The sequence below is a fragment of the Brienomyrus brachyistius genome, chromosome 23, assembly GCF_023856365.1.
Source record: "Brienomyrus brachyistius isolate T26 chromosome 23, BBRACH_0.4, whole genome shotgun sequence".
In the NCBI taxonomy this organism is placed as follows: Eukaryota; Metazoa; Chordata; class Actinopteri; order Osteoglossiformes; family Mormyridae; genus Brienomyrus; species Brienomyrus brachyistius.
In genome coordinates this window covers 1,737,117-1,809,205 of record NC_064555.1, presented here as the reverse complement: position 1 = coordinate 1,809,205, position 72,089 = coordinate 1,737,117, and the positions used below count along the sequence as shown (strand labels likewise).

At 45.4% G+C, this 72,089-nt stretch overlaps 1 protein-coding gene across 1 annotated transcript; it reads left to right on the top strand.

Moving 5' to 3' along the window:
- Window positions 1-27,071: 27,071 nt before the first annotated feature.
- Window positions 27,072-65,015, top strand: kcnh8 (potassium voltage-gated channel, subfamily H (eag-related), member 8). Its single transcript, XM_048994472.1, has 16 exons — window positions 27,072-27,226; window positions 42,790-43,023; window positions 45,706-45,837; window positions 47,354-47,484; window positions 48,290-48,524; window positions 49,298-49,455; window positions 51,251-51,455; window positions 52,016-52,216; window positions 53,222-53,421; window positions 54,695-54,944; window positions 55,737-55,951; window positions 57,029-57,067; window positions 60,275-60,525; window positions 60,751-60,854; window positions 61,008-61,099; window positions 63,539-65,015. Exons 1-16 carry the CDS (start codon window positions 27,151-27,153, stop codon window positions 63,977-63,979), a joined length of 2,964 nt encoding a protein of 987 aa, XP_048850429.1. The 5' UTR covers window positions 27,072-27,150; the 3' UTR covers window positions 63,980-65,015.
- The last annotated feature ends 7,074 nt before the right edge of the window (window positions 65,016-72,089 follow it).

The following is a 72,089-nucleotide window of genomic DNA, read 5'->3' as shown; positions in this document are numbered from 1 at the left end:
TATGTTTAGGTGGGAGGGAAGAACAGGCATTAATAAATAATGACCGTCGCTTGGTGGTGTGGCTGGGAATCCGGCGTGCACCATCGGCACCATACGGGCACACAGCAACAACAGGTATCTCGCAGTCGGCCCGGAAGCTACGCGCTAGTGTGGACGGCTAACAACACTTGGCTGGCAGCTGCTAATTGCTCCGACCAGGAAGGTGGGAAGGTCAGGGAGGGAGCTGAGACTGATGTAGCGGCTTATGCTTTATCTCCATACTCAACTGGACAGAAGAAGGAATTAGGGAGGATGGAACATGACTTAAAAACAAGCAAACCGAACAACAAATAACTAAATGTTTGGTATAAATAAATAATAATAAATAAAAAAATCCTTGGCATAGATAAATGAATAAACAAATTCATTGATGGAATAAAAAATAATTGTGTCAAAAATGTATTAAGTCATTTATTTCCAAACATTTATTCATTTCTTCCTCCTGCATGCTGAGGTGGGAAGCTCTAAACGTTCTCTAAAAATCTACTGGTCAAGAAAGTACCTTAAGACTGCTGAGACAGATCTAGTACAGTGTATGTATTTCTAATGTACACATTTTATCGTTAGGGGCGGCATGGTGGTGCAGTGGTTAGGGTGGGGGGGCATGGTGGTGCAGTGGTTAGCACTGTTGCCTCACACCTCTGGGACCCGGGTTCGAGTCTCCGCCTGGGTCACATGTGTGTGGAATTTGCATGTTCTCCCCATGTCGTCATGGGGTTTCCTCCGGGTACTCCGGTTTCCCCCCACAGTCCAAAAACATGCTGAGGCTAATTGGAGTTGCTAAATTGCCCATAGGTGTGCGTGTGAGAGTGAATGGTGTGTGAGTGTGCCCTGCGATGGGCTGGCCCCCCATCCTGGGTTGTTTCCTGCCTCGTGCCCATTGCTTCCGGGATAGGCTCCGGACCCCCCGCGACCCAGTAGGATAAGCGGTTTGGAAAATGGATGGATGGATACAGCACAGCTGTGTCACACATGCCTTTAATAAGTATAATAGGTATTCGAAATGCATTCTGAATGCAGTTTTACTGTAATGCATTTAGGGCAATGTATTCAGTATTCGGCCTTCGCTACTTTTCCAAAGTATTTTATCCGAGCCTACTACTGACACACTACTGACACACTACTGACACACTACTGAATCCCATCCGTTTCGGCACCACCTTTTCATCCGCCATGCCGATAGCTCACAATAAATTGTTTTTCAAATACGTAATGCGTGAGACCCTGAAATAAAGTCACGTGATAAAATCTGGCAAATCAGCACAGCCATCTAGGAAGCTTTTCTTTTATAACCAGTACAGCCAGACTCAATTACGTGAACGTGAACCACATTACGAAGGTGCTAGGAGAGTCAACGTACAAGAATGCTTTGATATAGTAAATAGGAAGTCATTCTGTTAATGTGTGAATGTAGCACAGATTGAAATAATTTCTGGCCATCAAATATAATATGTTAAAAGCTTAGCACAGCATTTTCTATACGATTAACCAATGGCGTGTAAGTACAGCCCACTTCATTAGCATACAGGAGTAAGAAATAAATAGTATTTATTCTTTTATTCAGTCGATCAATCAATCAATCTATCTGTCACGATCACTACCGGATGGAACGGCGATCGTGCGGGTTAGCTGGTACGAAGCAGGCAAACAGGCAGGTATCGGGGCAAAACGGGGGTTTATTGGGGGAAACTAGGACTAGCGACTAGGGACATACAGGAAACCATCACCAATACTACAGCTAACAACAATGACAGACAAAGGACTCAGGTAAGACATGGACTGAAATACACAGGACTGATTGAAAATAATCAGACACAGCTGGGTACGATCGGGAAAGAACACGTAGGTAAGCAGGGGGTGTGGCGCATATGAGGAGCCGACGAGCAGGTTATGACACTATCAGTCCATGCCAAGGATTTATTTATTTATACTGAACGTTCTTTATTTGTTTTTTTGTCACGCTTCGTCCTCCATGAAGGAGAATCACCCTGAGCGGAAGGTCTCCACACAAACCAGATGCCAGAAAGCTTGTCGTCGCCTGCTCAATGGAGGATCAGCCACCCCCCAATTCAGCACCCACTTTGTTGTCTCATTCCCCTTCCCCTAAACAAACCCCGCCCCTCTAAAGGCCACCCTGCCCCCCTGCCTTCCACACAGCATAACGAAACTGAGAAATCAAGCCCAGCCACATTTTCATTATCCACCTATAGCTATGTAAAGTAACCAGAACCAACAGCACAACACTAAAGATGTAACGTAACCAGGGAGACACGTCCTGTTGCCAAGGCACACCTATGTTGTTCAATTTCCCACTTGCGCATATGAAAAGGTGTGCATGTGAGAGTCACTTCTGTCGCTCCGCTGTGAGAAAAGTTTATTTTTATACCACCGATCTAAAAGGTTTTGGTTGGAAAGTTATGAAGTACTTTCACAGCTGTGAAACATCAAATATTAATATTAGACTGATAGAAAAAGTAATCTAGGAAACACCATACCATTGTGAAAAATGCTCCACTGGGGTACAAAAGTCAGAGATATGTGTGTTAGACGCACCTTTGGGGACATTTCCTGCACCGCTACGCTTCATGTGTCTTAGAGCCCCCCCCGTAATATTCTACCAAGTCACCCCGCCACTCTAATCGTACCCTTTAAGATTCAAGATTCACGCACTTTATTGTCAGCGTGTAACGCAACAAAATTACGTTTATGACAACCGCATAGGTGCATTAATAAATACAAAATGAATGCAAAATAGCAGCTATGAATAATACAATCATACAAATATGTTTAAATGGCCCTTCCATAGACAATGTTGTTCTACAAAAAAATCCCAGAACAGGTTATCGATGCCCAGTGCACAGTAGCAATGGTTATTATTACACTTATTAGCAAGAAGCGTATTGCACAGTTTACAGTCATGGGTGAAGAGTGCATAGAGGAGGGAGCTTAACACCCAGTTCTGGGGGTGGATGATGTGTACTTGCCCAGCCTGACATACTGGGGGCAGCTGGTGAGAAAGTGCCATAACCAGTTGCATATGGAGGGGGTTGAACCCAATACATTGAGCTTGATGATTACCATTTTACGATGGTGTTAAACGCTGAGCTATAATCAACAAAGAGCATCCTAATATAGGTGTTGGTCTTCTGCAGCTGCGAGAGGGCCGCATATGCAAAGCCACACAGATGGCGTCCTTGGTCAATCTGTTTGTCCGACAGGCAAACTGGTGTTGGTCTAGATTGGCTGGGACAGAAGCTTTAATGTGGGCGAGTACCAGTCGTTCAAAACATTTTGAGATGATTTGGCTGAGAGCAACTGGTCGGTAGTCATTAACACAGGTAATCATAGGTGTTTCTAGAACAGGCACTATGGTCGAGGATTTCAGGCATGTGGGAAATACACATAAGGAAAGAGTGGGGTAGAATATGTGTGTAAATACCTCCACTAGCTGGTGAGCACATGTCCTTGCACACTATCAGGACCTGCTTTCCTTATGTTGATGTTTTTGAGTACCCACCTGGAGCACATGTCCTTGCACACTATCAGGACCTGCTTTCCTTATGTTGATGTGTTTGAGTACCCGCCTGGAGCACATATCCTTGCACACTATCAGGACCTGCTTTCCTTATGTTGATGTGTTTGAGTACCCGCCTGGAGCACATGTCCTTGCACACTATCAGGACCTGCTTTCCTTATGTTGATGTGTTTGAGTACCCGCCTGGAGCACATGTCCTTGCACACTATCAGGACCTGCTTTTCTTATGTTGATGTGTTTGAGTACCTGCTGTGTGTGAAGGGCTAAAGGCTCAGTCACCTGTCAGTTTGAAGCTGAATGGAGGCTGGTTATTGTCCTTGTCGAACCTTGCAAAGAAGCCGTTAAGTCGCTCTGCTAGGTTGTCATTGTTAATGCCAAGCACATATTGTACGGCCTTCTTCTTTTTGTACTCCGTCATTGATCGGATGCCTTGCCACATCTGCTGTGAGTTTGAATTATGATCGAGGTCCTCCTAAATCTGCTGTTTGTACTTTAGTTTTGTGGGTCCGATGCCTTGCTTAAGCTTAGCTCTGGCAGCTCTATAGGCTGAGATATCTCCTGATTTAAAATCTATGTCCCTTGCCCTGAGCTGCTGCCTGACTTTGCTATTCATCCACAGTTTCTCATTTGGGTACACTCTGATATTTTTGTTGACAGTTACGTTTTCCACACAGTAATTAATATATGATCGTACAGATCATATATATGTATATGTATCCAAAGCGGTCTGATGGAAATATATATTCTGATATGTTTGAAGCAGTCCTGGAGTTGGCAGCTTCAGGCCAAACTCTGACACTCTTGTAAGATGGTTTAGCACTGATAACAAGATCTTTGTGTGCAGAGACAAGAATCACAGCAAGATGATCAGACTGTCCAAGGTGGGGACGTGGTATGACCTTGTAAGCATCTATTACTGTATGTTTGTATAAACATGATACAATGTGTTTTCCCCTCTGGTTCTGCAGTTCACATGTTGGTCAAATCTGGGAAGTACATTCTTAAGATTTGCTCGATTGAAATCGTCGGTAATGATGAAAACTCCGTCGGGGTGAGTGTTCTGTTATATACTGACATCGTGATATAGCTGCTCGAGCACTAGCTTAATATTAGCCTGTGGCGGTATGTATACAGCCATGACAATAACAACTGAATGTTCTCTGGGCAGGTAGAATGGCAGGCATCCAAGTCAGGAGAACATAACTGACTGACTGTGGTCGTATTGGTGCACCAGGCATTACTGATGCTGATACTGAGTCCTCCTCCTTTTGTCTTCCCGAAGTCGGGTGTTCTGTCGCCGTGGTGTAGTGTGTGTCCTGCTAGCTCAGCTGCAGGATCCGGTACGCTGGGATTCAGCCACGTCTCTGAGAAAAATCAGAAGTCCTTCATAATTTAATGTGTGGCAATATCCAGTCGGAGCTCAGTGATTTTGTTGTGATCTAGTGTTCGCTAGAAGAGCACCAGAAAGAGGAGTTTTACGAGGAGTAGCTTCTAGCCTCGCTAAGAAACCCGCTCGTTTGCCTCTCTTCTGCTTCCTCTCCCTGCACCGCCTGGGTCGTCTCCCTCCGGGGGTAGAATCTCCTGCAGTATTGAAGTGTGCAGCTCAAGTCGATCTGTAAAAGCTTCTGGCAACTATAGTAAATGTTCACATTAGGGAATAGGGAACATCTATTGGGGGAGCATGAAGCCGCTGCATCCGTGTTCACCGCCATCTTTCCAGTAGTGCCCTTCTAATAGCCGATCTGAACTTCTTCTATCTACTGATCCTCCTCAGGGTCATGGGCTGGAACCTCCCCCAAGCGACACAGGGCACAAGACAGAGTGCATGGGATGCCAGGCCATCACACCCCTTTAATGAGTCTCTGCGCGAAATTCAATACGTCATCGGTGTCCGTCACCCTAGCAACAGCACCTTTCAAAATAATAACAAAAAAAAAAAATCTGATAAAATCAATCCCAAGCTAAACCACAGCATTCCAGTGTCACCTGGGAATAAGACTCGGGGAAACGGTATCAAATTCAACGAAGGGTTTCGCTCTCAGAAATGAAACGGGAGGGATGGGGGATGGAATTAGTAATGCCACTGTTGGGAACAACATTCCTGTGGTCTTTGTGAGACGCTCTCATTAAAGCCGGTGCTGTTCGGACCGCCGGACTCGCATTAGGGCGAAATTCCAGCATGTTGAGAGGGAATATAAATACCAGCCTGGGATAGTCACAGGAAAGACACATAATTATTGCTCGCATGCTTGTCATTAGCTTGTAATGATTTGATTACTTTGCAGACGAATTGAGGTATAAATCTTTTTCAAAAACGCTAAGGCTCTGTATTAATCAAAACCACTGAGCCAAAGTATTCGGAGCTAAGCAAAAAGAATGGGGAAAGAGCGCGTCTAAATTTTAAAAATGACAGTAATACATCATCAATATGTTTTTGCTTTTTTTTTTTTTTACTCCAGAGTCTGAGTGAATGCGTTTGAATTTGTCGGAGTTTTATTTGCCCTCGGGAGAAATGAGAATCTGTTATGAGGTATGCATGCGGTTAACTGGATTCCACACGCATCGCTTTAATCGGCGTCCTCATCCGCCCTGGACGATCGGTCCTTGATGGACACCCTGTCACCTGTGACCTCATCCAGGGTGTCCAGCCGGCATGAGACTGTCAGTCTGCGGGACCCACGGGGGCCTTTTCTGAACCCCTCTCCTGCCATAGAGAGCACCTCACAGGTGGGTCCCATGGAAGCAGCGCGCCGGCGGTAGCAGCTCTCTCCGAGCCTCGGAGTGCTTGTGCAGCACTGGAGTGCGCTTGTGGAAATAAAACATTTCTGTTTCCATGGCTATGTTGGCAGGGAGTCAGCATTTTTTGGCAGATATAGTTAAGTGGGCTTTGATGGCAAGGTACCGCGCAGCATTTCACGTTATTGTACATCAATGCTGCTCTTCTTCTCGCTTGCCTCCTTAATCTTTGCGCTGGCGAAACGTTTACTGTCACATGCACATCGTTCCTTTGCTGCCTGTAAGGATGGGTTACGTATGTGTTTTTTCCCACTCTCTCCTGTTCCATTCTCGCGTCTATTAACTGCCCCTCCATGTCTGTATGTTCCTACGTCTGCGGAGCACAGACGTGGAGATGCAAGAGGAAACAGGCCGACCGTGTCTCTCTGGTAAATTCACTTCTCTAGCAACAAATAATGGCCCAGAAGAGGTGACAATAGCCCTACTAGGAGAAAATGCTTTTAAAACGTTTTAAAGCGTCCTCCAAATCGCTATTGGCAACGCGTCCCTCTGGCCTACCTGCTGGCTGGCACTCTAAGCTCAGCTCTCCAGTAAACACCGGTGCTCTACAGAGGAGGCCACAGCAAGGCAAAAAAAGTTCAAAGGAGTCCTCTCTGCAGTCGATGTCACATCACAGTATCTGAACGATGTAAGGAGGTAAGCTGCAATCCAACAAGGATCAAGGTAGGCCAATACACACCCATCCATCCATCCATCTTCTCTGGCCAATACTCATCCATTCATCCATCCGTACCCACTTGTCCTATTCAGCATCGCTGGGGGCCTGGCAGGGTGGGGCACCAACCCATTGCAGTGTATTCCCACGCACCATTAGAGGCCATTACCCATGTCATCTTAGTACATTATTCCACATACAACATGATAGCTATGTAAGTACCCATTTCCCTTTTAACGACATGAATCATATTTGACACATCACAGCACCGTTTGCTCTGAGAAAACCCTTTAGGGGAGATATGACCCAAAATGTTGAATGTCTCTGCCTAATCAACATCTCAAGTGACCACAAAACTTAAATGACAAAGGGTCCGCCCTCGGAGGGTGAAGAGTTTTTAATCCATCCTTCTCAAATCGCATGCATTTGCTCCACACTCCTCACAAATCTGGATAATACTTTATATTGGTCTTCAGTTTGTTTTGTTGCCTTCTCTAATCAACCATTTAGCTGGAAAATAAACACTTGGCATGAAGGCGCGTTCAGTATGACTCTTCAAACTCTCTGGAGGGCCCAGAGAACCATTATGCATTTAAATATGGAAAAGCTTTGGAAAAACACAGTGCTGCTTTTTCCAAACACAAGAATAGCCCCTGGTGAAAGCATATCCTATCAATCTACTACTCCCGGATCCACCAAGGCCTGGCCGGTGCCAGGAGTTCACCACATCCAAGCTGCTCCGCAGGGGGAATGGCTGCGGCTTGGGTCTGCCTGGGCTCTGCGGCAAACAGGCTACCCAGCCCAGGGATCAAGTATGCCTGCGAGCGTGGTGGCGAAGGATCTCCCTGGGCCTCGGGGTCCATCACAAGTTAAAGATTTGGAGGTTGTCCGGATACGGAGCCAGTAGACCTCAGGTCGCCAGGAGGAATTGTGGCTCTCGATTCATCTGGATATGCGTCGATAAAAACTGGCATCCTGTCCCCCCCCCATATCGCAGCAGTCATATGGGCAGACCGATTCAGAGTCACGGGCCTTCTGGCTCCCCCCGTCCCTCGCGGCCTGCCTCAAAGTGCTCGTGCTGAACGCCAATTTCTAAACGAATTCCTATAATTCCCGCAGAGCCACCGAGGACCGTTCAAATGCGATATCGCGTTCCTCGGAGCTTGGAAGAAACTCCAGCGCCAACGGTTATTGAAGCAGGCATCAAAGAACACAGAGGCTGGCTGTCGCGTATCCCCTAAATCAAAATGCATATTCATAAGACATTTACTGTACGTTACGGCATCTGGCAGGATAATCAGCGAAGCATGTGTAAGTATATTAATTAATTGACCTTTTATTGTCTACAAACGTACGAACAGTCATGGTCGGGTTGTCACAGAAACAATCAAACGATGACAACAGCACTAATCAGTTGATGAGTGAGTGGTGGAGGATTAGAAGCTAAATTCTGGGTTTACCTTCAGAGAAACTTGTGCAGTAAAAAATGATTCAGAGCTGATTTTATGAACAAGATATCTCAGAGCGGGTTGGACCGGATACTGGCACATTTACTTGCTGCTCTGTCAAAATTATAGTCAAATGAACTTGAACAGTTGCAGACAAAAATAAGCTTTTCTTGAAACGAAGTACGACAAAACTGATCCAAAGTCTTGGCCACTATAAAATCCCTTTATGAGATTTTATGGACTGGGAATGGTGGGGTGGGGGGTGGTGTTTGAAGCTACGACAGCATTCATGAGGTGTCATTTGGAGATTTGGAGTTTAAAAACACCCAACTTGAAGAAACATAATTCAGGCCTACTACAGGTAAAGGCAGCATATTGGGTTTTTGTGATTGTTCGGAGGTGTTATGAAGTTATGAGGAATAAGTATTCAAGGACAACACCTTAGATGGTCAAGCATGATGGGTCAGTGAGCAGCACTGTCACCTCACACCTCCAAGGTGGGGGTGTGTGGTTTGCATGTTCGCCTCATGCTCTGTGGGCTTCCTCCCAGTCCAGTCCCCTGCAGTGCAGGATATGTGGAAACGGACAGAACGACTTGAACGGCGTAACACAGAAAATCCACATTCATTACTTAATACTAATAACTATGATCATGATAATAAATTTAGTTTTTGCAACACACACACACCTTACATATGTGTGTGTATATATAAGGGTTAGGGCCATTGCTGCAAACAGTAAAATATATTTGTGCATTAACCACAAAATGTATTTTAATTATGGGTACAGTTCCGGTTATAATATCCACAGCAAATGATTATCGTCCTTAGGACAGGGATGGAAATGAATCTGAGATGAAAATAGATTCAGTTTTGCTGGTTATGTTTATGCAGCACCTGTGAATCATTGGATTATGCAAAGTACATTTTGAACACTTGTCGGGTCCACCTTTATACACTGCGACCTCTCTGGGGGGGGCGGGGGGGGGGGGGGAGGGTGTGGCCTGTGTTAGGCGCTGTTTACCTGGTGTACAGTATAGTGTTCCTACAGCATACCAGGCAGTGTGCGTTTACTTTCCATACAACTCATTGTCATTGTATTTTGATTGTATTTTTCTATCTGTGTTTTAAATCCACGTCTCAGTATGTTTTGCTCAAATGATCTGAGTTTTCCGGGCCCAAAAGTCTTTCATATTCATATTCTATTTATCTCAATTTATTTTCTGCACTATGACCAATGAGATGAAAATTTCATCTCAGCGTGTGGCTCATGCATCATACAGCTGAAGACAACAACATTGAAGCTTTACAAACTGACTGTGGACGAAAGGGATCACATTTCACTGTGGAATCCCTCTCCAGCCCAAAGTTGCAGTGCGTGCGGCCCCTCCTTTTCCAACAGCACTCCGCGTGTCACAAAGTCTAGAACGTATGACGAAGTATTAATGAAACGATGTTTTACACGCCGCGCTCTTGTGATGGGTCCCCCCGGACAGTGAGTCCGAGCGACGCAGGACTGATCGGCTTTATTCACGTGATAAAGACTGGGCCAGGGACCAGGCCGCCGCTGGGCAAGTGGAGCCAGGTATCACAGAGTAACAGTACTTCATTTACATTTAATCCTCCGGCAAAAGCTCTTACCCAGAACAACTTGCACGGCCGTCTATTCAAATGTAAAACAAGCGCGTTTAACGGGAGATGGCTAAACGTATAGCAGGAGCCGAGGAGCCGTGCTGAAGGATGTGGGCCAAAAGCAGCAAAACTTTCGACGCGAACTCTCAGAGAGCGAGCCAAGCCCTGACACGCCCATCGAAGTGAGCGCGGCTAGCAGCGTCATTTAGATATCAGCTGCAACACGACTTTAACCCTGACAGAGTGGGAGGAGAAAAAAAAACGAGGCTTGATATTTATTCCTTTACACAATTAGTATAAGAAATAGATTTAAGTATTTTAGTACTTAAAACTTCCATTTCCTAGTTCCAATGTGATGTCTTGGACAGGAGATAAATCTTTGTTTCCAAAGCAATGGTTTTACATATTCAACAAACGAAAAATAAAAATAACTAACATTTTTACTTTGATTTTTGGAAAAAAAAGTGCTGTACCCCACCCCCAGCGTTCCCAGGCTTCTTAATTTAAAATCTCCCCCTTTGGTGGGTCTCCTAACCACATACAACACCTACACAGGCAGGACATAATCTTCTTCTGCAAAACAGACATCTTTATGCTCTACAAATGCTGTTTTTTATATTATTTTAAACACACTATTCATATCAATATTCTTCCCAAACACTAGCAGGCAAACCCGCTTATGCCCACTCCTCGGGGTACGTACCCTTGCCAGTCTTCCCCAAAATACTGCTTTCCCAAGCAAACCCTTACTAAGCGCCATCCATCTCCCCTTGCGTGCTCCCGAATGCCCACAAGACAGTGCTCTTAATCTCCATGAAAAGTTCTGCTCTATAAACACAAACCATCCCCCCCCCCACCTACGACTCCCCACTCGGAGCCTCTGAGGGACTAAGGAAGGACCTCCCATCACTGGTGGTCCCTGCGGGCCACAGGAATCCGCGGCACAGGCTCCGCCGCGGCCTGTTTTCTCCGGAAAGGCCCACCGGGGAAGCCCAATTAGACGTTCCCATGGAAGGCATTGTTGCTTTGTGGTTGGGGGGGGGGGGGCGGCACGGTACGAGAGAACAAAGAATCAATTAGAATGAACGCGACCTTCGGAGGGTGCCTGGAGGCGAGGTGTGTGGCTGCATGTGTGGCGTCCCGCTTAAACCTGCACGTGGATACACGCCCCCCCCCCCCCCCCCCAGTATGTATTCCCACAGGTACTGGGCTCAGTTCAAGCCCCACACCCCACCTTAGAGATAACCATTTATCTTGGAAAGGGGCCAAGCTCTCAACGCATTCACGCTGCACCCTGCGGTGGTGCTGCGTCCTTCCTTACTGCCTGTCAGAGAAAGGAAATAATAATATTAATAATAATCATTTTTAAAAATCAGCAAAAAGAAGCTGAATTGCTTATGACGAACAAAACTTGAGGGAAAACGGATCCCTTAAGGGACGCCGCAGTGCATTGTGAGCTTTTACCTTGAATTTCTGACACATCTGTGAGAAAAAAAATACGTTTCTATCAACGGAATCTTCAGGAGTATAAGGAATCTCCGGAGACTGAATGAATAACGAACTGCAAGATAATAATTCATATGTGAAATTATATTCCACGCACAGTTCTCTTAATTTCTCTTTAATTAAACAATACTTAAATTAGATGGTCGCACACAGCAACAGGCCTCATTCATGACCACTAAGAACAAACTGGAGTTTTCTCACGAGGGCTGAGGCACAACGGAAGGAAGGACAGGAGGCGTCGTTTTAAAAAGATAATTAACTTTTCAGTTGAAGGCGTGTGCGGTGGCAAATTCGCGAGAGCATGGGATGGTGATGTGGAGCAGAGCATCGCCGGAGTCTGTTATTCCAGTGCAAGTGTCACATACTGCTCACCATCACGGCTGGGAACTTCTGCAAAGTGGCTGTCTAGGAAAAATAAATGATATTTCCCCCAAACACACACACACACTCACTCACTCACTGTGCGTGTGTGTGTGTCCAAACACAACCCTTATGTGAAACTGGATTTAAATATTTAAAAATCTGGATTTACTAAAAGAATATTAGATACGTCCAGATACGTATTTAAACTTTTCATTTATTGTGTTCTTCACTATGTATTACTAGTTGTCTTTCTTTAGCTTGCGTGTATTTGTACTATAAGGTGTCTTGAATGGTATGGGGAAGGGTAACTCGTGTAAGGTTCCATGGGAATGATTACTTCAGTGAGTTTAGAACTTCCTGCATGGATAAATACTCTATTAATCCCGAAGGAAAAATCCTGCACAGTGTGCTGTTGTGTAGCCCTGTTACTGACATAGTCTTAAAACAAAACTCCCTCGTTTTCCAATCTTGTGTGGCAAGACAGGATCAGCCCCCCCCCCCCCCCAGTGCTGACCCTCCCATACAGGAGCGCATGAAGATTTAAATGAAAAATCAGCCGACTGCTTCTGGGCCCAAATCGCATGCAGAGTCAATATGGAGACAAATTCACTGAAGAAAAAAAAATAAAAAAAAAGGTCAGAGGTTAAAGATCCCATGAGGGTCAGAGCACGCTCATTCCACAGACGCATAACCTGAAACTGGTAAGATTTCCACCCGCCCGTTACATGCGTTTTGAGCCAGGCGTCAGGTGTTTCTGAGTTCCGAGGCTCTCTTGGCATTGGGTCAATCCTCTCGGATGTGTCTTATCCAAGCAAGCTGTGGCGGAGACGAGCCGGGCCGATACGGGGAAACGGTCCGGCTTGGCCGGCGCGATAAGATGCAAACAGGCTTTTCGGGGTGCCGGGGTTTGCTATGAAGCCAACCGGCACGAATTAACCACTGAGGGATGCGGTATGTTGACGGTGGGGAATGACAAACGCTCTGAAGAGGCGCCAAACGCAAGGAGATTTTCTCTTTTTTTGTAAAGATTACGATTCCTCTGGCAGAGATCTGCGTAAGATAGGCGTGAGAAAGCCATTATTAAGGTGGAGTATTTAGAAAAAAAAAATAGATTTCACAATTTAGAAATTCATGTGAAATACTCCCCTCTGCCCGTAACCTAGAGACACACAGAACCTCACAATATTTAATTAGCAAATTAAATAATTTATCCAGGAGACATTGCAATCCTTTAATGTTGGATTTTCAATTTGTGTATAATTATTAATTCTCTCCTGACATTTACACACCCAGTGCTTAATTGAAGTCGCCCAGCTGCTGTGGGGGGCGCCAGCGCTGGCGAGTGACGCGGGGAGGCAGGAAGCGAGGCGGGGGCGCCAGATCGCTCGTTACGCCAGCAGAATGGTACACCTGGGGTTCATCCAGGCAGGGGGGGGTCAGAGGTCAAACGCATTTGCTCAATAATTATTGACAAGCAGATGCCATGCACTAAATTGCACGCCGGCTCAAAAGGAGGATCTGTATTTGTTGGGGCAGGGCGTTCCACAGGATAATACAAACAGATTTAGAGCGGTTGTTGTTTCACTGGGACACAGTTGCTCTGGGGTGGGAAGGAGAATGAGGAGTGTGATTGGTGGGGTGACGTACGCATAAATGCATTCAGGCGCAGGGACGCAAAACAACGCCTGACTCCTGCACACTCTGCATCGCATTCCAGGCATGGGGGGGTGGACCTTCACTGTCACAGTTATGGATTCATACAAGAACTGCGTCCAATAAGTGATGGGACGTCTTCCTTTGGAGGTGGAACCGATATATGTGACTGGGAGGGGGGTTTACAAAATGGAGGGGGGGCAAGTGAAAGTAAAGGACAGCTGCTTCGGGGTCAGCAGAGGGGGAAAAGCCAGGGGAGCAAAGCGGGCACTGGGTCAGGAGAAGGGCGCCACCTGCAGCCCGGGGTGGGGGAGTGTAGTCTGAGCGGGGGCCGCAAAACGGAGGCTGATTATTATTATTATTATTAGTGACTGGGTCCCTCTTACAGTAACCACACTAACCACTGACTTAGGTTTAATTTTATATTTTTCTTAGAATTTGAATTGTTGCTGAATGTTAAAAATACCCCTTTCCATCCATCCGTCCATCCAACCATTGATCCAAACCCTGATCACCAAAAGCCTACATTCTATCCCAGGGCACAAGGTAAGCGGCACCCTGGATGGGACACTGCTAACCACTTTGAAAATGTACAATAAGGTACATGCCAAAAATGCACAATCGGCGCTGACAAGAAAAAGCATTTCTGCCACTCAATGAACAACAGAGTGACAATATACCTAGTGTGCTCCCCCCCCAAAACAAAATGTATTTTATTGGATTCCAGGGTATGGGAATCGCTCCTTTCCTGTTTGCACACCGGCTCCCCCCCCCCCCCCCAACCCTTCCCCCCGGAGCACGGAGGTTGGGAATGGCAATCCTGGCATGAGAGCAGGACGGCCATCTTATCGAGTGCTCACATGTGGCCTGTGCGGCGATTAAGCCTTTTCCAATCCGCCGCTACATCCGCCTCAGTCCATCGCAGATATGGCACCGGTTCAGGCCAGCTGCGCTCCCCACCACAGGGTGGGTGGCGGAGGGATGCTGGAATCGGGGGGGTTGGAAGGAAACAAAGGTAAAGGTGTCTCATCATATAATACACAGGATATGACTTTCCTTAATCGCACATCCGTACCTGAATGACAGGATGACTATAAAAAAAATGAAGAGCTTTAAACGAACGAAACATTATGCACTGCTTACGTAGCATCCTCTCATAACGTGCATTATCCCATAAGTCCGTGACGTCCCCGTGGATGTGACAGGTCCATATTGTGTCCCTGGCAATAAACCAGTGCCTGGGTGCTGGCGAAGTTGACGGCCCTGGCACGGGTTGGGCAGGGCGGTTTAGGATCACGCTGTCCCCAAATACCAAGATCCTATTAATTCCCGCTGTTCGATTTGAATTTTGAGTCACTCACAGGATAAAGGGATGAAGGACGGAGGTGCCGGGAAAAGCTGTAGCTTAAGCACCGATTTGTTGTGTCCCAATTTTGCAAAGAATTACATGTACATATGTAATGATAAATAGATATTTAAGGCACACGCACAAGCCCAAGAATAACGAATTCACACATTTGTTCATTTCTTTTCCGTTGTCTCATATGCGATATATGACAGTAACAGTAAGGGTTTCTTTTTCTGTGAAATGTTAAGTTGCGTTTTTTATTAATTGGCGGTGCAAAACGATGGTTCATAAAACGATAACGGAAAGCCCCAATTAAACGGATAAAATTCCATTCGTCTTTTAAACCACAAAACTCAGAACCCGAACGACTCAGCTGGTAATGGCGGGAGCTCCACCGAGACCGAACATAATTGGTATAATTTGGGGAAAGGCAGCTAACGGCGGCCATGGTGCCTCCGCTCGCCGGTGCCTCAGCACCTCCCTGGGGCTCGTCGGGCTCACGCACCTCATTGGTCGCCTGCGGTGACAGGCGTTGCGCTCCACCAATCGACGCGAGGCAGGGCAGCCCGCTGCCGGGGTACCAGGGTGCTGGGGAATCGCTGTCTGTTCTGGAGCTATAAGACAATACGGGTTATGATCAAGGGGAAGTATACCACATTGGAAGGAGGCAGAAAAGCGTCCTGTCTGCTTAGCTGCATAATGTCCATTTTCATCAGCACGAATAGGTCTGCGCGACCCAACGACGATTGCCGCCCCAGTTCTGAGAATGTGTAAGTTTTTAAATACAAATTAATAAATAAACCCGGCTGTGTTTACATGATGTTTCAAAGTTAGAATCGACTCTCAAAAATTCATTTTTAGTTTAATTCAGTTTTATTTGTATAGCGCATTTTCACAACATTACATTGTCTCCAAGTGCTTTACAGCATCCCCGCCCAAAGCCCCCATGAGCAAGTCAGATGTGACAGTGGTGAGGAAAAACTCACTAGAAGGAAGAAACCTCGGGAGGAACCAGACTCAAAGGAGGAGTCCATCTTCCAAGGGAAGATGGCTTAGTCCCAGTTCTCACTGATGAAAAATGAAAACAGTCAGATTTAAGGAATCGATATTTTGACAGCACGTGCCACACAGCTCGAGGTTACAGCCGTGTGGAGGGCGGACCTGCAGGCTCGCGGCCTGCTCCTGCTCTGCTGCTCGCGTGCCGGGTCGCCCATGGTACCAGTGTTGAGCCGCTGATTCGTATTTATCGTCTTGAGTGCCCTGATCTGACTTGGGCAAACCGCTTAGCGCCTCATCCGGGGCGGGAGGTGTTCCCCGGCAGCTCTTCTGCTGCGAGGGGCACTTCACACTCAGAAAACGTTTCTTTCTGAAAAGAACGTTAATGAATTATGTTGCTTATATTAAAGTGCTTGCGGACAAGTGGTGATAGTCGGAATGATGAGAGCGTTTGGGGAGTTTCGTGTCCGCAGCATGTTAGGAACCGGTGAAGAGGATTACGTGCAGCACGGTACTGTGGATGGCAATTACATGGCTGCTTTGTAAACGCTGAACCGTACAGAGCAAGCTTGGGGGAACCGCTTCTTTCCCGTTCATATCCACACACGCGCAAACACTAGGTTTGTACTCAGTTGTCGATTCTAACATTTAATAACAAATTAGATTCTGTTTCAATTCACCAAACAATTCTCAAAATTAAAAAAAAAGCCAATTAAAGAAGAAGCAGAGTATGCGGGACATTTAAAACAAAACGCAATCAAGGATGTAATTGCGCATCTGTGTTTATGCACGTATTTTGCATAGTGCAAGACGTGGGTGCTGCAGTTTGCATGCGCGTGTGTGCAACTGTTTGTGCCTCCACCTCCGCATGCTGTGACAGTACAATTCATGACAGGAGGCTACAGGATCTATGACAAACCTACACGTGCAGGATATAGACGTAGAGTGAGCTGGGGTCGGTTCCCTAAGCATCTGCAGAACACAGCATTAATCCTTTGGGGTAAACCGTTACAGTGACAAGTATATACTAATGAGATTGTGAGATTGTATATATGTGTATATACACGCATACACAAACACCTCATGTCAAAGGGGTCTTTAAGCTTCTCTCCCTGAGGATGCAAAATAAATTATTACATGTTAATATGACTAACACAAGCCACATTTTCAAACATAATTTTATTGAACTTAATATGTTCAAATACCATTTTCAACTGACTGAGTTGTCTATGCTTATATAAGTATATCCTTCAGATGTACATCCTATGAAATCCAGTATGAAGAAATATACAATTGAAGTTAGTCTTAATATGAATTATCCCTCTGATTACTTATTCAATAAGTAATTCAATGACCCTGCCTCTCACAAATCAGTGTGTCACTCAACCGACAACTTTATTTGTTATTCCGGGAACGATACATGCGGTTCTGAGATCTTATGTGTGTTTTTTTATCTCCTTTTGTGTCATGTTACAAATATCAAAAAGTTCTGGTGATTTTCCACACTCCGGTAACCAGGAGTGCAACTGTTTTATGATGTTACTGGCTTTGATTTTGGATTCAAAATCTAAACGCCTGTTTTCTTTTACTGCAATGTCCAGAGCCTCCCAAAGCACAATTCTAAATGCAACACCTTCTAAAAGGCTGAACTGCAGAATCTGCTTTGCCGCTCAAACAAGAACTCTAATTCTAAATTCTAATTCTAACAAGTACACCCTCGCCGGAATAGGATCGACCCAGAAACTTATACCTCTAACTATCCAGTTCTATGACAATTAATCACATTTATTTCATTTACAAGTGTTGACAGGAAGATTAGCCTATCTGCTAAGAGTGTGTTATTATTAGTATTACTATGGTGATTGGTTATATAACCATCTTCTAACCACTCATGTTTGTCTGGGTCACGGCCAGGAGGGGGAGGCCTAGAGCATATTCCTGACAGCACAGGGCACAAAGTGGGGTACACACTGGGTGGGAAGCTAGTCTGTCAGGTATACACACTAGAGACAATTTAGAGACCAATTTGTCTAATGGCATGTGTTTAGACTGTTGGAAGAAAGTAGAGTACTGAGAGGCAGTAGTACAACCCAATGAGACACCATGTCACCCTATATATAATAATAATAATAATAACATGCTAACTTGAGCTTGTTATTATTATCATTGGCTTGTGTAAGTGCCCCCTTAAATGCGTAATGTGTAAGGTTCCACATTACAGCCTCTCGCCTTACAATGGGGTTACGTTCCGATAAACCTCCCGTAGGGCAAAAATGTCGTAAGACGAAAATGCATTTTAATACAGTCCACCTAACCTAACAAACGTCATAGCCTGGCTTAGCTTATAAACATGCTTACATTAGCCTGCAGCTGGGTAAAATCATTAAAAAAAAAGCCTATTTTATAATAAAATGTCGAATATCTCATGTAATTTACTGAATAATGTACTGAAAGTGAAAAACATATACCCCATTCATACACATATACCCCATTCATACACATATACCCCATTCATACACATATACCCCATTCATACACATATACCCCATTCATACACATATACCCCATTCATACACATATACCCCATTCTGTGATCCCTCGCATCACCTTTCTGTGGGGCGGGTTGGGTGGCACACACGGAGGTGATGTACACGGTGCCTCTGACCTCAGACGGACGTGACATACGCTCGCTCTCTCACTCGCAGAATGCGGGGGGTGGCATCGACTCAGCCCCCACAAAATCGCTGCAGAGCTGTGGCCCCCCGAGCGGGTGACACTTGTGAAACCGATGACACGACAACAGAGGTGCGGCAGGGCAGACGTCGGCCGTGCGGCGTCGAGGCCCTGGTCACAGATCCCACCAACGCAAACTCGGCTTTCACATGTTTAACCTGCCTGTCGCCCCACGCAGCCAGCAAACTGAACCTCATTTTACTGCTCTGTGCCTCATGGAAGCTTTTCCACTACACGTGTCCACAATGTACCTATTTATTTAATATATATATATATATATATATATATATATATATATATATATATATATATATATATATATATATATATATATATATATATATATATATATATTTTTTTTTCACATGATGTACCATAATTGAGTTATCAGCTCTTCAAACACTAGAATAATGAAGACGTCTCCCTTCCAGAATGTTATTGTTGTTGTGTTCATGGATGCTAATCTCTTACTATTATTACAGACACAGAGCGAGGCTTTGCGTCCGTATCGATAATCATTTTTATTTAAATGCCCTATAAGGGATGCATGCTTCTTTTCCACAGCCCCCATCCTGCCATCCTTTAATGCTCCCATCCCCTCTGTCGCTTCATCCCTCCATACTGCTATTGTTTTATTTTCTGGAAGAGGCAGCTTCCTTTGATTGTGTCCAAATGGGCAGCCACGGGGGGGGGTGCTGGATTTAACTCTGTTTTTTTTTCTAGACAGAGAGACAGTGAATAAATAACAACATCGCAGAAAATAAGATAAACTTATTATCATGCTGGTAGATTAGGCCCTCAGCCTTAAGACTACTTTCAGTTTTTGCTCCTTCGGAAAAATTCAGCCGATCGAGCTCAGAAGTCGTCTCAGACACCTTCCCCCGATCACACACTAATAAGTCGTTCGACAGAAAAATACTAATTTGCATTTTAGTCCTGACCCTGAATGGTTTGCGTTGGCAGACCAGGTGGGGGTGCTAGAGGGCCCCTGGGAGGCGCTAATTAGCAGGAAGTGGGGTAATAGCAGCCCATTTTCTGCCATGGGGCATGTAGCCTTTTGACGGGCACCACAGCCAGCGGGGTGGAAGGGGGCATTGCCTGCCTGGCCGTCCCTTAAAGGAGCGCTCTCGGAGTCTTTGTTTGTGAACAGGGGGGGTCTGTCACAGGATTATGTTGTTTGAGTTGGAGCCATGGCAGTGGAGGTGGGATGTGGAGCTGAAAGAAGAAGAAGTAGAGGTGGTGGGTCTCTATGATCAGGATCCTCAGGCATGAACAAGGTAGACAGTGAAGGCAAAGGCAAGCTAAGAGAAGGAGAGAGGTCCTTGTTGACCCAGAAGCCTATGTTATCTGGCTGTGTAATAACTCAAAAAGTATTTGCCAGAACAGGAGTCATTCCCAAACAGCACTGAACACATTTCTGTTATAAAATATACCATGATCTCATTTTCTTCTGAACCAAACATGAACAAACCATATGCAACTGTACATTATACAAATCTTCATCAGTACACAAATATATTTTATGACAGCTACCATGTACAGATGTTTATGCTTTTTCAAAGCAGAAGAAGGTTGCTGCTCCTCCTCAAATATTTTTAGACATCCCAAAAACCTAATGTTGCACACTGGCCATTTGCATAGAATAACCAACATATAGCACATTATTTGCGTGTCTGAATGTACACTTGAGTAACGGTAATTACACGTGACACCAATTACTCTCTTACTTTGTATTAAATTATAATGGAAAATTCCACTAGAGAATCGGAGCCTAATTGTGTCTTAATTTGCATATGTTTGCATATTAATTACATCACAGATGAATAATACATTTCAGCAGATTTTTAATGCATGCATAAATAAAAAAGCAGAAAAATAAACTGCTGAAAAACTGGAAAGTATTACTTAAAAGTGCTGGCCTGGATCACCTACTGTTTAAGTTTAGGTGAATGTCCTTAAACAAGCAGATTTATTCCCCTGTCATATATTATTTGTCGCCGTTGGCTTGGCGCAGTGATTATGAAACCTAATAACCAGTGCTTGTGCTGGGCCTGTACTCAGCGGTATATAGTACCAGTACCACTTTGTCTTTCTGTTCAGAGTACCAAGAACGTTTCTTGCGTACTGGCATAGTCTGCCGGTGGTGATTAACAAGGTGAGTAGTACAACCTGTTGTTTTCACACTTAAAGTACGACTATTAAACAGATTTCCAGTACAATGCAGGGGAGACTCTAGCTATCGAAAAGATCCGGGGCTAAGTCAAGTTTACCTGGGGCTTGACTTTTTAAAAAAAAATTTTTTAAGGAAGATTGGCATCAGGGGCTATAATACTCGGGGCCGTAACGCCGACTGATCGGACCTAACGACGCCCCTGGTTCAGTTTATTGTTCGTACTTTCGGTAAGGCTACACGGCAAAGTTGTGGCTGAGTACGTCACTCAAAAAAAAGTACGTTGCGGGCGGGCTGTTGGAAATAGTTCAGTAGCCTAGTTCTCCTGTAACCTACAAAAAGCCAAGTGACTAAGGAAAGTGAAAACACGGCTTTGTGACCGCGAAAGGCAAGCACACAGTGTCCTACATTGCAAAGCGCTGACCTATACTGACTGACTAGTCCAGAATTTTAAAAACAGTAAAAATTGGTTACTTTTTCAACGTGTAAATTGATCGAAATGAATGCAGATTTTTGCTTAAAGTTATGCCAGAATGACTGGGTCGATATACCAAATGCGACCATTATTTTTTCTAAATTAATATCTATCAAACTAATAATAGTGATCGGAGTATTTAAAGGTTATTCTCCGATTCTAAGGGTTTCCTCTAGTCCGGTGAGCACTTTGTAGGAAATTGTGTGGTCACCAGCGCCCCCTGTAGGGTAATATGAGAATGTGGGAGAATTTTTGGAAGAATATTTGTGGATAAGACTCAGAAAGGGAATCGTCGTTTACAGTGGGAGTGTCTCTGTGTATCAACTGCAAACAGTCAATGAAGATGATCACATTAAACCTTTTAAAGCATTCGAGGAAGTTTTTTTCCAGAGATAAAAACGAATTCACTTGTAGTCTCTGTGAAATTGGTTGTGAAATAATTCTGAGTCGACAGAGATAATAACTATAATATATCTTAGAAAGGTTTCATATCGAAGCGCAATTTCAGTGAGGCACAGGAGGTGTTTACGTATCAATACAATTACAGCCACCAAACTGAGAACAAACGCAGGTGTGCTGGTTCTCGGTTTGTTAAGCACGGGGAGCGTGTCTGAAAGCGGAATGAACGATTCCCATCACCACGTTAAGTTCATCATACATAACAAGATCTGCGATCACTACTAACAGCACGAATCCCGGAGCGTCTCGGTCCAGTGATCAAACGATGCCTTTTGAAACTATTATCTTGCACCTGTGTGCAAATGGCCGTGACTGGTTTTCCTTGCGTTTGGAGACATCTAAAGTGCGCCAATTTGTAACGGAGGAAAGAAAAAAAACCCACAAAAAGTAATTAATCCAGTTAATTTGCGTTATGCATAAAGATTTGCTAAGACTCACGTAGCCCTACTAATTATGAACGTCGATTAAAAATGAATTGCTAGCAGTTGTCTTAAAAGAAACCAAAAGATCACGTATAAAGATCCAAGAGGACACACGTTAGTCGTATGTACCAAACTAATTAAAATAAATGTTACTTTCTTCTGGTGTCAGTTCGGGTCCGTGAAGGAATCTTACTGATCTTTATATCGCTGAACAGGAATTTTCCCAGAGTGGGAATTTTTCTTAACCTAATTTTTACCAGACTCTCTGAATTTTGCCCCAGATTAATTTATTTCACTCAATCACGCCGAAGTTCTAAAGCGATAAAAGCGAATTTGCCCCTGTCCGATTTTCTGCGGTTTGCGTATAAGATTAAATGAGGTATTTTTGTGACTTGTTGCAATACATCTGAGAAAAAAATGCCGGACAGCATTCACTTTTTTTTTTTTGCACACAAAACACACTAGCTTCAGTTTTAAACCGGTTATTACCGCCCACTTTCTCCAGTCAACTGAAATAAATACAAGTAAACGCATCGGCTTCGTGAATACTTTCATAAACAATCAGGCGTAATTAGGACCAGTACTATCTTCTGAAGCATGACCGTCCTGCAAGTCACTCTTTGGGAACATGACATAAAAGAGCCAGAAAAGTTACTAAAAACTTAAAACAACATCCAGACATCTTCAGGCCTTCCACAATGGCTGAGACCAAACGGGATGTCTTACTGAGCAACCATTGTCATACGCTGTTCAAATATTGAGAGGCATCTCTACTACATTACACTGTGCTGTGCTATATATATATATATATATATATATATATATATATATATATATATATATATATATATATATATATATATATATATTCATGTACTGCAAAAATACCATACATTGCATCAATGTACATATTGCTGACAACTTCTTGACTTAATCTTGCACTGACTTACATTGCATTGCACGATGTCTTGGGTTGTTTGTTTATATATATATATATATATATATATATATATATATATATATATATATATATATATATATATATATATAATTTTTCTCAATTTAATGTAATTTTTACAATAACATTTTTGTGCCCGTAATATTTTGTTACACTGTGGAGCCTGAGCCCCGCGATTCCGCATGACGACAGTACCAGCTATTGGGTTTAATTTGATGATTATGAATTCACTTAGGGGGTTTGGGTTGTGAAAATGCTTTGATTAAATAATTTATGTATATTTTTGAAGCACGTTTGTGTTCATTGATCAATGTTCCTTATTATGTGAGTGATGTATAATTCCAATAAATAACGGGATATTGAATATTCATATATTAAAATGTATTTTCATGCTATGATTCTTTTCATGCACAATATTACTCTTCACCTCCACTTTCAGGTCATTGTCGAGTGACAAATCTTTCAATGGATTAACTTAATGGATATTTAAACTTGAACCTAATAATTACTGGAAAATAATTATTAAACCCGCACAGGAATTCCATGTAGTATATGGTGGTTAATACATTTACAAGAATTGATTTTTAAATCAAATGTCTGATAATTGCCGTTTTTATGGCCAGTTTTTGCTGTAGCGTGTGTAGATTGTCTAAGTGTTAAAACTGTTTAGTGTCTCCTTATGCTCCCCTTGAAAGTTTACATATGCCTGTCTGTCGTCAGGTCGTGTTTCACTATTCATTTCCATGCGTTCGCATAATTTTCATCGTAATATATCCAGACGTCGTAAATCATGAATTGCTGAACATTTGAATTGTTACTTTTCTATATTTTCGTGCCTCCGAATCTGTATATGTTTCTCGGATTTAACGAATTGCAGGGAATAATTACAACATGCGAGGTTTTAGTGAATCATCGTTATGAAGCACGAACCTGTTTTCACCACGTAGGGGCACAATTGTGTCAAATATGCCGGAAGCTGTTATTGAAAACCGCCAGCGTGTAATCGTATGGCGGACAGTGCGCTAAAAAATGTGAATATATTAAATGTACAGGTTATATTAAATGAAAGTTAGTTATTAGGAAGTGACCTGCCTTTTGAGACTCTTAGGGAGTGAAGATCTGTTGTTTACTGATTTGTATTTCTTATTTACAGATTCAGTTTGTGTTTATTTGTTTTTACAAAATAATCGTACGTATTACATAGGCCTACGTTTGTTCCTTTATTCGTCTTAAAGATACGGCTGATAAATGTCAATTCGACACATTTGTACAAGGGTTTCAAGGGGTCAGTTTTAAATGAACAAATCGTGTTTAAAAGTAACAGAGTGTAATACCAAAATTTCGGGAGTAGGGGGCAGCAGAATCCTATGTAAGTAGGCTACCCTGCTTTTCCCACGAGGTGTGATTTGATCTATGGACGAAACTGCTTGCGTTTCTGCCTTGTGTCACATTGCAGCATCCCTTTCACTTCTTGCATTCACTCCTATATTGATATTCAATGTTAAGTACACACTACAAGGTTAGTGGATATGGAAGAATGAAACTAGCACAGAAGATCAAGAGTCACTCTAGAGACTTTGCTCTAGTAATGAGGCTTCTTGACCTTCTAATCCAATTAATTCTATCGTAGTGCCCTTTGCGCATTAACTCGGATTTCTTCATTGATGACACTTGTAAAATACTTGTCTATGCAGCGCAGTGTTGTGGGATTGCAGTGCTATGAAGTTAAATGCGGCGTCTTTTGAGGAACGATAGCGTAATGATGCGGTTTAGTAAAACAAGCCAGCTGCTTTATTTCGAGCCGGCGTGTCCTGCACCACAAGCGGCTGCCGCGATCCTCGCTTCGTGTCTTTGGCTCAGGGCATGTCGGATACTCATTTATCATTCCAGCCTGGACCAGCAGCACCAGCTGTCCGGCGTCAGGCTCGGCGAGTCCGCTGGTTTGAGGCCGCCCTTTTCCATGACCTGTATTTTAATTAACATTAGGTGGCTTCCCAGCTCATTGCGGCCTGCAGTGCCCGCAACAGACTGCAGGGGGGGCGAATCCCGCAGGGACTGTTATCTCCGCCCATTTGCGCGTGTGAGGCGGTATGGCACCGCTCTCTTCACAAATCGCGGTCAGTGTCATCCGGGAAAGCCGCTCATTTGGATTGGTCACGCTGCTTTCAATTTGGACTTATTCTTCTGAAAGTGTGCGGATAATTTAATTAGCGCTGGAATTCAATTTCCGTGCCTCGCGACTGACGCGCTCATGACTTGAAGTTTACAGGCTGTAACGGATTACTTGTTATCTCTACTACTCAGTTAATTGTCATCAGGCTCGCTCGATTTACATACAGTATAGCCGACCGCTAAAACATTTCGATTATCGCAATCAAAAGCACACACCCTTTCATACGTGTGACATGTTATTTAGAATAGCTAATGTGGTGACGAGTCAGCCATAAAATTGTTGTGCTGATGGGGGTAGTGGCATAGTTCTGATATCGAAGACGTTCTGTAGCTGCACTCTCAAGTGATATGCAGTAGTTCAAAATGAGGTTACCTGTTTTTGACTTTTTGAATGGAATGTTTGTGCTCCCGTTGAATACCTGCAGGTGGCGCTCTCATTTCCCGGCTTACTGCAGGGATGAGGGCCGTTGTTATACACTGATCATGGACTGAACTCTGGGCGAAAACCGTGACGGGTGGGCTTCGATCTAAATAATTTCCCTGACTTTCAGTGCTTTTCCCAAAAAATGCACAGCATTTTGTACTGACATAGTGCCAAAGTCACAATCGTCAAAAGTAGTTATACATTTGTTTAAGTGTAAGAATGATAAAATTTAGTTGAATTGTTCAGCAGTTAAGGAAGGAGGTTTGATCTAAAACTTGCATACACTAATTTAATCTGATAGAGTAGATGCTAGTCAGAGGATCTGACCCCAGTACTGTAATGAAGAAAGGGCAGCTAGCCTAATGTTAGCATAAAAACAGTCCTTTTACGCTAATAATACTACACTAGATGTTTCAAGTTCCTTATGTGCAAACCAGCTAAACTTACACTGGCCTATAGTTTAGGTTGTCATGAACTTTGTGTGTGTCTAGAAGTGAAGATGGCTAGATGGCTGGACCATAACTTGGCTGGATTTTGTAGCTCATAAATAAGACAGGTCAGTAAAGCTACAGGAGCATTTCTGCTACTGTTCGGATAATTCATAGGAAAGATCTTCTGACGCTTCATTGCATTGTCGCAATAGATGCAACCTCCACCAGGCCCAGACAGGTCACGTGGGCCTTGCACTGACATCATCACCTTGTCAGAAAGATGCTATCCTGTAAGCAGCAATTACCTATCTGCGCCAAACAGTGCAAAGACAAACATAGCGTGACCCGGGCGAGATAATCGCAACATATTGTTGAGATAAAAAAGTAATTACAATAAAATTCTGGATGCATGGTAAGATATTCAAATGTGAGGTTTACAATGAATACTATAGTCAAGTTTACAACAATTTTCCTTTCTTTGCCTCACAAATTATATCCGAACAAACAAAAAAATTAAAATATCTGATTTTTTAATATAAATATATTAGTTATTTTTTATTGTATTTGTTGTGATTCAAACAAGGTGGAACAGTCATCTTATTAATCCGGTGTGGTGTGTAGCATGATACTCTGTTATAATGTTATAATATTGTTGCCTCCGGAGTCTCCGGCTACCTGCATGATTCGCACCTGCGGCCGTCACCGTGTCCGGGACTTTTTGCCCGTCTTCTCGGCCTATCAGAGGAGTCGCTCCAGATGTGAGCGTTTCTCACTTTCTGCGCTGCTTCGGGAGAGCAGCCTGCCGTGGGTGGGGAGGGGGGAAAGGGGGGATTCGCGACGCTCGGAACGCAGCAGAGGAGCGTCTCCGCAATTGGCACCTACTCGCGTCCCTTCTGTTTCAACTTTTTATGGGGAATTACACACCTCTGATAGAAAATGCCTGTTATGAAGGGATTGCTAGCCCCGCAGAACACATTTCTGGACACCATCGCTACACGGTTTGACGGCACACGTAAGTTTGGTCCTTTTTGACTTTCCAGCCCTATGTGTGAGTGCTGATCGTGCCATGCGTAGGCGCCGGGACAATCTGTTGACTATAAACACTGAAATCGTTTTAAATTAACATAAACAGGCCTGCAGCTATTGTATAACGAAAACGCAGTTTTTTATTTGATGACGTGAAGCAGTCTGGAAAAAAAGTTAAATTCAAAAAGTGTTGTCGCCATCGTTATTCTCCTTTAGTATACCATGAGGACATGTTAATTCCTAATCTGTGAATTAATTGTTATCGTTTCTGCTACTGGAATTTATATTCCTTATTTTGCGGAAGTTTCCGTTGTCAGGACCATGGACAGAGCGCGCGGCTCCGTAGCTCTAGAACTGGGCTTTCCTGCTGTTTGTACGTATGGAAGGTAAAGTAAGGTGAAGGGCTGGAATTATTTTTAACAGTTTTTTTCCAACCCATTTTCATAACAGAGCGGACTATCATGGCACTAAAAGAAGATCCAGGCAACTGCTAGCGCCCCAGAGATTCATTTTGTGACTCATTATAAGAAAAAACCTAAAAGCTTCAGAGCTTACCGGCACCATCTGTAATTCTCAAGGATGCCCCCCGCAGTTATAACGAGAGCAGTTATATCTGAATTAATTGTCTGGATGTAGCAACGCTGCAGGTGTGTTTTCATATCGAAGTAGAGGATAAAAAATCTGTCACGATAGGGTTAATGTGCCTAAACAGGCGTTATTTTTACCCTCAGCATTCCGCGTGCCGTCATTGTATTTTTCTCTGGAATACATGGCAAATGAATGACTTCCCCTGCTCATTAATTAAGATTAATTTAACAAACAAAAGTGTAATGTTGCCCCCCCCCTTACTGGACCATAAATCCAAGGCAGGTGATAACAGATTCATTAGCTTGTTTTTTTCTTAAGTGTGTATCAGACATGCATGAGACAAGGAAGAGCAGGTTTCCTTGTTAATAGTGATTTAAATGATCATTGTGGTTGGGGGCAGGCATCATTCTTGATTTGTTAATTTCAGATCACACGCTTTAGTTCATGTGTACTGTTCAGCCAGTGTGTGTGGAGAGTATGCTAAAATGGGCATTGTGCGCCTGTCTTGGCTTATGGGCCAGGGACTGGAGGTGGTGGACAGTAGCATTTGTAGGATGTAGAGGGATGCATTCCTCTGAAGCCATCGTGTTATGTGATTTGGTGTACTGAAGCCTTTGGAAACATCATCACTCACATGGAACTCAGATAAGACTCAAGGCGGGATTTGAACCAGCAACCTCTTGATCATGCTGTAGCACTCTGATAACTGCTGTTTCTGAGAGAGGCTCACAAACCAGCTGTTTTTCTCCGCCGAGACCAGCTGTTTAAGAGCACAGAGCTCGATAAAACTGGAAACGGCAGAATCTGCCTCGATCAAAGGAGAACAGTTTCCTGTGAAAATGATTATAGTCGAGTAATCGGTGTCCATGCAACCGTCTGCTGACAAATGTTCTCATCCATTTTAGGTTCCTTTTCTTTTTCAGAAATTCAGGATGCTAGAGTGGCTTGTCAGTTCGCTGTTTGGCTCTGTCTTCTATCGTTTCCACGTTAACCTCTTAACCTCGTAAATAGAAAAAAAGTCCTCTGGGTTGCGTTGTTATTCATAAATCCTGGATTTGTAATTCCATTACATGTAGTAGCCAGTAGTACAGTGAAGTGTATTCTGTTGGTCTGGGTTCGAATAGCGTGCAGATTGTGTGTCAGCATTGAAAAAAATCTTTGGAGCTGTTGAGGTGTGTAATTGGCTCTTACAGATCAATTGGAAGAGCTGGTCCTCCAATGAGGGAGCGGCCCGACATGGTGGCATCCTGTGATAGTGGCTTCTCAAGTTGTTGACCAAAAAAGGCTATCAGCAGGAGATTAGTCGAGACGGAAAAGAGACAAAGAGGACAGGTTGTTAAAAACAGCAGCAAACCAGCATCCGGCATTTAAAAACCATAAAAATCCCTTAATCCATTGATCACTTTGCAACCAGACTTTTTTCATTGATCCCATCACACACTGCAAGGCCAGACTTTATTTTCGATCAATGTGGCTCTCAGCTTGATCCATGATAGTTTAGTTCTTTTAACTTCAACTTGTTTTTCTATAGCTACCCACCCAGCATTGTTACTGAACTGGATTTAGCTAAGAGGATCGGTCAGTCACAAGTAAAACTGCAAAAATTAAGCAAGTAACTGGAGAAGCACATCACAGATGAATGCAGCAATTACTCATGTTGTCAAATTTAAAAGGCAAGGCTATGAATTCGCTGGGGGATGAGAGCCTTGGGAATACAAACCATATCCAGGTGTGTAAGTGATGTTTTCATTAAAACGTCTCGTTTGCTAGTTTTCTGGTTGACCCTTCATTTAAGTCTAGTTGTAGTTTTATATGTATAGTACATATAACTGCTTGAAGTGGACCGATAAGCAACAGTACACAGTACCAACAACTCTTTATTGTTCTCTTCAGAACACGGGCATCTCTCTACTGTATATCTGCTGGTACTGAATATTAAGGGGAGTACCAGCACCTGGTACTGAATAACAAGGGAAGTACTGGCACTTGGTACTGAATAACAAGGGGAGTACCAGCACCTACTACTGAATAACAAGGGAAGTACTGGCACTTGGTACTGAATAACAAGGGGAGTACCAGCACATAGTACTGAATAACAAGTGGTGTATCGGCACTTGGTAGTGAATAGCAAGCGAAGTACCAGCAAGCCGGTACTGTATAACAAAGGGAGTACCGACACCCGGAACTGAATAACAAGGGGAGTACTGGCACCGAGTACTGAATAAAAAGGGGAGTACCCACACCCAGTACTGAATAAGAAGGGGAGTACTGGCACCCGGAACTGAATAACAAGAAGAGTACTGGCACCGAGTACTGAATAAAAAGGGGAGTACCCACACCCAGTACTGAATAACAAGGGGAGTACTGGCACCCGGAACTGAATAACAAGAAGAGTACTGGCACCGAGTACTGAATAAAAAGGGAAGTACCCACACCCAGTACTGAATAACAAGGGGAGTACTGGCACCCGGAACTGAATAACAAGAAGAGTACTGGCACCGAGTACTGAATAAAAAGGGGAGTACCCACACCCAGTACTGAATAACAAGGGGAGTACTGGCACCCGGAACTGAATAACAAGAAGAGTACTGGCACCGAGTACTGAATAAAATGGGGAGTACCCACACCCAGTACTGAATAACAAGGGGAGTATCAGCACTTGGTCCTGAATAAGGGGAGTGCCAACGCCTGTTTTTCTCCACTTCAAGCACTGGGTATAATTATAGTTACAGTTAAATGCATACAGTGTTAATTTCTGATTACATTTTTATTTTGCTCTGCGGAGGTTTGGCGCCCCATCCTGGGTCATTTCCTACCTGGTGCCTGTAGCTTCCGGGAGAGCCTCTGGACCCCAGCGACTCTGCACAGGACAAGTGGGTTTGGTTGATGGAGTTTTGTTTTGAAGGAGCTCAGAATCTGACACCGCCCTGGCCGAGAAGAGGCTGATCGTACGAGTAGCTGCTGCTTGAAAGACGCTACAGCTGGGCGTCCCTAACTCTGGCTTATGAATTGGACGGTGCTTGACCTTTCTGTTCTGACAGTTACTCTTTAAACAGTTGGAAACAAGGGGGGGCTGTGACATTCTCCGGCATATCTGATGTTATTCTGCCCATCACACCCCCCCCCCTCCACCCTTTAAAACTGGTTTTTATCCCCCTCAGTCACCCCTCCTTCTGTTGTTTAACCTCCTCTCCCCCTTTTTCTCTTCTCCCTCCCTCTGTCACTTGTCTCCCATTTCATTTTGCACCCCCCGCCCCCCGCCCCGCACTGGGTACCGGCTGCTATGGAGGCAATCCCATCAGCTACTGAGATCTTAATGCTGAAGGGGGGGAAATTACAGTCCACCCAAGAAACACACATTGGTGTGTGACATTTAATAAATGGTCATCGCCAGTAGCTTATGACACGTGGATCCCAGACAAAAATCTATTATTCAGGCAACAAAGCCACTCGTTGAAAATACAACTGAAGGAGGAGTTTCTTTGACCAGCAGCAACCTGGTTCCCTTCATGGTTGATCACTTCACAGATCTTAAGGGGCCTTATAAATGTATGTCTTTAAAAGTGATCAGATATCTTGGCACAGAATAGGCTTGGAACTATGTTCTGAGCTTCCAGGATTTGCTGTGGTATCAGGTAATGTTTGCTTTAAATCCACAAATTCATTACCTAGCCAACGTACAGCGCCACCAGGATGTTTGCCCCCGTATTTCATTCACTACTTCCTGCAATTTTCTGAGCGTGCTAGTTTAATGTGCCCTTTTACGGTCTCCATCTTTTTTTCCCAACATCGAAACATTATTAAATATGATCCAGCGTATCTAAAACGATAATGCGGTTTGCTACTGAAAAGCAAATAGCGGGAAATCCGGCTAGGTTTCTGCTGGTGAGCCGCACAGTTGGCCTGGTTAGGCGCATCCACGGGTGGTGTGGTACCGTTCGGTTCGGTTCAATATGGTATTAATGTCTACGGATTATTATCACATTCCCGATTGTCAGAGAGTCGTTTCAGATGCTCTTTCCTACGGGGTGCATTCTCTGCTCCAAAATAATAATAATAATAATAATAATAATAACAATAATAAGTTTTTCAAACCAAACATTCTCCAAGAATGCATTGTAGAATTGCATGGTACTATATAACAAGCGCAAAAATATAGGCTACTACTAAAAATAGTCTAAAAATATTATGAAATTGGTCTAAGACTGAAGAGGACGTCAAGCTCTTATGCCTGAAAAATATGCTACTTAAAGCCAGTTTCCGGGGATCCTTTATATTATATTTCACAGATTTGTTTGTCTGCATTCTTGGCGAAGAGTGTAAATGAGAGTCTAGATAGGCTACCGTGAAGCATATAATACGGAAAGATAGTAATATTGCCAGGCCTTAATAACCGAAATGCCGTACAAGAACAAGCAATTATAACTTATTCGAATGTAACAAACGCTACTCCTAAAGAAAAAGCGGTAATTATTCTTTATATTTTACTACATTATAAGATATGTCAGTCTTAACTTAGTCCCCCAGTCCGTGAGATGTAAAGATATGATAGGTGGCTGATCGGGAAATGCACTGATCATTCGGCGCGTCACATCGGCGCTTCCTTGCCGCGGATTACTGCACATTGTAGTTTATCTGCGTGCGCTGGTGGCATATGGCGGGTAATTAGGGCGACATGGGGACGGCGGCCTGTGAAGGGGCTACCGGCGCAGTGTGAGTCGCAAGTGTAATGTGATTAGTTTCTCAAAAGCCCCAGCTTTAATTAAGCTTTTAAAGGTTTACGCTAAGGAGATGACTAATGGAATTATACAGCAAATGTGCGCTAAAACCCAAAGCTAAGCCTTCAGTGTCACGGTTCACGGAACCATTTTACAACCCCATCCTGACACACACGCACACACCCACACATATTTTATACAGCTTCATAATGTATGATAAATGGTTTGTTTTGTTGCCATATCTGTTCTATGAAAATGACTTCAGGATATATGAGTATTGATGACGCGTAAAAGAAGCATACATACTTGATTTGTAAGCGCAGATGTTATTTTGCTTGCACTAAATGTATCGGCATTACTCTAAGCCTTAGAAAACAGTACCCAACACAAGTTAAATACACGAATGAGATGTGCAAACATGTAAGATGTGCATTCCTTTCATTCTGTAACCGAATATCATTTAGCTTAACGAGAATGGAAAAACCATATGGTTATTTAAAGTTTCCACTGTTAATTATTTAACCTCACGGCAAGGTAAAACTGCTTTATCGAACATCCACCCGTCAATTTATCTTCCAGGAGCCTTTAGCCTCACTGGAAGCGTAGGACACAAGACAGGAGACACCCTGGATGGGACGCCAGTCCAGAGCAGGGCAAACACAAACAAAACACAACAATTAATACAACCGCACATTTTGGATTGCATGTGAAAATTTTATTGCCCGCAGGAAATGCAAACGATCAGTTTTTTTAAACAAAATTACGCTGTAAACATTTGGTGAATGACGTTCCTCGCAGAATATTGCTTTATTTTGAATCTGATTGAGTTAGCTGGCTCCCGTAAAATCGACTGAGAGCGTTTCTCAGAAACAAAGCAGCGGTTGCCGGGGAAATATGAACCGCGGCTCCTCTGTCTTCCGATTCAGCAGAACTGCCATTAGGTGCCCGGCGTGAACGAGGTGTGATGAAGGAATGAGCCAGATTAAGTCACAGTCTGTTAACCAAGCTGCTCCGTGCGGCTAACGAGCCTTAAGTATAATTGAAATAGCTATGCGCAAGTGTACTGCTGAATATTACTACGTCTTCGGGTGCGGTTGTAGAGGGGGCACGGGGGGAACAGTGCCCCAGTAGCAACCCCATCCCCCGTGCCCCCCTAAATACGTATGCTACTCGGGTCTGAAATAAATGTAGGTCTATTATTATCACTATTATTATTTGCGTTTATATATGTGGCTAAACATTTGTGCGCTGGGAACCGGCAAAACACAAACGTGAGTGCGCGTCCAGTCGGTTCTGTTGGCGAAAAGTTAAAGATAGAAAAGAATTATGAAGCTTATGGAAGCAAGAGAGTCTAAACGAGAAATCAGAGTGAGTTACGTATTTATAAAAACTGTAACTGCAAAACATTGCAGAATTAACTTACCAGTTTTAAAAAATTTGCCTCTTAATTCTGCCAATCCACTGTCAGTAATATTTGGCGGACATTAAGGGCAAGTGTGTCTGGCCCCCCTAACAGAACAACTTGCCTGAGTCTGCCCCCCCCCCCCCAGTTGAAATGGTCTAGAACCACCACTGTACGTCTTACATATTCCTGAACAGTTTCCATGCAGTCCTAGACCTGGATGCTGTGGAATGTCAGCAACTATTAAAATCTGCTTCCTGGCAGTACCCAGTTGAATCCCATGTGCCGCCCTAGGCAAGCTTTACTGCGCCCCCCCCCCAGTTTGAGACAAAGTGAAATTGACTTGCCAGTTCAATGCCCCCTCTTAAGATGGAGCGGTAGGTGGTCCCATATGTTGCCTAATGGGTTGACTGGCACAACTTCCTGAGTGTGTAGATAGCTTGCAGAACCATGCGGCGTTTTACAGACCGTATGTTGTTCTGGAATAGCAATGGGGAATGTTCTCACAGAGGGCAGCTTTTCCTCGTTAGCTGCTGACTTACACCTGGGACACCAAGGGAACCAGCAGATCCGATTGCAAACTATAGCTAAAGCAATTAGGAGCCGAGGTGGAAGGAAGACCAGCAGCCTTCACTGGTGCTGGGGAACATTTTTGTAGAAAATCATAGAAAATTTCAAGCGGAAGTTGACATGTTGTATGACCTTCGATTCGACCTGGGGAGGGAGCTGTCTGGGCTATGTATGCACAAAACCATCTCAATTATGTGGGCGGACATTTCTCCACCTGAAAACTTTAATTACGTGGTGCATCGAAATGTCCCGCAAGAGCTGCTGAATTTTTCAAATTGAGCTACGTGAAAATTCGAGTGGTCAGTTTGTCATTTAATTGATTTTTTTTTTCCGTGCCAGACGAACAGAGAGGTTCACAGGACCCCTACAGTAGCTGGTCGGTGGATACAGGTATTCGCCTACTCATGAGCCTGGCGTGTTCCTGGAAATCAGCTCATAAGTGAAACCACATAAGAGAGATGGATTTGCCGTAATTTCAATGGGAATCCAAGTAAGCTTGTGCAAAGGTAGGAATAAGAGAAAGGAAGGTGTGTCGCTGGCGAGCCGGCAGGGCTTATGATTATGAAGAGACTCTCAGCGGAACGTTTTCAATTTTCACCGTTTTTGAACTTACTTTGGCCAAGAACATCACAGTGTCACCCACGATAGACGTCACTGTCTAAAGATAAAGACATGCACTGGAAAGGGCTTTTCGTGGGACATTTCTCAGTCAGGTGCCTAAATGAATCAAGCAGGACGCCTTGAGTTCCCCTTACATTCCTCCTCCTGACTTATTGCTGCAGATTTGACCATTCATTCGCTGGAGCGGGAAGGTGCCGGGGGGCACTCGAGTTTTCCATGTAGATTGGTTCACCCCGCAAAAGGGCTTTCAGAAGGGGGCCAGTCGTCCGCGGTCGATATCTCATTCCTGGGCAGGAAATGAAGATCTCCATGGAACCACATGCTTCATAGCTCAACAGTAACAGCATCCATGCTGGCACTACACCAGGCCTCTATAAAGCGAAAACACCGAGAACCAGCATGCATTGAGTTTCAAAGTCATTAGCCTGTAGATACTACGAGTCCCCTAAACTGGAATGATAGAAGATGTGTTTTATCCTCAATTCAGGACATATAAGTGAATGTGGACACAATACTATATATACATCCTACTGTATACATCTCCTTTCCGGGATGAAATAGTCCCTCGAGACGCCCTGGAACTCTGTAGCAGTGGCCCAAATTGTGTCCTATTGTTTGATACAGAGTTGGAGGTTAATCAGATTTTTAGGGAGGATCCAACGTGTGTTTCCCCACAGACTATCGGAACCTCAGGTGTGGCGTGGGTGGTTGCCAGAATGTCTGGAACCAGAAGCGGAGTTTCTGCCATGACTCCATGTGTGTGGATTTTGCGTGGTCTGCCTGTGCCATTGTGGGGTTTCCTCTGGGTGCCCTGCTGTCCACTCGGCCCGAGTGCATTTTAAGGTAAATCACATTTGCCTAATTGCCTGTAGGTGTGAGTTTGCCCTGCAGTGCTTCGGTGCCCCATCCTGGGTTGTTCCCTGTCTTGTTCCTGTGGCTTTTGGGATCAGACAGCATGGATGGACTAGTATCTCTATCTGTACCAGAGGTAATCAGTGGCCACAGACTCATGAACAGATAAATGAGCCTAACTCTCTTCTAACTGCCTACTAACTGCCTACTAACTGCTTACTAACTGCCTACTCCCTGAGAACCTCCAGCTGCGAGGCACAGCTCAGAAAGCTCAGCCAATCGCTTTCTCAGCTTCACTGCTCCTCGCACATCCAATCAACTCAAAAGACTAATCATTCTGAAGACCTGCCAAGCTCTTCAATAACTAATACACCTTACACACACAGAGAAAGTATCACTGCAATAGAAAATTCTGCCAAGGTTGCTGATCGTCTCCAGGCCTGAGCATCATTTTCTGTAGTAGCACTGAATCTGACCTATCCGATACAAATCTGTAAGCCATATATTGTTATATATAAATATTCATAAGACGTGTTTTATAAATTTTACGGTAAAACAACCTGATTCTGTCCTTATGAAAACATAACATGTTAAATTCTTTCTAAACTTACACCACACCGGGGGGGGGGAAATCCAGTGGCACTATTTTATTAGGAGGTTTCTGATTTATGTGGAGGCCGGTCGGGGAAAGTGGGCAGTGGCTTCATTAGCATTCGGGGCCCGGGGCCTCGCAGATATGTGCCATTTTGCTCCATGGCTGAAGTGAACTGTCCGGACAGACCAGCCGTCTCCAGAGCAATGGGACTCTGCTTCCGGATTTTCTTTGTTCACGCTGGACACAGGTCCTGTCAGCAGTGGTGAATATAGTAGCTGGGCTGCAGGCTCCTCACCCCCGCTGAGGAGAAGCTGAGGAGAAGGAACAAGCAGCAAGAGATGGGTATGAGAGGGGAGGTGAGGGGGGGGGGGGTGCACGATTCACAGATGAAGGCTGTTTCGCTGCAGAGAGACAGAACTGCGAGGTAATTAGCCCGAGCCTCCACGGGGGAGTGAGGCTTGGGGGGGGGGGGGGGGGGGGGGCGGGTTAGGAGACGAACAACCACAGCAGCCTGTTCTTTCGCCTCTGACGTGCTTAGGGAGACACTCGCCGTAAGAATAATGGACTGTTAGTGGGGAGGTGAGTCCGTCTATCCCAGCGGCGGGAAGCCCTGGTCTATGGAGGAACACGGGCTGTGCTGCTTTCCGCTCCGTTCTCAGCGCTTAATTACTTTAGTTGAGTTATTATTAGAATAGGAGCTAAATTTACCCGCCGCTCTGGGTGTGAATCGTCTGCTAACACAAAGGTAACCCAGAAACGTGTGGGTGGGCACTGTGTCCTTGGCTGCCCATCCTGAACCTGCCTGATCCTTCTTTGAAATTGATAAACCCCATGTGTCCCTCGAAGTTCATGCATTTTTCACCCGCAGATTCTGATTCTGGGAGAAAGCGCCCCCCCCGTCCCGCTCGTATCAGAGACAGGCTCCTTCTCTGATCTCCCAGGTTCCTCAATAACCTGTGACCTGCACTTGTCCCCTGGTTTGATCCTATAGCACATTTTCCACTTCTGCTCTTTATCAATATGTCTTTCATACACAGTGGTGCATTTGCATCCTTATTCCCACTGCATATACAGTACAGTGCTCACAGAACGCTTTAGTAACTCTATTGGTTTCATAGCAAAACTCATATAAGCACATAGCTTTCACACAGACATTTTCTTTTTGTTGTTTAGATGTTTTTTTTAGTCTTTGGCTCCCAAAAGGACACTAAACACAAATGTTTGGTGATTTATATTACTGGAAAGATGTTGCTAATTAAAAAGTACCCAGTGAGACCTTTTAACTCAGAACAGCTCTTTTATAACTATAATTTCGGTTTCAATTTATTACTACTTGAACATTTTTCTTAAAATTACTGCCTGTTCTTAATGTGATGTATATATTTTGTATACAATTAATACAATATTAATACAATATTAATAAAGTAATGATTCTTGTTATAAAATCAATACATTTGCATTATTTTTACTGAATGATGCTTCCTGTGAGCACTGTGATTATTATTAACTTGCAGTTATGCTCATTCTAACAATATGCTGCTGTCCCGTCCTGCCCTGTCGTTGGTCCTTCCTCTCCCCAATGCATCTGTTCCCTGCCATCCATCCGTGGCACAAGAGTTTCATCGTTCATCTAAACCACATCAGACAATCAAACGCGAACCTTTAAAGAGTCACATTAAAGAGTTTTCTTCGTAAAACTCTTGGGATTTTTTTGTCCTGCAAGCTCGCACGTTCGGTGCCGGAGTAAGAGTATTGACAGTGCCGGGGGGCAACAGCTCACATGACGTCACATGAGAAAGAAATGGAGCTGATTGGTGGTTCAGTGAATTCAGAATTGCATCTAAAACAGAAAATGTTGCATATAGTGCTCAGAGATTGTCGTGGGATGCTTATTTATTTCAGTAAAAATATTGCAAACATATTGCTTTCATAACAAATATATATATATATATATATATGTTTTTTAATCAGTAACACCAAACATAAAACACCAAACATTTCTGTTTGTTCTCTCTTTGGGCGCCAATACCTACAATTGCAATTAATAGCAAAATGGGCAGAACAGAATGAGTCACAGTGCAGATGTGCTAAACTTTGCCTGTCAATGAACTTCTGTTATGAAACCAATAACTTTGCAACATTTTCACAGAGTAAAACAAGGTCACTCGGCTTTCTGTGAACACCTTAGGGTTTTCAATGAGTGCTTTATTACAAGAGTATTATAGAATGATATTAAATATATTAATATATTACATGTTAAATCATATTTGGGGGGGGGGTGCTCTTCTTGGTGCCCCTAAGGACATGCCGCCCTGGGACACCTGCTCTAACACCCACACGGTTAATCTGGGTCGGCACACATTTGCTCACACTTGCGGGATGCAGTTTGATGTTACCTCATGGCATCCCATGCATGTTGAACATCTAATCTACATAATCTGCAGAAGGACAGAAGTGAGCCAATCCCACTAAGAATACATAAAGGTTATGATGCTGCCACACGCTTCCTTGCTCCTACGATTGCATGTATTTTTTGCCCGGAATGCAATCGCAGCATTATTGTCTTGGTCCAGGGAGACGGTAATACAAAAATAATTTGCATTTCATCTAATTAACGCTGCCTCCCCTTGTGATCATTGTCCAATTTGTCTGACAAATGTGGAACTTGAATGTGTAGCAGAGAGGGGATCGAGTGCTGAGGGAGTGAAAGAGAGGAGGAGTGAATCTGCGAAGCAAAACAAAGGAAATCAGTCAGTAAATGGAAAAGCTCCTCACTTTGAAAACATCATTGATGCTGCAGTCCAAGGCGGCTCCAAAGAAGTGAAAATTTAAGTGGAGAACAATATGTATGTATTTCTAGGTAAAAGCTATGGGTGCTGAGACACATTTGATTAGAGTAATGCAGTGACACATAGAGTAATGCAGTGACACATAGAGTAATGCAGTGACACATAGTGCCCTGTGGTAAAGGAAATCTTTGGCCTCTGTATTGATTTAAAAAAACTACAAGTTGTTTAAAGTCAAGAGTTTAACCGTAAAGTTCCATGGGCAAAAAATTAACTGCGGCTTGAAATCTAGGGCACGGAGTCTTTTGCCGCTGAGATTTTAGTAAAATCCCGAGACCTTCATGACGGCGCGCGTGTTAGAGAGAGAGGATGTGAGGGCTGAACCAGAGAAGGCAGCAGAGCATCTTTCTGTCTCTCGTCGTGCGCTGAGGAGCCCTAGTGGAGCTTCTGTGAGACAAACACGACGCGACAACGTGACCGGACCGTGAATCTCGAAGTGCGTCTCGGCTGGTTCACCACATGGGTGATGTTGCAGCTCAAAACTAAAGTCTGGGATCTCCAGTTGCTTCCTGATTATTTAAGAATGAACACTTCTGTAGAATCGAATATTGTTCATGTTGGCTTATTTGTGCTTTTTTGATGCACCGATCCAGTCGTGTAATTGAGGAAATTGCTAAGCATCACTGCCATTTCTTCATCTGTAGGAGAATTAAAGAGTACCAGATTCTCTCAGGTAATTGTTGAAATCCAGGCACTGAGGCAGACCCAACAAAGCAGTGTGGGGATCTGGTTAAGAGACGGCAACCAGCACAGTGACAGGCTTCACGATGGAGCATTTCAGCTCTCGCTTCTGGAGATCAGGTCCTGTTTGTATGTCCAGGGAGAGAGAAAAAAATCAAACCCTCCCATCCGCTTTTTGTGCTGATTTGAAGGTCATATTTCAAAAGTGTTTCCTCAAATATCACATCTTCCCCAGTGGTCAGGAGAAGCAGCAATTGCAAAAAACAAAAGATAAAAGTATTCACTATATATTTTAGAGGTAAATGACTTAATTTCTTAAAACAAATCACTATTTTATGAACAATGCTTCTTGGATTTTGTGGATTTCGCACTTGGGAAATGGATGAAAGGGCCAGTGCTTTGGACTAAAGGGTTGTTTTAGTGTTGTGGGTTGTAATAATGCATCATGTAATAACACTGCCTTATGTAATAACACTGCATCATGTACTAACACTGCATCATGTAATATCACTGCATTATGTAATAACACTGCATCATGTAATAACACTGCATTATGTAATAACTCAACAAAATGTCCATGGTTGTTTATTACGTAATGCACAGTATTATTTTTTTCCATCATAAAAAGTGTGACCACCACAATGTGTAATAATTTATTACAAAATGTAGGGAAATTTATTGTTGCATTCAAGCTGTCTATTGTAAAATGCGACGGATTATTACAAAATGCGAGGGATGTTACCTATTGAAATGAAAATTTGTTATATTTGGTTGAGTTATTACGTAATGCGGTATTGTTACATAATGAGTTGTTACATCGGTGCAGAACATCTACAATGCTGCCATGCTGGGCTCCTATTAGGGATTTAGTTTTGCTGGACTGCACTTTCCCAACAGAGAAGATCACTAGTACACATATGCACATCCCACCTTGGGCATATAGAGTTCGTGGTGAATTTGGGAATTAGGGAAAACCACAACGGGCGTGCTGGCAGTAAAATTCCCAAGCTCTTTTTCTGCTCTACTGGTGATGTTAGATCACTTTTGATTCTCTGTGAACATATTTCCCAGAAGTCAGGGTGTGGGAGACTCACGGAACTTTTGGGAAAGGTGGGATATCTGCTCTGACCTGTAACTGACCGTCTTGAAGGTTGGCTGTGTGTGTTCGAGGGGGGGGTGACTAGCTTATTCTGGTTTTACCGTTTAGCCTGTTTTATTTAGAGAACAAAATGATTGTTTTCGAAGTCGCTCACATGCCTGAAATATCCCAAGGGTGATAATAAGCTTATCCTGTTACGTATACCAATCTCGGCGTCCTGTCAATCTGGTCGCCGTCGTACAGGGGAATCCCGCGCATGTTGGGCTGGCATCCTGTCCAGATTTAATTTCTCGTTAATATAAATCATCGAGTATCTACAAGGATGACAGTTGGCGTCATCAAGAGCTCAGGTGAGCACATGGGAGAAATATCTGCCCCCCCGCTCTTCTGATTGGCGGGTCTGTCTCTCCAGCTGCCCGTCCGCTTCTAAGCCTGACCATCACATGTCCATCGGAAGCTGCCGGAAGCTGAGGATCTGTCACGATGTTCCTCAGGACTTCAGTCCAGATGATGGCAGCGTGACACTGCAAAGTGACATCTGAAGGTCCCACTGAACATTAAGACCTCAGCTGCAGTAATAAGCCGTACAAGTCAGCTGATAGCGACTCTGCCCACTTATGACACATCAGTCTTAACGACCTTAACAACATCGCATTATAAACAGCTTTCATCTAGTGCTGGAGAGCCATTCATCGTTTGTTTAGTAATTATGAAAACAATGAAATATATGGAGGCTTTGCTGCCAAACGTTGCTTCGATTCTGCACAAGTGTCCATTGTTTTTTAACTCAATGATTGTCCTGAACAGCCAACATTTATATATATATATATAAATGTTTGCAGTATCTCCTGTGTTTATTTCAGGACTGTCTGGTAACAACCATCTACTCAAGCATAATTATTACTTTTTTTTCACCGTACTGAGGGAGTTGTAAATGTCTGTCTTATGAATATTCAAACACAGTGTTAAACTTTGCCACAGTTTTTCATACAGACTGAATGATTTTATTGATGCAGTTTGAGTGCTTTATCCTCATATATTCCGGGGCATTGGATCTACAGCTGTTCAGGTTTGAGGTTGAGGGCGGTATGCAGTTCTGCAGCATGGGTTGCCATGGTTGTGGTTGGAAGGTTGCAGGTTCAAATCCTGGTTTTAACAGCATTGGGCTCTTGAGTAAAGCCCTTGGCTCAAATTTCCAAAACTCACCGTGTATTTTCTTTTCTGTGTTTGAGAATTGACCACCCATTACATAACACCAGGCTTCCTTATCATATGTTACAGTATCAGGACACAAATCTCAGTCCTCATGTGATGCAACAAAGTAGTTTCATTTATTTTCCAAAACTCACTTGAAACCATATCTTGTTGACTGAATGAGTTTTGCAGATTTGCTGTTCTATTGCAAATAATGCAAATGCACAACCAGGAGATGACCTAGGATTATATAAAAAAAGCTTTGGTTTGTGAGTTGCAGCAATGGCTGTGGGTTTTTGCCTCAATATGTCGCCTCATGCTGGCCGCCGTTGGGAACTGCAGCTCATCTTGGCATGACCGGCTGCTTCCTTTCTCCTGCGCAGACAGTAACTTCATCCTGGCGAATGCGCGAGTGGCACAGGGCTTCCCCATCGTGTACTGTTCGGACGGCTTCTGCGATCTCACTGGCTTTGCGCGCACTGAGGTCATGCAGAAGAGCTGCACCTGCCGGTTCCTCTACGGGCCTGAGACCGGCGAGTCGCTCATCTTGTGCATCAGCCACGCCCTGGAGGAGAAGAAGGAGTTCAAGGGCGAGATCATGTTCTACAAGAAGACTGGTGAGTGGGCTGAGACTTCACACGGCTAGATGTCTATCTTTGCGAGTGTTTCAAACTGACTCTACACAAGCGCTGAGATAAACACCTGGTTATTCTAATGCTTTGCAGACAGGTAAGGAGCGATGTTACACACGCCAAGCTGGAAGGCTGGGTCATAGTGTGGGGAAATGTCAGAAAGGAGTGCAAGATTTTCTCTGAAGCCTTTCTATAACTTTTCTTAAAACCCTCAGCTCTGGGTCTTGCATTTGCTGCTACCTTCGTCTAGTTATCAAGTCGACAAAATGTATCTCTGCGCCGGCTACAGCGATGTTGCAAGCTTCGAGGCCACAGAGGAAGAAGAATACAGAAGAGAGGAAAAACAGTGTAATTTGGCCATTTATCATTTAAAATGGCTTCGCACTCAATGCATCAACAGACATGGAGCATCTGATATGTTGCTGGAAACCTGACTGCCTGCCTTTTTTTATACATGAGGCATTCAGAATAAGACCGAGCTGGGAAGAAGCAGCCGCTTTCTCCGCAGAAGACTTATGTTTGGCTAATGATTGCGGCTGTTTCCTGTGGGCGACTCGTTAGCCACATGGCAGGAAGTTAAGCTGAAACTTGGCTCGGCGGAACGTCACTGCCTTTCAGTCTTTCAGCAGAAGCCGGCGTTTGTAGATGGTGGGTGGCTAACTGGAGATTTTAACTTAATAATAGCTCACGTAATAACATGGGTTTTTGCACACAGTGGTGTAGCGTAGCCTAGCATGCTAAGATGGCGCGCTTGCTGTGGGAAACCAGCCCAGAAGGTGGCCCCAGCGCATGGGGAGGCACCATAATGCGTTGTGAGATGCTCAGGAAGTTTCTTATCGCTCTCCTCACAGGCCGCGCCATTTGGCTGGACACAGCTGGTGGTCTATGGATTACTTAGGACCTCCCCTTAATCGGTTGTAACGATCCACTGTCGGTCCTGTCTTGGAGTCAGAAAGACCAAACTAGTCCTGCCTTGCGGTCACCCGTCGATAACTCAGCTGGTAGAGCTTGGCCTGTAGATGTAAAACAATGGACATCCTCAGGTCGCTGGTTCAAATCCAGCCCAAAAGAGGGCAGGTTCTATAGCTGTAATTTCCATCAAGATTAAAAAGGTCCCACTGTAATTATTCCCACCTTATTTCAAAACATACGATTCTGAAAGATTGCCAGTGAGCATTGCGTAGCATTCTTCCCCCTCAAAGCATTTAAAGTTTCATATCGCTGGCCGACGGGAGCATAACAGTCAGTCTCCGTTTTCATTCCGCACAACTTGACTGATTTTAAATCTCTAAATGAAGTCTCTCAGCTGAAGGACCTGGTGAATGTGCCAGTTTCCACCTGTAAAGAACGATTCAATTTCAATTTATTCCAGTTTATTCTGTAGAGCATTTTTCCCAGCATAGATGCCCCAGAGCACTTTACATATGAATATATATAAATAAATATATATATATACGCACAGCGCATCGTGCAAGAGGGGAAAAAACAGGAGAGATTGGTGAGGAGGAACAAGAATCCTTTAAACTGCAATTGTGGGGAAAATAATAATCTAGGGATTCCATGGAGTTTAGGGGACAGGAATATACTGCTGGACCATCTTCTGAGCTTCTAACAGGAATATGGAACCAGGCACGTCTCACGTCCAAACTTACAGCAAAGCATAAAAGGCCATTTCTCACATGGCGCTGCCCACATCCGCTCCCTCCGAATGACAGTAAATTGTAAGACCGCTTGCCTCATTTCATTCATGTTAATGCATCGTTCTTTTCCTTAGCGCTTCCGGCTGTAATGCCTGCCTGTTCCCTCCTGGATAGAGCCGCACCCCACTGTACGAATAAAAGAAAAAAAACACACACACACACAGATGGAGAGGCAGAAAATGGACCAGTAGCAGCCCACGGATGTAATGGGCCTGAAATTTAATGGCTTGTTATTAAAGCGGGGAATTGAGGGAGGTCTGGGAAGGTCTTTTATATTCTTCACCAGGGAGGAAAAAGGCTCGACGGAATAATGCCACAAACACGGATGTTCGGTTCTCTGCTGTCTGGTTGCGGGACGCCTAGAAGAGAGGGTGGCCTCTGTCCCCCACCCCGCCATCAAACACATCTTCATGTACTTGTAGCAGGTCTGGTTATAGCATTTAACTCAACCCCCCATATTTAGAACGGATTGGATTTAGACTCCTTGCATCAAAAAAAAGCTTCTCAGCAGTTTTTTGTCTTAAAGCCCGGGTCTAGCCCGTAGGTAAGAGATCCCTCTGGCTGTGGATCTTGGACCCTGGCAGGATGTGTGAGGATGGTGTTCTTCTTGCCGTTTCGAACATCACTCTTGGAGCCAAACGTAAATGTGCCCGGCTGTGGGAAGTCCTGCGATGACCGTCAAAGGACATTGCCGGAGCTGCCGGTAAAGGTCAGCGTTGGTAGCAGCCGAGAATTATTGATCGACGGGGAAGACTGTAGCACTCAGAGAGCAGGATAAAAAGGCTACTGATGTATTTAAAGGACCACCCCCCTGGGGATCGCCTCCCACCCCCAGAGACAAGCCACCCGCACGTGGGATCCGCTGACCTTTGAACCTTGCCAGATAGCACCATTGTTACTCCATCTGCATTGCGCGTCTAGAACTCTAATAAGAATGTTGTGTGTTTGTGTGTGTGTGCAACCACAGGTGCGCTGTTCTGGTGCCTATTGGACATCGTCCCTATCAAGAACGAGAAAGGAGAGGTGGTTCTCTTCCTTGCGTCCTTCAAGGACATCACCGACACCAAGGTTAAGATTGTTCCAGAAGACAAGAGGGAGGGTTTGTATTTGCGTCATTAATAATGGTTTTCTTGTTCCTTTGATGTTCTTTGTACTGGTGTCAACACACACAGCACGCCGATAATGCAGCATAGCGACGGGTTACAAATGAAACTGAATACTGAGGATTTATCATCCAGTTTGTCCTTCCAAGTCGACCTGCGATCGCCGCCAACCTATTAGACGAAAGAGGAAATCCGTGTCTACTTCATCATTCGTTCTTATTCTAGAACCTTCTGCGGTAAAATAAGGCGGCATCCTCATGTTGTTCCATGCGGCCTGCTGCCTCGGAAATTGGGCCTCCAGGGGAATTACTGCAGAGGTGTAACAACGTGAATACAGGATGAGATTGCCCCAAGTCCAAAAACAATCTTTTTTTTCTTTCTTTTTTTTTCTTTCGGGGGTCACCAAATGCACTGGAGGTGAAGGGGAATCCTGCAGCAGTCAGGCTGACCTAGATAAGCTCAGTCTTCAGGACACCATTCATCCGCCCTGCTTTCATTCTGAGAATAAATGAGGGGGGGGGGGGTGGCAGGTGCAGGGGCTCCCCCAGTTACTCTAGCCAGCTTTGGTGGTTATAAAGAAAATGGGAAATTCATTACCAGCTCAGGCTCTCGTGCTTGACTGGCTGCTTGCAGGATTTAAGATGATGTTTGGCTCCCGCAGAGCTTCTGACCGACTCCGTTCATCTCCTAAGAGTTGCAGATGATCGCAATAATATTCACAAAGGTGGAACTTTCCGGGGCCACTGAGTTGCGTTCGCAGCATTGCATCAGACGCTGCTCAGATGCTAAACACTAGGCAGCCTCGCCAGAGACCCTCTGTAACCATATTTAATCCTGTAGCTTCCGCTTCTCGGAAATCTGAAATTCCCTCATTAGGCATCTCCATGTCTGCTCTGCTGTGCCCATGTCTTCTGCTATTAGTGTCCAGCTTGCTGACATTACTGTGTAGTCAAGACCCAGGGACCACATTATAAAAAATAACTAAACAAATGGTCTGAAAACCTGTTAAAATTCATCCATCCATCCATCCATCCATCCTTCCATCAATTTTTCCATAACTGCTTCTCCAGGGCAAAGCCTTTTGGATCGCGTGATGCTTTATGGCACGAGACGGGATAAGCTGGTCTTGATGCCAATCTGTGTTAGCATTTAATATTTAAATTATTGTTGTTGATGTATTCTATCATTTATATCAAAAATGTACTTGCTTAAAATTTATATATGTGTATGTGTGTGTATGTGTGAGATGAAATATGACAAATGTAATGAATATGTGATTTTTACATCTGAAAGAGACTGGATAATTTTTAATATCATAGGGAAATTAATCTTACACGACCTTTTCTGGATTCACAAGATGCGAGATTCAGTGGACTTTTATTTCTCAGCTAGCAATGATCCATCACGTTGTATCATTTGTTTCTGAGTGACGTTCTAAACTGTGAAGACTGCATGAAGGATAAACGGTGTCCTCAGGCTTTACGCTTCAGTTTTACGATCTTCCCCCCCCAGAGAAACACAGGGGGAGAGTGAAAACTGGGTCCCCGTTCGGCTCGGCCAGGATCCGCAGCGGCACCGTGCTCTACCACATCTCCGGGCACCTACAGAACCGCGAGAAGAAGGGCAAGATCAAGCTGAATAAAGTGCGTGGCTGTATGACAACAGGCCGACTGGCCGAGTCCTCCATGGTCACAGTTTGCAGGGGGAATCTCACACAAAGAACAGAAAGAAAATGGTTTTATATAAGATGATAACCGCTGCGTGCATCTAAGACAAAGCGTGCATGTTGTTGATAGGGGAAGATGGCTTACAAGTATAGAAGAAGCCAAAACATTATTTAAACAAAGTGAACCTTTCAACTGCAGAGCTCAAAATAAACACACTGGGGCTTCAAATCACAATTGCCACCACAAACATCATTACCTGGTAAGATAACTAGTTTGCGAAATTACTGTTTCGGTAAAATTGTACTCTCTCCCCAAAAAACGTCCCAAGGTCAGGGCACCAATCAAACCCCCACACAGCGGACCGGCTTGCTGTTAATGAGCAGCGCTCGTGACCAAGCCCCCCCCCCCCCACTAGCTCGCTCCCTCTCTTTCGCACTCCCTCTCTCTCTCTCTCTCCCTCTCTCTGTCAGTCTAACAAAACCCTATCCGTCAGTCAGTCGAGTGTCACACAGAATAAAATGATCATTATAGTCGCCATCACATAACATGCAGAGCTCACACACAGATCAGCCCGACAGCAGGGAGAACATGTGCTGTACCTGCGATTAAATGAAATTACACAGGGCCGCAGCTTCACTGTTTATGTTAAAAAAAATAGAAGTAATAATGGAATTATTAAAAATACAAAGTCAGACGCTTTAATGCAACTTTTCTTTCTTGCCGATATTCCGAGAGGTAAAACAACTGTTTGTCTTTGTTTGGCCGCCGTTTTGCCCCTCAGAACGTGTTTGGGGACGCGCCGGCGCTTCCGGAATATAAGGTAGCCGACGCTAAGAAGTCCAGGTTCATCCTGCTGCACTACAGCACCTTCAAGGCGGGCTGGGACTGGCTCATCTTACTCGCCACCTTTTATGTGGCCGTCACAGTCCCGTACAACGTCTGCTTCATCGGGGACGACGACCTGACGCGCAGCACGACGGTCAGCGACATCGCGGTGGAGATTCTCTTTATAATAGGTCAGATATGCCTTATATGCCATTTGTAAAATTCTATCCCCCCATGAAATGCTTCTGTATAATTGACTGCTGACAAATTTTTTTGCCTCTTAAAAGCAAAAATCAATAGTATAAAAAGAGTCGATAAGAGTAGGTCAGTTCCTTGGTGTCCATTTTGGATGGTCTTCAAGGTTTCAGATAGGGATCAAGCAATGATAACTTACTGGGTTTTGGAATCTATCTGGAAGGTCATGAGTTCAAATCCCACGGTCAGCAGAGTAATCAGATCTTTTTTGGGCCCTTGACCAAGCCCTTTGATCCCAGTTGTTCCAGGGATACTGGATGCTGGCTGACCCTAACCCTAACCCTAACCCTAACCCCTAACCCTAACCCTAACCCTAACCTAACCCTAACCCTAACCCTAAGCATCTGTTTGCTAAATAAATAAATCAGCCTCACCACGCCAAAGAAATCCAATAGAGAAGGATTTATACCTGAAGTGCCCTTAGCAGTAAATGAGTCCCTGGTTGCTGCTGATAACAGTCGCACTGCTCTTCCAATCAGCACTTAGCCCTCCTACCTTGTGCGAGCTGATTCGCTGTGTGAAAAGGGGGAGGGATTGAATGTCAGCTGTACCAGGGGCTGTTTTGCGCAACCATATATTGAGAATTGGGTCTTGCGGAAAATAAATACATAAAGAAAGACTCTCAATTATGGTTGTTCTTGTTAACTAAGCTACTCATAGACACCTCCCACCCCAGTAAATGCCATTAAACCTTTTCTACCGCAAACAGACATAGTCTTCAGTTTCCGCACCACCTACGTGAGCAAGTCCGGCCAGGTGATCTTCGAGGCGCGGCTGATCTGCGTGCACTACGTCACCACGTGGTTCGTCATCGACCTGGTGGCGGCTCTTCCGTTCGACCTGCTCTACGCCTTCAAAGTCAGCGTGGTGGGTCCCCGCGACGCCTGTCTGGATCAATACCACGATATCAATTCTTCCAATCTGAATGTTTCATTGTGAGAATCAGTTTTAACATAAAAATATAGTTTTTTTTCTGGTAATTAAAATGTTAATATTATTATAGGGAGAAGGACATGAGCTACTACTTACCACCCATAAGGGGGGGGGGGGGGGACAGGCACACATCCTCTGGCACACACTGCCGCCAGCTCGGCAGATTTTACCCTTAGCACCCCCCCATTTTATCCTCAGGGTTGGGCTGCCGCAGAGTATTGGCATTGTGATTGGTGAAGGCCATGGCAACCTTGGTATTGGATTGAATCAGATTGAAAAGTGGCTTCACCAGCCCTAGCGCCTGTTACCGTCGTGGTGTGTTTAGGGGCAGCGGAATAAAAAGCTGCAGATTCTAATTCGGTAGCACTTCAGCCTGTCAGCGGAGATCCCTGGGATGCCAGGGAGTGTGGAAGGTGGTTCTGCTGATAAATGAGCCCTGAAACATTTGACTATTACACACACACACACACACACACACACATCTCCCACTACAGTATGTTTATATTTATGAGAACTGCTTATAACTGGTGACTAATATTGGCTAATTTTAGTAGCTGTTTCAAGCTGAGCCCAAGACTGATTGTCCAGCTTTCTTTTTTCCCAGAATTCCGTTCTCATGCTGCTACCGAGCGGGGCGTACCATGTCCCCGGAAGGGGAATACGGTTTTCAGGGTTGCAACTCCTTCCTCTCCACATCAGACATGTCCCCTGATCAAGGCCCCCTTCCCCACCCCAAGCAGAGTAGGAAATCAAACGCGGGCCTGTTCCACCGAGCCTAATTACGGTGGTCTCCGGTGTCCGGTGTGATGAAATATGGCCGCCGGCGTTCTCCGGGCCGTCTCTAAGAATCTTGGGGTTGGCAATTATGGGCTGAGCCAGAGGTCCCCCGGTATTACTGTCCAACCTCTGGGAGCACTTGGCGTTTCCTATTATGCAGCCTAAAATCAGCTTCTCCTGACTGTGGGACAGGGAGACTCCTGGGGGGGGGGGAGTGGGCTACATGTGAAAGAAAGACGAGCCTATTCCCCAGCGCCCCAGTGCAAGCTGCCCAAGTTATCCAGACACAGGTTCAGACGCACTGCCCCTCTAACCGCTGAATCCAGGAGTCCGTAATAGAGTCTCTTCCTCCTCATCACTTCTAGCATCTCATGTGCAAGTGGCCTGACCGCCCCCTAAAAGACTTTGTGTGGGCAAATGGAGGTTTTGGGTGGCCTGATGACTCGGCCTGATTTACGGGTGATTCAGACGGACCGCAGCTCTTTAGCTGGCTTGACGTATTATCTACTTTTTTAAGGTCCAGGCAGCATCAGCACTTTAGAACTCTGTTTATAGGAGGTTATGTATTGAAGGTGAAGTGGGTTAATGTCCTTTTTAATGCAGAACTAATTTGAGACCCAGGGAAGGCATTAGAGTCGCCGCAAAGTCATGTCCCCCTTAGTTGGAGGACTGTGATGGCAGCTGCGATTCTAGGACTTTTTTATGGTGGGTGGCACGGGGGGGGGGGTCATACTTTATGCAGAGGGGCCAGCCTTATTATTAACTTTCAAAACAATCATATGTTTTGAATTAGTGAGTGACAGGGGAGGGGCACTCAGGGGGCCAATCAGATTTCGGCTGGGGGGAGGGGCCTTGTGGCCCCGCCCCTGTATACTCCCATGTGTGCAGGCCTGGGACTGCGTTAATTCTGCCCAGGCCTGGGCCTCAGCCCCCATTATTTGTGTCCATGCAGGTGTCTGTGGTTCACCTGCTGAAGACGGTGAGGCTCCTCCGGCTTCTGCGTCTGCTCCAGAAGATGGACCGCTACTCGCAACACAGCACGGTGGTGCTGACTCTCCTCATGTCCATGTTCGCTCTGCTGGCCCACTGGATGGCCTGCATCTGGTACGTCATCGGCAAGAAGGAGATGGAGGCTAACGGCTTCACGTGGGACATCGGTGAGGGTCCGTCGACCGTCCGTGGTGGCCTGTCGCGTCCCATCCTGGCAGATGTCATTCTTTATACGACTCTTGGCTACAGTCGCGCTCCTTTAACATTTAAAATGCACTTGAAGTAGTTGTTTCTTTTTGGCATTGGAAGGAGACAGGCCTATCCCTCCCCCAAGGTCCCAGACCTTACCCCTCCTGTTGCTTGTATGTTTTGTACTTGCATGTGTCACTTGCCCTGTTGCTCAGACGAGGCAGGTGCATAAAAAGGAATACTTCCTTGGCTCTGTAGCCAAGCCCTCTGTCGCTTAGTCCGAAAGCGGAAGCCTCGTTTGCGTAAAGGAAACACACCATCTAGGATTAAAACGAGGTTATGCTGGCAAATGGGACATTGTACCTCCCTCGCTGCCCAGCTCGCTGGCTCTCCCCCTTTGTGCTGTGTATCGATTCTGTTTTGGGGCGCTAAACCAAGGCCGCCAAGCCTTTCGCCTTTTAGCGCCACCTGGAGGCAGAGTACGGGAGTGCTCCTCTTTCCCCAGCCCACCTTGTCCCCGTTGCTGATTGACTGGCAGGCTGGCTGCACGAGCTGGGGAAGCGTCTGGAGGCGCCGTTTGAGGGCGGGGCCAACGGCACGGCGGGGCCCTCCCTGCGCAGCGTCTACATCGCCTCGCTCTACTTCACGCTCAGCAGCCTCACCAGCGTGGGCTTCGGCAACGTGTCGGCCAACACTGACGCTGAGAAGATCTTTTCCATCTGCACCATGCTGATCGGAGGTCAGGAGAACATCTGTCAGGACTCTACGGGAGTAACACACTTCAATATCACCAGCATGAAAATATCCATCTATCACTCTTACCTGTACTTGTAGACCTAAAGGTTAAACTTCACGGTAGCACTTTACTTAAGGCCATGTTTTCAGTAATTTAGATATATATTCATAACAAATAATAATGCATTCATAAAGCATTATAACCATTTGTCAAACGCCATAACACATTCTACCCATGTGTATTATGCATTATGACTGCTTTGTGAAGCTCTCCTCTATAATGCACTATAGATACCTTTATAATGCATTATAATGCTTGGTATAAGTATTAAGGATGCTTTGTAATGCATTATAAAGGCAACTATAGTGCACTACAGATGAGGGCTTCATAAGGTAGTCATAATGTTTAATAATGCGTTACGAATACATAATAATTCATTATGAATGTTTTTATAAATTTCTTCACTTTCAGTGTATTATAGTAACTTTTGCATATGGCAGGATGTGTGTGTGTGAATGTTAAGACCATTTGTGAACCTATATAATACTGATCCTATAGTGCTGATTTATGACTTTCAATAATTCATGTGACGTCCATCCCCGTCACCGTGGTAACTTGCATGAATACAGCCATGAATAGGTGTTTCAGGACATGAACAGGCGTGTGCCAGCATTTTCCTGGTGGAACGTTTGTTGTAGAATGTTTATGAAAGCACAGGGTACATGAATTCCATGTGATGTCCCAGGCAGGCTTCACTACCACCACCCCCTGTCTGAGACTAAATGACATGCTTACGAAGTGCCCCTTAGAATATGGTGCCCTTGGTGCCCACCTTTTTTAGCCTGATGGGCTGATCGGCACCGAGTTCCTAATGAATTCGGCAGATCTGAAATTTGTGATTGAAACCAACCCAGTAGGATGTAGCGTTGGCTAGTAGAGCTAGAGGGTGTTTGGGGGAAGACCTCTCATGAGACTAACAGCCCCCCTACCCATCCCTCCCGCCCGCAGCGCTGATGCATGCACTGGTGTTTGGCAACGTGACGGCCATCATCCAGCGCATGTACTCTCGCTGGTCTCTCTACCACACGCGCACCAAGGACCTGAAGGACTTCATCAGGGTGCACCATCTGCCCCAGCACCTCAAGCAGCGCATGCTGGAGTACTTCCAGACCACCTGGTCCGTCAACCACGGCATCGACTCCAACGAGGTGCCCCCCGCCGTTCCTCCGACCTTGCCCCATTTCCGCACCCACCCCCCACCCTAAACCTCCCTCTGATGACATGTCGAATGAAATATGAGCCCTGCCTCACCTTCAGAGCCGCCAATGCTCATTACATGGGGGTTTAAAAAAGATTTTAAAGTTGAATATCATTCAAACGTATGATGAATTATGAATATGAGTCTTGATTACGGCCGAGCTGGGTTATATGAATCATTGATCATATAATTTGACAGATTTGGTGCTTTCTAGATTAAAGTATATCTATTTTTGATGTAAGATATAAGCGATATAAGATCGCCGTCTGATAACGTGCTCAGCGGCGTGTTGAGCGTCTGCCTTCTGACTCGCGAACCTGCAGGCACGTTGAAGCGACTTTCAAGCTGAATTATTGATCCCCGGTGGAAGAGAACATTAAAACAGTGGCGGAGTTCATTTATCAGTGACTCCGTTTACAGTGTGAAGCCTATTAGGGATCGTTCCTCTCCACAAGTTCCTTTATGAAGGAAGCACGAGTCCTAACGACAGATCAATAGCCTTCTCCTGAGGCAGCGACAGTCCTCTCCGCAGAAGCACGCAGCAAGGACGACCTTGACTCCATGGGAATGTCGTGTATCAACCTCCGATGCCTTTGACTGGATTAGGGACATCAGTTAATATTAGTTATTAAGAAGCAGGTCAACATGCTTGTGGTGGTGCTTCTCTGACAGTGACACTGATCTCACAAATGGCCATCTTAGGCAACTGGTTCCATTCTGGCCCAGTGGATTTTGTTGGGTAGCGGTGTGTGGCTCAGTGGGTTAGGATGCTGTTACCAGTTCAGATCCCTGGGTTTGTAGAGTGATGTCACTGCGAGGCCATTGAGGAAGGCACTGAACTCCCAGCTGAAGAGCAAGGTTCCTAAACTCCCTCACACTTTTGAGGACTTTTTCTTGGAATCTTGGAAATCTACGATCTTTGTTGCATCACATGAGGACTGCGTGAGTTTTGGTTCCTGGAGTTTTGGTTCCTGATACTGTAGCGTATGATTTGCAAGCCTGACTTTATGTCATCTGCGGCCTTTTCTCAAAAGCAACAAAATACCGACTTAAGTGAGTTTTGGACATTTGCTCTTCAGTTGGCTAACCCTGCTTTTCGAAAACAAAAAGTCTCTGCTATGTGAAGTACAACAAAAACAGGCGTTAGTGTGAGACATGTCATGTGGACGGTGCGCGAGGGCGGGGGGTGTCCTCACAGGTGCATTTTTTATTGATATATTCAGCTACTGAAGGACTTCCCTGACGAGCTGCGCTCCGACATCACCATGCACCTGAACAAGGAGATCCTCCAGTTGTCGCTGTTCGCCTCAGCCAGCAGGGGGTGCCTGCGCTCCCTCTCGCTCCACATCAAGACGTCCTTCTGCGCGCCGGGCGAGTACCTCCTACGGCAGGGCGACGCCCTGCAGGCCATCTTCTTCGTCTGCTCGGGCTCCATGGAGGTGCTGAAAGGCGGCATGGTGCTGGCCATCCTGGGTAGGGAGGGGCGCTGCACCTTGGCCTGGGGAAGGGGCGTGCAGTTTGGGGAACAGGGAAGGGTTCATCCATGCGATTATAGGCTTGTCTAAAAATGTAATTACACACTATAAAACCTGTTCAAGTATGTCTGTTTGCCTCGGAGTGCTGAATCGGCCTGGTTTTTATTATGTTATTTGTCCATATGGCTGCGATGGATGGGAAACCTGCCCAGGGTGCTCCTTCCCTGTGCATTCTGGGATTGGCTCCAGACTCACCGTGACCGTGTAGAGTTGGATGGATTGGATGTATTTGTGTTTTTCCTTTTTCTGAAATTATTTCTTAGATATATTAAACGATTGCGCTTCTGTGAATTTGACCCTAATCTTACAGATTCTGTAAAGTGTTTCATACAAGCCAGAATCGAGATGTATAAATTGTGCACTGGCATATGGCTGTGGTTTTTCCGGGAGGGTGCTGCGAATCGTGCCGGCTAACGGCGCCCCCTGGTGTGCTGGAGCTCGATGGAGAGCTGCGCGAGAAGGTCACCCTGACACTGGTCGATTCTGCCAGAGATCCTCTGCTGTCTAAAAGCGCCATCGCCACTGGGCTTGTCAAAGAGCACGCACAGCAGGCGGCCCGTGGGAGGCCACGGACGTAGCACGACGAGGGGGTCACTGCCACTGGCTTAGCAAATAGCGTCGTTTTGTAAGAGGGCGCCCGCGGGGAAGAACAGGTGACTCTGAAGAATCCAGATTGGGTATTTCTATATCTCCGGCTGAACATTCTTAGAAAACAAAATCTCCTTTCCAGGAAAAGGTGACCTGATTGGAGCAAACATGGCCGTCGATGACCGGGTTATCAAAACCAACGCGGACGTGAAGGCCCTGACCTACTGCGACCTGCAGTGCATCAGCCTGAAGGGCCTCTATGAGGTGCTGGACCTGTACCCTGAGTACTCACACCGCTTCGTGCAGGACATCCAACGGGACCTTACCTACAATCTGCGGGAGGGGCACGAGAGCCACGCAAGTATCATGTTCCCACATCGACTGCGGGTGACAGTAACAGTTGTGTAGATGTTGGCTGCTCCACAAAGGCAAAACGTCGTAAATACGCTTGCACTGAAAATGAGAGAAAGCGGATTCTGAGTTTTTGACTATCCATCCGTATGGGTAGTTCAGAGAGAAAAATTCCAGACCGAGATTTTGTTTCAACCCACCAGTTATAATACAAATATATCTCCCAGGGTCAGGTTCAGCATAAAGAGTCACAGGTACAGAGTAGGCAACCGGTTGGTTGAAACAAAATCTTAGTCTGGATTTTTACTCTCTGGACCTGAATTACCCACCTCTGCCGATAGGTCCCTCTGGGACGGGTATAGGAGAGAGTCCCCCATTAATTTCAAGGAGGGGATTCAAAGGTTATTTTACTACGTGGCTGCATGCCTGGTGTAGTAAGTAGGTAAATGCTGTTGTACTTATTCAATATCCAGATTTTTTGTCACAAGATAAAACAGACTGTAAGAAACCCAATTTCTATTTAATTCAGGTATCATAGGCGGCGGCCATCTTCTGATTGGCATCTACGGGTGGGGTGCCGACTTAGCAAACCGATTTTGTTTTGTCTTGGGGGGGGCACTGGTGGTGACGTTTGCCTAGGGCTCCACATGCAAATGTATAAATTTATTCTGGTTTCTGGGAAATGACAGCGAATTGAGGCTGGCGGCCCCCCCCCCCCCCCCCCCCCCCCCTTAACAGCCTTAACGCTGCGGAGCTGCTGCTCACCATCTTTCCCCAACGTGGTCCAGCTTTTGACCTTGTTTGGAATGAAGCGCTTCCATATAATTCCTGAGCAGCCTGAAATGTGCACAGTGAAATGGCAGCCAGGAAGAGACTTGATACATCCTTGTCAAATTAATCCCTTCGGAGAACAGCCCTCTTTTTCCACCGGTGAATAGACGTTTTAAGTAGCTGTAGCCATTTTAAAGGTATCATTCGCCCCACGCCTGTCTTTTATACCATGTGTCGTAATAAACACGCCGCTCCGTAAGATGTGAAGTGGCTGCCGCTCTGATTTATGATGAAATGTGGATTTTGTTGCAGGTGATGTCGAGATGGTCAAGCAAAGCCTCACTGCCCCAGGTACGGACAACAAAGCGGCTGGGTCCGGCTGGGTGATCATCATCGTGTTTTCATATAAGGGCGGCTCTGTGAGGGGGGGTGTCACCTCATACCCCTGGGGTTGGGGGGTCAGACTGCGGCTGCTTCAGTTTCTGCCCCCCAACTCAAAAACCTTTCGGTCAGGTGACTCGGTCTCTCTAAATCACCCAGATTGTTTGATTTTGTGCGGGTGTACCTTGGAGCTGACCGGAGGCCCATCCCTCCCTGTGCTTCCTGGGGTTGGGTTTAGGCTCATCGCTCCTGTATCTCAACAAGCAGCTCCTTATCCTGAGAATGCAAAGGCTGTGGGTTTGAATCTCAGGGAACATGCACAAACCGGAACCTTTTCCCTACTGTAAATCACTTTGCATAAAAGCATCACGGAAAATGTCATTGTGACTGGATAAGCAGTTATGGATAATCGATAAATGCAGCACAAATTAATGTATTTGTACATGAAACATGTCCATTCATTAAAAACGCCGTATATTTACATTAGTGATTACATCATTGTCTCGAAGACCAATAAGATCGGAGCCAAAAGCAGCCCTAACAGACAAGGATGTTCTCTGTTAAAGACATAATTGTGGAAATTGAAGCAGGAGGGAGATGAAGTGGAGAGAATATTTAAAGTGAGCATAAACGCCATTATAATTTTTGCGCTGAATTATGCTTCTGTTCTACAGGGATCATCCATTATTCAGGAGGGGAAAAATGAAAACCATTTTATGCTGAAATTATGGAGCGATATATAAAGCAACTGTTTCCGCATGTCCTTAATCAGCTAGTGCAGATCAGAGCTCAGTTCTGAGGAAATGTCAGAAACTAATACAGTTTAATGTATTTTCATGGAAATGTATTTTATGTACAAACAGTAACAGGGAAAAGTCCTGATACGCCGACTGAAAATCGTTTGTTTTTCAGTGACCCTAAGTGCACCTCGAGGTTATGTAGCGAGTATTATCCTGTTAATAAAGAAAGAGATGCAGTGCTGTGACAGATGACCTGGCCCCCACAATCCCCCCACCCAACCTAAACCCTATAGAGGTGCTTTGGGATGAGTTGGATGGAAGCGTAAGGACACAGTAGCCAACTTGTACCCAGAACTTGTGGAAACTCCTTTAGGACTGTTGGAGAAGCATTGCAGGTGGCTACATCTGGACACTGGCTGAAAGAACGGCAAGAGCCTGCAATGCTGTCATCTAGTCTGAAATCTGAGAACATTTTGAGATGTTGAAAACTCCTCTTCGTTGTTGCAGTATTTGATTCGTGTTACTTCATTGCTTCAAGGCCTTCTACTATAAGACGAATAACTTACCTAAAATAGGGGCAAATGCATGAAAAGCAGGTGTGTCCAGACTCTTACCGGTACTGCATATTTAAATATAGATTATTTATGTTTTGCATTCATTCTGCATTTTCCATAACCGCTTACTGGAAACTGCTTCAAGCAGCACAGAACAGGTGGCAGGACACACCCAGACAGGAAGCCCTCCCCTCGCAGGGCACACTCTCACACAGGAAGGTCAGTTTAGAGACACCAGTTGATCAAACTGCATATTTTGTAACTGCAGGAGAATTTGGACATAACAAATTCCATACAGAAAAGGGAAAAACCAGGAGTCGAACCCACAACCCTGCCAATCTGGATAAGCTGCAATATCGCTCCATACATCCTATAAATGCTGTGCAAACATTTTGTTATTCCACAAACTTTTAAATTTGTTGCTTCACACCCTCTGTTGTGCCCTTCTACAATGTACTTATATTTTTGTATTATAAGTATCTCCACCAAATAAAAGTATGATTTTAAAGGTCAATTCATTTCCTTATTTTAAATAAGGATCTAATTCATATGAAATGTATTAATAATTTTTTTATGTAAGAAAGTATCACATAAAAGTTTTGCTCAATGAAACAACGGAACGAAAAACTGTTATTCCAGACCGTCGCTGGATCGGCGTCACCGTGCCAATGACCTTAATTAATTACCCATGACCACCTTAACCTGATGCAAAAATCACTGGAGAAAAAAAAGAATTAATCCTGCCTGATAATGAGCCTACCTGTTTTCTGCCAGGGCTTCTCAGCTTCTGGAAAAATTTGTATTTTCACGCATTTTTCCCAAGAACCTTATCATGGCTCGTCAATGCAGCTTAGCTTCTTGCCTGGCGGTTGATGTGGTCCTGGCCAAACCCGCAGCATGTCTCACCTGCTCATGTTTGCCTTGCTGACCATCCAGCAATCCCAAAGGTCACCGTAGTGGAACGCGATCCGGCCCGTTAAATGGCCGTATTGCTGCTGCCTCACCACTCCTGGTGCTCAGAGGGAGCCTATGACGCCTCAGCTCGGCTTTTCCCGGAAAGTTCTCCTCTGCAGGCCGATATTCATTTTGCATTTAATCACAGCGCATGCCAGTTATAATTACCCACAATGTACATCGCAGAGCCTAAATCAGAGGAATCGTATTACAGCCCAGTGCTTTCTGAGATACACTGCAGGCTGATCCAGACCTTGTATTGGACAAGCCATTATGGAAGATGGATGGTATTTCAGTCCTCTGTGTATTCACATGCGATATTACGTGTAGCACATTTACATTTAATTTATTTATACTTTCATTCAAAATGATGTACAATTGAGAACGCAGGATCAGTCAGTGTCTGGAGTAATCCGGAGTTAAGGAGCCAGTGATGAACTCACTCTGCCGACCCTGGGATTTTGAACCAGCGATCACAGGCACAGCAGTTAATCTACTGAACCACACAGCGCCCCCATAGAATTACTGACGGTTATGCCACAGACCCCTGTGTCATTAACAGCCTGCTTTCAATCAGGTCCACTTCCTTATTCAGCTTCATTCATAGTCTGAAATCATCTTAAGGTACAAATATGGCTGAAATCCTACCAAGGGTGCTCCTATGTTGACTAGGATTGGCTCACCATGACCCCGTACTGGATAACCGGTTATAGACAATGGGTGGATGAATATGACATAAGCATCATAAATGAATGTATTTGAAAATTATGAAACTACTAAAAATGGATGTTTCATGATGCAGAACTTTACAAATAGTCGGTTACATTATCATTATTATTTAGAAACTTTTAATTATGTGTCAGAATGTAGCTTTCTTGGTTGGTCATTTATCCCGTTTGTGAACAGCTGCCATTGATTTCCGTCCCCAGATGGATGGCAAAGGCAATGGGAGAATTATCAAGCGCTACGCGTCCATTAAGGAAGACCAGGAGGAGGATGAGGAGGAAGACGAGTGCACTCCGCTCTCTCCGGACACAGAGAGGGACAGGGACAGGTGTGTGGGGACGTCGTCCAATAGGCAGGAGCCGACCTGGAACAGGAATAACCGGAACCCATTCAAGAATCCCAATGGTCCCCACTCCAATGTCAATGGTCTCGACCCCTCAGATCTCAGCCCCAGGTGACGTTCCTTCATCTCACCCTACGTGGTCCTCCCTGTCAGTGCCTGCCTAGTTTGTCCACAGAGTTCTATCAACCAGTGGCCATTAGGGGGCGCTATAAGAAAAATGTAATTGGATGCTCAGAATGAAGTTCGAGGAACATGGAACAGTCTACGAAGCACACAGCTGAATTTAGAAGCAGGTGGGGAGTGTCGTTCACGCTGTCTGTCCGTGTTGCCGTGCAGGATTGTGGACGGTACAGAAGATAACAATGGAGCTGATGATTCCTCGGCCTGTAGGGTCTCCCCAAGCCGACAGCACCCGACTACCAATCCTTCACAAACCGCAGGTGATTTTACCACGTTGGTTAGACTTCATGTTTTTTTTACTCTGTCTCCATTCCTGTGAATCTGAGAGGCGTCTAGAGCCCATTAATGTGTTTCCGAAGTAACGTGTTACACATAAAAGATGTTTGTTTTTGTTTTGTTTCTTTTAACCGCAGATATTTTTGGTGCGGTTAGCACGGTTAGCACGGAGGACCTGGCAGCGAAAGTCGAGGAAACGAAAGGAGAGTTACGTCAGCTGAGCCGGGAGGTAGGCTACGCCGAGGCGGGCGCGATGGGCTGTGGGCGACATCGCAAACCACAGGGGAGCAGGGCCGCGGCGAGCCGAGGAGAAGGAGCCCGGGCAAGGAATGAATTCCAGATTCGTTTTTTTTAAGGACAGTTTGAAAACTAAATCACGGCTAACGAGAATACCTTCTGACACCCCCCCTGGGGGGGGGGGGGGTTTGTATGTGTTAAAAAAATAATCATAATGGAAAAAGCCTCCTCACCCCAGGAGCCTGGCAGAATCTCTTGGATTTTTGTCCAGTTTTCTAGGAAATGGATTTGACAGTCTGCAGGTGATGCGGTGGGGGGGACACTTCTCTCTCGTGTTATCAGATGAGTCACCCGCGGGGGCTCGCCTTTTCACCTGAACCGTACTCACGGCCTTCTGGTCTGCGGGCTCGGACACCGCAGGGAGGACCGGCTGGCTCCCAGCACGGGGATGCGGGAGAATCCTGCTCTCAGGTGTGGAGGTTGTGAGGGCGAAGGAGGGGGGGGTCCTTTATAAAGCGTGAATTATCTGTGCGAGGCTTTGTGTGTCTTTACCCTGATGGGACATACAGTAGCACTCGCATGTGGAGACGTGTGACCACGTGTGTAATCCAGATGCGGCACTGTGGTGGATCAGCAGATATGGATCCATGGATGTTATGCATGTCATACTGCAACAGCGACTTTGCTCTTTTCTGATTGGCCCTGGCTCCGGCAGTCATTGGTCCACTCATTTGCCCCTGTCCATTTTGGTTGAACCTGCGCGGCCTGTCGCTAGGCAGGACAGCGGGGTCACTACGGGCATCATGGGACTGCGGACCAGAGAGATGTATTTCGAGGCAGATACTGCACTCCAACTGGGGCGGCAGGCGGAGCCATGTGACGGAAGGAAAGCAGGGGGGGGGGTTTATTTGGGGAAGGCAGTTGGGACAGAATTGGGGTGGCTGGGGGGTGAAAAGGAGCAGCCGTTTTGCCACCCGAACAGGGACAAAGCGCATGACAGAACAAGAGGGGATTGCAGAAGGGGCTCTACAGGGTGTCAGGGTCTGGGGGGGCTTTATTTTGAAAGATATGAATGATTGGAAATAAGAAACATGTGATCTGAATAAAAACCCTGGTCACCTGACCTCAACCTAACCTATAGTGTGTCTCTATATCACAAATGTAGTTAAAATTAAATGTGTAACATAGCGCTGCACTGGTTCGCCTCAATTTTGTCACAACTGCATATCCATTGCAGGGCCACAGTGAAGTTGATAAAACAAATATCACTTATGTGAGGTTTATGGAGCAGGTGATTATGAGCTAAATCTGTGAAACTGTCCATCTGCTTCTGCACCACTTGGATTCAGGTGAATGACACACGAGGTTCCCGCCGTGCCGCCCGCGGCGGCTTCATGGCAAACATAATGATGTCATTTCCTTTCTCGGTATGGTGCTGGTGTACCGTCTGGGCCTTGGGCATCGCGGCCGCCTGCCGCCCCCGCACTGCAGGAGCTTCCTGTTCGAGGGCGGCATCCAGGTGCCTCGTTAAGTGATTGTGACGCATGGGGTTCATGTCCGCTCTCTGGCGACCCCTGCTGGCCATCTTCCGCCATCGCGGGCAGGTTGTAAAGCTACCGGCCCTTTTTCATCTCGGCCGTTGCATAATTTATTCATCCAGCGATTCGGAAACAAGACGGATTATCGTCCCTTTCATCCTTTAACCGTTTAAAGGTGGCGGAGGGATAAGGGGAAGGGAGGGAGGGGAAATTATGTTTGCGTGAATTATTTAAGAGGGACCAGAGTGAAAACGTCGGAAGACATGGGAACCGTGATCAGAAGCCCGGAGGGACAGCCTTTGATTTTGCAGATATGGCAGCATGTGTGGCAGCTCTAAAATGAGGAGGTTGGGGGGAGGTTAACCACGGTCTGACGGAGCCGCGTGTTCCTATCCTGCATCGCCCGTTTTCGGCTGCGGAAGCTCCCTCTGGTCGCGAGCCCTCCCGGCAAGGCGGCCAGCTGACGCCCCTGCCACACGCCTCCGCCCTATGCCCTCAAGGTGCTCCCAGCGCCGAGGTGGGCATCCATCACGGTGGGCGGGCCAAGGTCTCGTAGTGCACGCGGCGTCCCAAAAAGGCCCGATGATCCACACCGACCCCGTGCCGGAACGTTAGTCCTGTTCTGTGACCCGATCGTTGTCTTTGGAAAGAGACCTTGGGAGGAGCTTAAAAACATTTCAGTCAAATCGAAGATGGGCAGTAATTTAAGTTTAAGAAAGCAATTAACTGCAATTTTAATGTTTTGATTATATTTGTTGCCAGTGACATTTTCAGGGAAAATTGGCACTTTGTAGCCTCCCCATGACGATACTCTGCATACTTACCCAGGTGGTATCTCAGAAGAGTTCTGAAGGTCCTCTGAGGTCGTGCCTCTGTGTGTTCTCCTCGTGCAGGTCAGCGCCCTGGGTCAGGAGGTGGCGGAACTGGGACGTGGCCTCAGACTGCTGATGGAAAGGGCGATCTCCGCCCCCCAGGCCTTGCAGTTCTGGCCCGGTCATTGTGTGGGCGGCCTCCCAGCCCGGAGCCAGCATTCCCCGGCCTGCGTGCAGTGCACCCAGTCAGGCCAGGGGACGACACAGGGAACTTTCCGGCGTCTCCTGTGCCCCTCGTCGGCCTCACGCTCGCCCCCCCGCTCTCAGCCAGGTGATCCTTTCCGTTCCCCTTACGACCTTCCCCCTGCGTGCCCTTTGCCAGAGCCTTCGGCCCGGACCCTGCTTGGCGTTCCCGTTTCCTGGAACCCAGAGGGACCTCCATCGGATCGCTGTCAGAGTCCACGGAGTTTGCCTCCCGGAGCGCCGGCGTCCACAAGCGAGGACCCAGCTTCAGACTCCTAGTAGAGGTCCTCCCATGTGATGGCCGCGCTGCCCGTTTGAGCCCTGTCACTGTCATCACACATCCCTGTGGGCCTGAACTGAACAGATCCACGGTCCGCGGGAAAGAGGCATGTCCGCGGGAAAGAGGCATGTCCGCGGGAAAGAGGCATGTCCACGGAAGCATGTGACCGAGGAACGTCAACGTAGCTATAAGTGGTAGAGACTCTCGATCGCAGGCAGACGCATGCAAGCTGCCTGGAGGTGAAACAGAGGGGGATGTGTTGCCTGCTCTTCGGGTTGGCGATGGGGATTTGGATGGGGTCCTGCCCTAGATTGTCATGCTGTTTTTTGATGATGGGACCGTCACCCTGCATGCCAGCATCTAGAACATTCAGCTGAGTAGCGCCAGTAGATACACAAAACCGAAGCATGTCTCTCCTCCTGAAAGCATCTTCCCTAATAGCCAAGAAAAGCTGGGAATGAAGTTACTATTTTTATAAGGACAACATTTATTTAAATGTAGATTCTGAATTATACAACGTAGCAAAAGGATTTATTCCACCTTCTGTAGATTGACTTTACATCAGCCCTGACCTCCCGGGATTCCTCTGCCTTCCTTTAGTATAGGAGGGGGGGGGGGGGTAACATGTCCACGATCAAAATGGAGGGCAGCTATGACTTTCCGTTTCCGCACTGGGGTAGCATTTTTATACTTCATATGCAATGAATTCATCGAAGCAGAAGGTCTCTTAATTTTCTCATCTCCTAGATGACGGACTTCAGATGGCGAGAATGTTTCGCACAGGATGGGTTTCCTGGAAAGTATGGGCTAAATCGCAGCCCTGGTCTGTGTCCGCCATTCTCACCCTAAAACTGTTCTTCTCTCTTATTTTTAAGATTCCACAACAAAATGCCATTATTCTAATAAATATGAAACTCCACAGCTCTTCCGGATCGGCTCATTTATTTGGCTGTTGGTGTTTTAAACCCTGCCTTGTCAGAAATATCAGCTCTGGGATTTATCATTTCTACGGAGAAAAGGTTTGAAAATACTGAAGACAGGGGAAAATTTGCACTTCCTGCAGCTAGAATCTTTTCTTTTAAATATGGCACAGTGTCGTAGGGGAGTTTGTTATATGTATGAGGTTATTAGCGCTGGTTGATGAGTGACGCGGCTTTCAGGGGCCGCGTGGCAATGCTGCCGTCACTCTGCACCGTTTACCGCGTCTCTCTCTCTCTCTCTCTCACGGTCGTCTCTCGTCCTCTCGTCTCGCCCCAAACACCTGCTCCGGGCACAGCTGGCTCAATAGCTGTCAACGGACAGAGCGTCACCTAATCCGGGGGGACACGGGGGGAGGCGAGCGCCTTTCCTGCCACGCGAGAAGAGCGTGGACAGCTGCTTGGCGGACCAGGCCCACCTGCCGGTCCAATCTAGGGCGATCTGAACACGGACAATGGCTCCCGCTCTCCAAACGCCCGCCAGCCGAGCGCATCTTGTTTCCCACTTTATGTGAAACCTCGGTCTACCGGCCCCAGGTGTCGCTAAGGAACATGCTGCTTGGCTTCAGCGCTTCATCCATTTTTGATTCCTCCGGTTCCTCCGGTCTGCCCAGCAGCGCTGCACTTTGCGTGCGATTTAACTCACGTTTCATTTCACGGTTTCTACTTTCGCATCCCCTCATTAAATTAGAGCGGAGTCGGATGCAGAGGTTAGGGGGCTGTCAAGGCGTCAAGAGCCTGTGACTTTGCTCACTGTGTGCTACTGTGCGCCATCTGCCAAGATATAATGTCGTTTAAGGCTCTGTTTATGGTGCCACTACAAAACCTTTTCATTTTAATTGGGCTGCACCATTGTCGCTGGTGTCCTGTTCACCTCGGTGGTCACATGGCCAGATATGGAAGGGCATCTGAATTCAGGTCACTATGCTTTTTTTAACGATACAGAAACCAGTTGCAAGTATGTTGTGGATTGTTTATGTTGGATTTCGGCTGCATTCTCACTTACCCAAGCAGTTTGCCCGCAGCCATTGTGCAAATGTTTCGGTGTCTTCAGATTAACTTAAATCTCCGTCAATCCTTGTGACAGTTCTGTTGTTCGACCATCCAGGTGGTGCAAGTCTGCAGGGGGGGGGGGGATTTAAGAAGGGATTGTGTCTTCATCAGCAGCAGCCTGATTGGCTTGTGAAAAGTCACATGACAGGAAGTGGATGAGATGCCATAGCGACTAATTGTAGAAGATGAAGAGGGTATTAAATTAGCTGGGAATATTGCTCAGCAAGGGTAAATTACAGGGCCACTAATGAGTCAGAAATCATACTCTAAACTGTGCCATCCGTAATACTACAGTGATTGACACAAGCTGTTTAGTGAGGCTGTTAGGATTCTTACAATATCTTTATGTAGGATATATATCACTGGAGATAATATATGAGACAGAGATGACTACTTCTCAGTCACCTGGGGTCATAAATTAGAGATTTTCATTCTAGAAGCTGGAAGATGGATAGACACCTATTACTTCGATATATAAATATTTATATTTTTATATATTCATGTCCTGAAGTGCATTGATAGTTTCTGAAGGGAAACAGGCTGAGACCTATTTGCTGCATCCACTCCTTCCCCAAACACTCCTTCCAACACTGTAATCTTGGTTCAGGGTAAATGGATTTTAATAAAACGCACAGTCTCGCTTTGTAACGAGCGTGGACCGTATCGAGGCGGCCTTCAGTTTTTCTTCTGCCTTTTTTACGTGCCTCGAATCTGCCATTGGGGGCCACGTGAGCCATTCCCATTCAAATGGGCAACATTTCTGCAATTCAGTTTCCCCCGGATTGCCGAGTAATTGTACGCCACAGCTCCTTTATTATTCTGCGCGTTTATCCTTCTCTCTGCAGCGTACATTGGAACAAGAGTCCTACTTTACAAAATAGTTTTTCAAATGTGTTTCATTTAATGTAAGTCCAGAAAAAAATGAACATTTAGAAAATGTTGTTTCCCAGTTAAAAGCTGAGGGAAAAGAATTGGTGCCAGGGGACATGACAGGGTTGCTAAATGGATACTGGGACACAGATCAGTTGGAGATGAAAATTCCCAAAAGGTGTGGCTACCTGTCAGACCTGAAGGTGTGAACCTCTGTCAGTTGTTTGGCCTGTAGAAATGCAGTCCGTGACATAATGACACAACCAGACCCTTCATCATCTCAGCCTGTGTTTTCCAAACCTTAGGGTGCCAAACTAATCCATGTCAGGAGACACTATGAGCTACTTCACGTTTTACAAACTGCTTTATAACTAACAGGCTCCTGTGCTCGGCTAAATAGTTCAGACCTTCTGATGCTTAGACTGGTTTGTTTTTTTGACTGAAAGATTCATCCAGCTGTTTTACATTAACATCAGTGACACGTGCACCATTATAGGAGACTGACCAGTCAGCACGCAGCAAGAGCTCAGTGCTAAAGTCAAATCCAGGTCTGTTTAATTGAAATGGCAGTTTGCAAACCCTGTCCTGTCATAGTGCCCCCCCCCCCCTAGGTGGTCACCGTAGTTCAGTGCTACCTGTTGTACGGACTGGACGTCTACCAACAGGACATCACACATTACAGCAGCAATAAGCTTCAACAAGATGAGACTGGATTACATTTGAGCACAGAGAGCCTAGGCACACATAACCGAGCTCTAATGGATCGTAGTGCCCCCCCTCCCCCCCCCCCCCCACATACACACACTCCGAGTGAGTGTGTTCTTTGGCTCTTATTACGTCAGGCCGTCTCATAATCTCAAAGCTGGCCTTATCGGCCTCTAGCTGGCCCCGGATCTGCCATGGTCAGCTATGGTGACCTGTGTACATTTACAGTATGCATGCTGCCGCCATGAGAAAATCCTTTTACTTGTGTTTATTAGTTGAATCGATGTGTGTATTTGTGCAATATCATTGTTGTTATCATTGTATTATCATTATGGGATGATGTTTCAACCATCCAAACAAAATTTGACTTGTATGTAAATGCAGAATTATTTCCTGGGGATCGACCCCATGTTGGGGGGTTATGTTATGCCTTTTTTTTTATAAATATTTATAGCCATGTTTATAATGCTTTATGGATGCATAATAATGTGTTATGAATGTGTTCATTGCTATAGATATGGCATTCATAGTCGGAGTTACCATAGAATCCAGTTTCCCCTAGACTCTCTCAGATGGTGCTTAGGCCCGACGGGATGAACCTACCCTGTCACCTGCAGCGTATTTACCGACCCTGGGGGTGTCTGCCAGTGGGTATCCTGCTAATTGTCCACACAATAAATTCCCATTTCTACATCCGCACTGCCAGCGCTCGTGGCAAAAAATGTAGATGAAAGGTTGGTTACGTCACGCATTAAAAAAACAAAGAAAATGTGTTTATCCCGACAAGCCTGATATCTTCCATCGTCCCTCTCAAAGCTGTGAAGGTTTTCTGTCACCTTCTCATTGTTCCAGGAGTTCATCTGACTGGTGGCACCTGGACCCCATGTTCCTGTCTACCAGTCACACCAACCCCCTCCCCTCTGCACCTTGGTCCCTGTCAGGCACAACCAATAACTGTCCTTTTCACCCTGACATGGATGGACAACTGGAGAATGGATGGTTGGGTGAATGATGGCCTCCATCTGGACTGTGATAAAACAAATTCAATGAGTATATTTTGTTCACAACAGTTTTGCCCATGTACACTTAGCTGTAAATCCTTCATCTCCCATCCACTGTGTGCACGAAAAAAGGACTACAAATATAAACCTTTACACAGCCATAAATGAACAGCTTAATGTTTTAAATGGACTTTTTTTAAATGAATGGATTGTTGACAGCGAGGCAAACATGTGACTGTCAACCAGACACAAACTCATCTCGCTTTATATTCACAACTAACAAAGATGTTCGCTATAGTTATGCAGCTATACAAACAACCACCATGCATGCAAACATAAATACTAGTTAAATAGATGGTTTTGTAATACATCTTTTTTTAATGCTCGCAGTAGACAGATGAAAAGGAATTTTCCATCTACGGTAAAAAGTCAGAATAGTCCAAAAGTGGACATACGCAGTTTTCATCAGACAGTGACAATATGTATAAAACGTCTAACTGTATGAGAAAGTTCTGCCGAAGTGTCTGTTTGGGTGCTGCATTCACGGAAACCAACTGCTTAAATAAAAACACAATCCCACATAAAAACACCCCTCAGACATAATACAGGCTACATACTGCAAATGTTAACTGATAAACGCCCCTCAGACATAATACAGGCTACATACTGTAAATGTTAACTGATAAACGCCCCTGTTCTCAGCCTAAGATAAAATAAGTACTTGATTCAGTAGCTCATCATTGTGATGTAATTTGCGGTAGTATGACACGTCTCACTGATTCGCTTAAACCCACCAATTAAACTCGATCATGTCTCTCAGGATTGGTGCCCCCTCATGAATATTCATTAAAGGTGTATTTTTGGATAAAAATCATTCTTAAGATCCAACAGAGGGTCTTTAGCGCAGACAAGGAGAAACTGAATGGTATGTTTCTAATGAATATTCATGAATAAGAATAGAAAAAAAGTTAGAGACTTAAATATTCTTAGAATACCCTGCATTCATATTCTGCGTGTGTGTTTTCCTGCAGCTGTGTAACAGTGCTCAGTGTCGCTGATGTAATCCAGTCTTGGAGGAAGTGAGACTTTGCTTTATGGGGTTACTGGGCCATGGTGGAAACATGACATTAAACACAAGCGTCAGTCATCCCAGTCACCTGAATCAGCCACCTGATTCTCATCTGCGTACCATGGTTCCCAAAGAAGGCCAGCTGGATAGGGGTTCGACAATCACCCCAGATTAGCTGTCATTGCCATTTGTGGATAGTTGAACGAATGATTAATTGAATAAATAAATGAGCTGAGATGCTTATGATTGACACCAGAATGGGACAAAGGTGATGTAGCTGTGGGGGATTTTGAAATCTAAAGCAAGGATGACTTTACTTATAAATAAATTTGATTGGGTATCCAGTGGGGAGGGGGGGTCTTACTGTGAGTCTGCTCGGTTTATTAGGCCTACATTTACTATCATCTATCATGGCAGATGTGTAGCATAGTGATGCGCATGCAGCTCAGTCCTCCCCTCCTCTGCCATCTATGCCTGTATTTGTGTGCACTTCCCAGGGCTGTGTGGCTGGCTTCTGAGTGGACCCTCTGAGAGGCTGTACTCCATCTCACGCCATTTGGGTCCTGGGAAAAGCTTCAGGTCACTGCAATCCTGCCCAGGTCAGTGGCTACTTGCAATGGATAAATGAGCGTGTCCCATAATGGTGTCTGGGGCGATGTACATCAATACGATGTCAGACTTAGCAAAGAAAGCTGTCAAGTCTAACCGTAGATGCAGGGATTTGATACTAAATTGGTGTATGCCAGCTTGCTTGGCTGGCAGGTCACTCTGGCACTGGAGAACAGGAGTGTCCCTGATGCCATGTGCTGACAGTCTGTCGCATTAAGTGGTACCAACACAGGATGACCATCCAGGTGCACTTGGCTATTTATTATGGTGCCATTTACTGCTTTTCTGTCCCGGAGCTGTAAAACAGAGTTAAATCAGAGAAAATGAAGCCTTAAAGTCAGGAATAATCTGAGCCACGTCTAATGGGGTGGAGAAAATTATAAGGAAGACTTGAGTGAACATGTTTATTTTTCACAATTTTCCGATGAATAAAGGACGTCGGGGCCTGGCAGACGTGTCATTTACGGAGGAAGATGAAAAGTCTGGAACATGAGAAAAGATTCCGTTATGCTTCCCCAAAAGCTCGATATTATGTAACGACACACTGGGATTCGCAGATAACTCGGGCCTAAATAAGATCTCACGATGCCAACATTGCTTTGTGCGTGTCTCACAAGCTCGTTAAAACGAGCTGAATTCTCGGCCGGGATCGTCAATCACTGGAACGACGGCGACAGCGGGAAGCTAAATTAGCTTGTGGGTGGTGCGGTAGAGGTGGCGGAGGGTGCGGATTCCAGAGTGTGGGAACCTCCAAGCTGGGAATCATGTGGCTTTTCCGATGCTCAGCGGTGCAGGAGAACGATGTCGGAATCACTGTGAGAAACGCGAGAACGAGACATATGCATTGTGCTGAATGTTTTCCACCATGACTGGCACCATTACGGCCCTCATGAGAGATGCCCTGCTTGGGGTCGCCCTGGGGGCTGCTCTCAGCAGTCTTGTTACCTGGTACCAGAAGTGGGATGAGATGCCACAGGTGAGAAGATAATCTTAAGCAGCGGTTCCCAAACTTTTTACACCTCGTACCGCCTCGGAAAGTATGAGGCGCTCCGAGTACTGGACTGACGGACTGATGATGTGGACCCTTGCCATGCATCACTAATATCTTCACCTGTCGCTATAGGGGGCGCCGCAGTCCATAGTTTGAAAAATGCTATATATTTGATAGTTTGTTGTCTGTACCCTCCAATTCCGGGCCATGGCTCCCCGGACCTTCTACAATGACGGGGCTGGGCAAGGTGGCCCAGTGGCCCAGTGATTTTACTGGAGTGGCAATGGGGTAATATTTTGCCGGACTGGTGGGGGCTTCAGTGTATTTTACTGATCAGGGTGAGTGGGGGAAGGACCAACTAACTGGGGGGGGGCACCCCCCCTTAGATCCACCCCTGCTTCTAAGCCATTTGGTGGCACAAGTAACCTTAGAAGCTGCAAGGTTAACTTGCTGACTTCAGAGTTGAGCGGTTAACTGTCAGTTTCTGATTGTTTTATTTTAACCTTCGATTGAATATTTATTTCCTGGTGCTTTGAATAAACTCTTTATTGACACCTTTTGACCTTCAAGGAAAGGAGGAGATGCCAGTCACACTGAAGCTCATGTCCTTTCTTTAAACGACAACGGCATCTCAGTGGTAATCGGGGCCGCTCTTAGGTGGTTCTCGTTCTCTTAGGTGGTTCTCGTTCTCTTAGGTGGTTCTCGTTCTCTTAGGTGGTTCTCGTTCTCTTCGGTGGTTCTCGTTCTCTTCGGTGGTTCTCGTTCTCTTAGGTGATTCTCGTTCTCTTCGGTGGTTCTCGTTCTCTTCGGTGGTTCTCGTTCTCTTAGGTGGTT

Bases quoted from the DNA above. Each gene is read 5' to 3' on its own strand.
- kcnh8 (XM_048994472.1), top strand. From the start codon at position 27,151: ATGCCTGTTATGAAGGGATTGCTAGCCCCGCAGAACACATTTCTGGAC. The intron at 48,525-49,297 runs GTCAGATATGCC...TACCGCAAACAG, and splicing joins GGAGATTCTCTTTATAATAG to ACATAGTCTTCAGTTTCCGC. The intron at 49,456-51,250 runs GTGGGTCCCCGC...GTGTCCATGCAG, and splicing joins ACGCCTTCAAAGTCAGCGTG to GTGTCTGTGGTTCACCTGCT.